The following is a 62,269-nucleotide window of genomic DNA, read 5'->3' on the forward strand; positions in this document are numbered from 1 at the left end:
CAAAATCTCTTTCTCTGACCTTTACCTTGACTATTACCTGCCGGTGGAATGACCTGCCGAACTGAACTCGAGCTCAAGAAACGGCTGAAGACGCATCTTTTTCGGCAACACTTGATCTATCAATACTAACACTTTCTATTCTATATCTATAAAAAAAAAATGAAAAAAAAGGACTGCGTCAGATTGAACTGGGAAGGGTCATAGCACTTGAATATTGTTGTCTTATTGTTCGTTTAACTGCTTCTATTGTTCTCATTTGTAAGTCGCTTTGGATAAAAGCGTCTGCTAAATGAATAAATGTAAATGTAAAGAGACAACTATTAAATACTATTTCTTGCCACTGTGTCTTAAAAAATAACTCAAATCCGTCATACCTCCTTGGACAATTGCCTTTTTTAAGTGAATTTGAAGGTGTGCATTCAACTTGTGTCATCTGCCTGCTCGGTTTAAAAACACTGGGCAGTGGAAATTGTTGCATGCCTACATGTATTTAGTTATATGCCTAAATGTAAAAAAACACACATAAACATTGCTCAGTATCAGAAAATGTAACCAATGGTATAAAATAATTGTCTGTTGACAATTTCAACAGACGCGATAAAGTGACAAGGCCCATTTACAATTATTGATTTGATATTCCTCAATCCTGTGCGTTCCATTCCCTGACTGTTGAGCTAAAAAATAAAGATGCCGTCTGAAATTTGAGGTTGGTGTTCAGTTTGTGTGTAAAGTGTACATTTTGACTAACTTTTTTCCACTTTTAATGACATTTCTTGCAAGAAGTTCGTATTTTGGTGATTAAATATTCAATTGGTTGTCACCAGCCCTCTCTGTTTTGTTATCAAGTCTCGTGAGGTATCGTCATGCATAAACGCTGCCTGCTAAGCCATTGCCTGACAGGGCAGTGAGGCAACAAGTCAGCTGCAGCTTTAGTTTTCATTACCTCCGCTCACTTCCAGCATGAGACTGTTAGAGTGGCGCTGTTGTCCTCAGACTGTTGTGACGTATGGTTCTGCGGTTGGTTAGTATTGGAGATTTAAACGCTTTGAAACAGTGAATACATTTGTGAAGCAATTGGTTCAATTAATTCAAAGCTTTGTAAAGCTTTGTTTCTCCCAACACTATAACAACTATATTGTTTATAGTTGCAAGTTTAGATCTACTCTTTCTACTATTGCACAGATTAAATGTTCCATTGAGTAAAAAGTAAATCAGATTGCATAATAGAAGGACGGCATGGCTCTCATCTTATCTGATAAAACTTTAACTAATCTGACGCTGTAGCTAAGTATTTAAGTGTGTCTGTTAACCAGTAGGTCATTGCATGACTGGCGGATTTGTATCCTCTTCAGTCTTCACTAGAGGTGGAATGGCAGAAGTCCTAGAGACCAGTTTTACAGCAGGTAGGAGACACTTACTCTTCAACTTTTTAAAGGTAGTTTCTGAAAGCTGTCGTTGTGCAAAACTGTTTCCAAAGGTTGTGGAAGAGCTGCGTACTGTACAAGATGTGTTTTTTTTCTTCAATTTCTCCTCCTATGTGGATAAATGCAATGCAGCCTGTTCTACTTATTGTAATATGCAGTAAAAGTGAGCAAAACTGTTGAATAAAAAATGAATGCACATTTTCACAATAATATTGTCACATCTGTTGTGGTAAAGCAACACACCAAGGTAATATTATAAATAGTCTTTAATAAACAAAGATAACATGCAGTAGAATCACAGGATTAATATCTACATATACAGTATCACACAGCAAAAATACGATATCCGACAGAACATACACTGAGAAATGGGTCTAACTAAATGTCTAGGCTATACTAAGATTTAAATTAATAATTTGATACAATGCATTTATTGTGTACATACATGATTTTACATGGTACTTTTTTTTAAATCCCAAGAGCAATTCCAAGAGGGTCCTCACACCATCGGTGCTTGGACCAATTACACTGTTGACCCTTCCCTTACCCCACCCCTTAAACATACACATACCACCAAACCTGTCCCTAACTTACCATATCCCACCTCAATATCAGCACAAGTGCTTTGCAATGCAAACATGAACACACTAAGTACATTGTAGGCTAAAGTAAGTGCATAATAGTTAAAGGCAACTATAAAGTGTGACTGAGAGGGTTTGTTCTCGTGGTTTTGTTATTGCTTGGCGCATGTTTTTCTGGCCTGGTGAATAAATGATAAAACAGTGTCCATGTGTCTGCTCATTTCTAATGGTTGACTGTAGTGTATGTAAAATGAACCTTGTCTGTGCTTTTTTATTCTCAGTCAACTTTTCCTACAAATGATTAATTCTAATTGTCATCTTAGCTTTGGTGAGAATAACGCATGCATTAATGACTTTGTTTTCATTTGTCTTTATATAGCGACTTTAGCGAGTCATCATAGTTTACAGTATCTGTCTGCATTGTAAACACTAAGTTACATTTATTTTTAGTAAATCCATTGCCTCAACTTAATGCTCTATATCAAATTCACCTAATGAGCTATTCATAAAGACTGAACTTAAACATTAAGCTAAGTTCAACTTTTAATTAGGTAAAAGTAAACTTAACATGTGTGATTGAAATACTGTAGTTTATATTTGTTTATAGAAATATAGGATTAAATTAAGTAAATTATGACAGTCTCAGGAAATATATATATATATATATTTTTTTTTTTAAGTGCCCATATTCCCATGCCTTGACCAAACACACATACCAGTAATTCAATTATTCAATTATTCAAGTGCAAGGCCTTACTGTATATTTCCCACAGCTTTGTTTGTATACATTTTGAGCTATTAACACTTTTTTTTTTGGCTGTGCGGACAGATGGTTCCCTCTCATATAAAGAGAGAAGGAGAGATTATCATACTCATAAAACATTCACTATAGCTTAAGAGATATCTGATGGAAAGGATCTCAAGTTAGCTAATTGACACAGTACTTCCTTAAAAATAAATTACAGCACAGCGTTACAACTACAACTATAATGAAAAGACCCTTCACAATAGATAATGCATACAATGATAGCTTCCTCCTGTTGAGTAATAAAAACAAAATCTCCACATCACTTATAAAAAACATTTCTCAAATCCCTCAGTTCTCGCCATCTAAGCATGACTAAATCAGTGATTTTAATTCCTGGAGACCCACAACACTGCATATTTTCTCTGCTAATAAGCTGATGATCTGAATCAGGTGTGTTATGAAGATAGGCTATATATTGTACAGGACTGAAAAACACTGCTGTAAATGAAGATCAGACTGTCTTAACAAGTCACTTCCAGCTCCTTTGGCTCTACAACAGCAGAGGGCACTGTTGACATTCACTAAAACAGATCAAAATGCTCGTTCAAAATCACACTCTATAATAGGCGATTATTTAACTTTTGGTTGATGTCCCCGGGGTTATTTGTTATCAAGCTGCAGATTTCAATCACTATCACTTTTTCTATCACTAACAGATTTCAACATTTTCATTTTGGTGATGGTCACACAAAGACTGTCATGGAAACTTTTTACAAGGCCTTCACCATTTATTTTTGCCACCTTTCACAGACACAGACTTTGAGAATCTTGATTCTTTTTAAGAATGCAAATTAATGTTAAATTAACCTGGAAACAAGTCAGCATTTTATCACTTCAGGTTCCATCGTCCTGAAGTCTTTTGGTTAAATGCCTGACGTCTGTGATAAACCAATACTTTCACATTTTATTCTATGACATAAAATGCATCAGTAATAATTCCCCCTTGTGATTATTTTGAAGTCTTCTACTTGTCTTAAAAAAAGGCATAGCTAACAAGTGAATAAATGGAACTACAGAGGTTGACAGGACATTCAATGTCATCACACTGAATAGACTCATCTACTCACCAGTCACATATATTTCAAATAAATGCGTCTGAGATATGCTATTGTTTGTGATGGGAAAGGGGGCAAAGAATGTGATCAAAAAAAGCTGGACTCGAACTTGGTTTGGTTGCGAGCGACCTGTTACCAGAGTTTGTTTCTGTTGTTTCTGATTTGTCTGGTTGACAATGATGGGTAGAATTAGTTTAGCTTCTGCCAACAAGGGATTTTTATTGTTCTTCATTTCCAATCAAACTATAACTGTGTCCTTATTATAAATAAATAGCTTGCAGTGAAATCCAAGTCAACCATTTTATTAAAAACATTTAAAGGGGTCATGACATGAGAAACCAAATTTGCCTTGATCTTTTAGTAGGTCTTTGTACCATTAAAACGTCCTGCAAGTTTCATAGCTTAAGACGTCCTCCCCATTATAAACGAATCATTTATTTAATCAAGCTCTAAATTCAGCTCGTTCTGGATCCATGGTAAGAAGTGACGTACCAGCGTTTGCATATGACCGCCTCCGGCACAAGACAACTACGCTTTAAGCGCAAGACAACAATGCTCATTTCGTATCATTGTCGCGCCCGCGCGCTGCGCGCCTCACAAGTGTTCAGTCGACGGACAGCGAGTCGGTCTGTGTACAGGGAAATTACGATGCCACGCAGATGTGCTGTTCCTGGCTGTGGACAAACAACATCTTTGAATACGCTGCGAAAGATCCAGTCGTCAGGGAAAAATAGATGCACTTTATTTTTTGCGGACGTCTCAGTCACGGCAGTGTTAGTTTAAGCGTTTGTTCTATACATTTGAAGGATGACTGTTTTGAGAACAAATCCCAAAATGATGCTGGCTTTGCCAGAAAACTGTTGCTCAAAGATAAGTCCTTGCCGACTATTCTGGGCTCAACAACGACGACGCAAACTGTAAGTAATGTGTTTAAAACTTTAAACTACTTTTTAAATACGCTGAATCCGCACAGGTTCTGGCTGGGGGCGTTAATAATTGATGCATAGGCACTGACGTTAGCCAATCATAACAGTGGGCATTAACACTGAACTCTTAAAGGGGAAACACCCCCAAAACAGACTGTTTGAATCAGAGGATGAGAAACAGGGTGGGAAAAGGTCATAAATCACTACATTTTAAAAGTTTTTTGTAAAAAAAACTATAGTAATACTATAATTGCACCTAAGGGAACATAATAATAAAATAAAAAAAAACATGTCATGACCCCTTTAAATATAACACAATGCATCATTTGAGAGATGGTGAAATTTCAAAGGTTTTTCTTTTACGTTAAAAAGTTACACATTTGTACCTTATTTACCCCTAAATATTGCATACTTTAAAGTATATATGTGTGCCTGTAGTGGACATATTAATATCTTTTGAAAGGTTACCACCCCAGTGGAAGCTTTAGTACCTTTTATTTTTAAATTGAGAATGAACTGTTCGTTTTCTAAAGAAAGGATCCAGTACACTACACACGCTAATGCCTGTGCAACCCTGTTACTTTAATCATATATGCTATAAGTCTTGCAATAATGTGATCAATTGTTGGTTAAATCATGTTTATGAATTGTCCACAAAGTTTCTCCTGCCTCTGCTGTGTGTTGCCCTCTAGCAGCAGCCAGAGGCATAACTCACTGTGATGCTTCAAACTGTATAATTAACATGCCCACCAACAACTTTTACTACCATGAGGCCTGTTTTTCTGGCATCATTTTAGTGGCATTAAATCTGCTTAGGAGGAGTCACTAACATTTAACTCAAACATTTAACAGATCGCCAGAGGTGTTTTGTGAAAGCACCTCTTTGATATGGGTTTACAAGGCATCTAACCTCTACAAAAATAATTAGCAGGAATGCCATGAATGATTACGTTGTTTTAAATTAATTCAATGGAAAAGCACACGAATGAGGGTGGGGTGAACATCAAGGTTTTATTTATTTGTTTATTAAGTTCAGAAAAGGCATAAACGTTTTAATGCTGCATCGGCTTTAGTTTATTAAATAAAGCCCTAAATTCAGTAAACTCGAATTCAGTCAACTTTCTTCTCCTGTTGATGGTCAGTCAAAACTAAATTTCCCTTTTCTAGTTTATCATATGTTTTTGCCAGGCAATGTCATTAGATATATTTCTGTCACAATTATACAATATATGAGCACAACAATATATTTAGTATGCTTAAACTTTGCAGTATTTATTACTCCAAGTGTGCAGTTCTATTATTAAAGGGATATTCTTCAGTTATTCAATAGGTGCGTTGTGTAAATTTGCCAAATTGAGCATATTAGCATTATTACTGATGTGATGCTGAGGTAATTTCTCAATGGACTGGTACTGTAGCATGATCTCGGCTGCAAATTTTAATCATCCTTCCACTTTGCCACCACTTATCCTGCATTAATTCAAATTCATACCAGCTCTCAAATGTAAGTCTACTAGGTGGAGAGAAAATTGTTTAATTCATGAAAGTTAGTTAATAGTCAGACGTTTTAAATATTCTCCAGGCAGACCCAGTGCAGGGCTCAATTTGTAGTAGATTTCTTAATTTGTGTGAACCTTTCTGGTTAATTGTGTTTATGGGCAAAGTAGAAAAAAAATATACAGAATGTACACACACACACACACACACACACACACACACACACACACACACACACACACACACACACACACACACACACACACACACACACACACACACACATATAATGAGAAATAATATCTTACTGTTAGTTGTGATGGGTTTCAGTTTTGTCTAGTGTTTGTGAAAGGCACAGGGACCCAGAGGCAGAGCAAACCCTCCCTGTTTCATGTGCTTGCTGATGTGTGGAGGTGTAAAAGTATGGTTTTGAAGCAGACAGACTTTTTATTTGAAACCATGATGGGTTGATCGGCTACACTTCTGAGGGAAATGATGGAAAGCAAAAAAGTGCTGAAATTTGTGCCAACCGGTAAGTTCAGCTGCGTTTAGTCAACTAAATCAGTGCGGATAGAGACCTGCAAGTGGAGTTTTGGTCACTTGTGAATTAGTTTCAGGGTAATTTACAGAATCACTTGTTGTATTTGCTTAGAATGGAAGATTACAAGGCAAGAGAAATACTTCTCTTGTTTTAATCTTGAAAATTTTGAAGGACTGTGAAAATGTTTACTATTCAAATGTGATAATCAACACTGCATATGGGACATATGCATTTTTAATTCAGCAGTTGTAATCAGACTCTTACTGAAAAAAATGAGTAATATTTAAATGAAAATTATTTTTTTCTCTCTCTAAGTGGAGTGTGTGTGTGTGTGTGTGTGTGTGTGTGTGTGTGTGTGTGTGTGTGTGTGTGTGTGTGTGTCTGTGTGTCTGTGTGTGTGTGTGTGTGTGTGTGTGTGTGTGTGTGTGTGTGTGTGTGTGTGTGTGTGTGTGTGTGTGTGTGTGTGTGTGTGTGTGTGTGTGTGTGTGTAAACTCATGCATAATATTCAATATTGTAGTGCAATATTAGGTAAAAACCGGTATAAGAATGAGTCAGGATTCAGCCGGTATAATGAAACGCCAGCTGAATTTGTAAGAGCAAATGTAAAACAAATATGATGATCCGTCTGTGTTAGATAAACATGGTTGCATTGAATCTAAAACATACTGAATAAAAAATAAAAAAAGAGAGAGAAGCCAGAGAAACCCTCTCACATCAAGCTGCATTGTCTCCTTATGATAAAAAAAAAAATCAAGTTTGAGGACTCTTTGACATGGCATACGCCAAGGATACAATATAATTATTATTATTATTATAATTATTATAGAAGTTAAAAGCTCTATAAATAGAGACATTCTGAAACATCAAAACTCTTAAAAGTTCAGAAGAGGTCATTAAAGAGAAGCAACAATCTATACTTTTAAAATAAAATAATCATAATCAATAATTGTTTTTTTTGTTTTTTTTTAATCTAGGGGAAATAAATGTTTTATATTATACGATTCAATATATTCAATATCCGGTCTGTCCTTAAAAAGTTCACCCAAAAATGAGGAATCATAAAAAGCGATGAAACAATGATTGTCAAATTGTTGGATTCCCTAATAAAAACATTTTAAACAAGAAAAAAAGTTCTGAAAATTCTGTCATCATTTACTCACCCTCATGTCGTTCCAAACCCTTAAGACTTTTGTTCAATTTTGAAACGCAAATGAAGATATTTTAATAAAATCTGAGAGATTTCTGTCCCAAAGCTAACTGACACTTTGACGAGATGTAAACCTACATATGAATTGTACAGTTTAGTCCACATTTTCTGAAGAGACATGATCACTTTATATGCTGAACTGAAACATCAGTCTGATGTTTGAGAAAATATAAAGGGTCACTAACTTTATTAATTATTTTAACCATTTACTGCATTTTAAATGACAATACAAATTATAGAAATTTTTATCTTGTGTGTTAGTGAAAATACCATGTCACGTCAACAACTTGCGCTATAACAAATCTCATTGGTTCTTGCTGAATCTCAAACGTGCTGCGTAACATGAGAATGAACCTCATTGGTTCTCGCACATCAAGCAAGCATGCTTGAGCTGTTTACCATAACTGATACTGTATGTGCATTGATGAATGTTTATATGTGAATGCAATGCTTTTTTTTGGGTGAACTAATAACTCTGAAGATCTCAAATCTGCCATCAGGTCTCAGAGAGAGTTAAAACAACTATTTTAGGGTCAGTGCCAATTTACCATAGTTCCTGCTAAAGGTACAGACCTTTTCATGGAACTATTATTCCTGTCAGCACCACAGGACAGCACAGTCAGCAACAGGAAGTCAGCGAGTCTGCTAACAGGAAGTCTAGTAAGGCAAGCAGCAGAGAAAAGATGTCCATTTAGAGGGAATGTGTCTAGCATTGTAAGCAAAATATGATTACATGCTTTACATAATGGGAAATTAAAACATATCACATTTGCCAAAGATTTTGATTAGCTGCTCGGCATTCCAAGTGTGCTGATATTAACATCACTGGAACTTTTCAGTGTTTTAATCACTTTACTTGTCTGTGTTTGTTTGTTCCAGACAGTCTGTCCATTAGTGCTGGGGATTTTTCCAGTGACGCTTTCTGCAGGTTAAAATTGATATGCCACTAGGTGGCGACAAGTTACTGTCTTTTTCAGTGAGCCATTTGAATCATGCAAGCGCAACAGTCAAACGCGTCTGTCTAGCGCAGTGGTTTCCAAACTGGGGGCCAGGAGTTATAAAAAGGGGGGCTTGGCAAGGCTACGGGATAGTGTACATTCAGCAGATTTTTATGCAAAAAAAAAAAAAACTCTTCAGGTTGATATAAAACCCCACTGCGAAATGATCCTGCTTATTATGTGGCTACTTGCCACGTAAATAATTGAACACAAAATATACATTTTACATATTACCTCAAGTTGTCTTGTACTACCTGCTTGAGCGGTCTGTTATTAGTTTATAGCGTTTGTTGTCGTGCAATAACAGACTGCTAGATGGCACAATTAAAGAATCGAAATTGAGCATGGCAGGGAGCCGTGTAAAAATATAAATTATGCATGGTTCTGCTCTAAGCATGGACATGGACAAGTTTGTGAAAGGACTGCTAATGCCTGTAAACATAAAGCAGACAATGAATCTGCATCAATAGTCACAAGGCAAGCGGCGCAACATGACGCAACAAAAGCATATAGAACCCATTATAATCAGTGCTGCTGTCTACACCGAGTGCAGCGCGACACTAGCCTGGGAAAACCCAGACCCTCTCAGTTGTAACTGAGTAAGGGTCTGGCAAAGCTCCATAGACAATTCATTTCCACAGGGGCGTCACCAACGGACGTCGGATAGATCTAAAACCAATCAGAGCGATGAATGACATGACGTATGCAGAGCGACGGAGAAACATCTCGAGACTCTCAGCAATTCTCTGTTTGTGTTAACGAAAATGACCATTTTAAATCGCTTGAAACAGACGCGATTGCTGATTCGAACGAGTGATGTTGTGATGTTCCACGGCGGCATCCATGTCTGTAATGTACAAAATCTGCGTCACCGTCTCTGCTCTGTCGTCATCGTGTAAAACGTTTCTGATTGGTGCCGCGATTTCGGCGGATTGGAAATGGGTTTCAATGGGCTCTTTGCCAGACCCACTTGCAGAGCAAATCTAAATTTGCCGGAAGTGGTCTGGGTTTTCCCAGGCTAGCGCGACACAACAAATCCCCCAAACTGATGCCTCGTTTGCGCTAGCACAACTTCTGACACAGAGGACAAATGGATTCTCAGCATTCACTTTGTCGCGTCTTGTGTAAACAGCCTGAATTAAACTGTTGCGGCGCGACTGTCGAGTCCGGTGTAAGCACAGTGAAAAGACAAGAAAATATGACGAGACATATCTTGCACTCGGCAAGATACCAGTACAACTGTGGGAAATGAAGAGAGACCACAGTGTGTTGTGTTGCGTGTCTCAAAATATTTGCTTCTCTGACAATGAAGCTGAACAATTAAGACTTCGACCACTTAGGCTTCACATCACAAAAATAAAGAAGCCCATTGAAGTTGAGTACTGTATTCATTACAATGTTTCAAACATTGTCTTTATGTGGCTGCATGTTGGCAGGGCCGTCCCAAGTAAGAGGAAGTGCGGCCTCCTCTTGGCTCTCTTAAGTCTGTCTTTAATTTTTTTGGCTAATAATGTTGTTACATGGATAAACAAATATATCACAGACATTTTTGGATTGCTACATTAATTTATGATAAAGGACCTTCCCCAGACAACAACATATCAGATGTGGGCCGGATCTGAGCCAGCACTATGTTGCTGTCTGTGTCACTGCTTGTGTTATCAGCCTCACTGCTTTCAATAGAAACTTTCAACAATTAATCAGATTCATTATATATGCTCAATGAATGCAAAGATTATATATTTTATCGTATTGACTATGGCTTCAAAGTGGACCAATAACATTTTGGAGCTACGACATGACACAGGCATTTCCTAACTTAGTTACATGTTTGCCTGTTAAATATTTGCTTATCGAATCAAATTTCACACTTGCCAGAGTAATCTGCTTAGCAGGGCATTGTGTCACAACACAAGTCTTTCTCGTGTGATATTGGGTTATTTTCTTTGGCGGCATGCCGCAGATGCTGTGGACTGAGCTTAAGTTGTGTTGAACACAGAACATTGCTTTAAGGGATCCATTAAGGACTCTCAGAAATGGTTTTGTCACGTACAGTGTGTATGTCCAGCCATTACAGGACTCGTGTGGCCTGAGGGCTGATGAGGTCCTGAAGTGAGACTAGAAATGACAATCTTTCCTCTAATCCCAGATGTCACATGTCCAGACTGTAGAGCGAACCAATCCACAAGGGAGGAATTTCCATTCTCAGACACTCTCTCAAAAGAAAATACCTGGTTTTGCAGTAGACCAGTATTTAGCAAGCATACATATAGGAACAAATGATATTTTGTCACAAAGATAAAATGAATCAATTTGTCCAAGCCAGCAGGGTTGCAAGGGCAGCGATCTGCCTTGGGGCTCAAAGCGCTATAGTGTTTTGAGGCCCGTCTAGTGTGAGGACTGTTGTAACAAAGCAAGTTGTCTGCTAAATTAAAGATGGCGGGATGATGGTGGAGCTGCGGTCATTGGAGATGTGCTAAGAATATCCTACAGCCTGTGATAAAAATTGTGTGCAGAAAATAACCTCTTTATCCCATCCACCCTGAAGAAAATACGTGACGGCTCTGAGCCTTCCATGCATGACGCCATCGGGGCTGGTGTAAATTGGATAAATTTCAGAGATGGGAAATTTCCATTAAATCCCAGTCTCTTTGATGGCCTGGAATAAGTGTGTGCAGCTGAGGTTAGAGTAAGAGTCAGGATCCTAAATTTATAATAGTAACTCATGACTGCTCTTCACTCTATTGCCCCTCTTCAGTGCCATAATAAGGCTCGTTTATAACTTTTCATTAATTGATTATGTACTGACATTAGAAGCAGTTGCATTGAATTTACCCTCACATTTTCATTACTGTGCAATAATGTAATTTCCCCCATTGAATTCCTTTAATGGTGATTCTCATTAGTTTGTCATTACTGTAATACAGTACAATTTTATATACATATATAAACTAATTAATAATCTTTCATTTGATTGGACAATGATCCAATCACTTCCCAATGAACAGAATCAAGTCCCACTCTGTTTTTTTTTGTTTTTTTTTCTCATTCGAGAAGCCATTTCACTGGTAGACATATCTCAATAAGGAAGAAAGACAATTTCATGCAGACTTTAGTTTTGTAAAAAAAAAAAAAAAAAAGTTATATCTATATCTGTCCATCTTTCTGTCTCTGTCTGTATATCTGTATGGCTGTCCATCTATTTTGGGTAAGTGTTGTAATTCTTCTTTTGACCACCTTGAAATATGTGAAGAAACTCATTTGTATGAAGATGAAAGCTCAGTTGAGATCTGTTTCCTCCACAGACACTCCATCTGGGCAGACAAAAAATGGCCACCTCTTCCAAGGGATGGGTGAGAAATAAACATTATAATTCTTTCTCTGTTCCTATGCATCTTTTTCAAATAAAATGAGGTGCCCCGTTTAGTTAGCAAGTTTTTTGCTACATGAAAGACAAACAAAACTACGGTGACCAGGAGGGGACATGTTCAGTTCACTTACAGTAGTTTTGCCGTAGCTACAACATATAAACTCGTGGGAACGTGATAATATGTGGTTGCCACGATATATATTAAGTCGTGGGAACGTGATAATAAATCGTGTCCACGAGATCATCTTGTTGAGGTAACAACATCATCGTGGCCACGCGATGTAAAGTCGTGGCCTCGAGATCATATGTTGAGGGAACAATATATTTTTCTCGTGGCCACGACTTCATATTTTGAGAGAACGACATCTATTTTTCGTGGCCACGAGTTATGTTTAGGGAACCACACCGGTCAATACCGTATATAAAACAGGTTGAAGAGGGCTGAAGATGAAATTGGGGCTGATGTGTTAAATACTGCAAGAGGAAATGCTGAATTGATCATACAAGTATAACTTTATAAATAAAAAATAACCGGCTCAGATTCACCGTATCACATTAAGTAAATACCATCAAAACCGGAGACTGAGAGTAAACAGACTTCACAGACTATCACCCCAACAAAACAAACAGCTGCAGCCTGCACAAACTCGTTTTATCCCTCAGAATATCATGTAGTTTACCTCATCTCATGATTATACTCTTCCATGCAAAGAAAGAATTTATTGTGGTGGCTATGGTTATATTGCTCCGTGTGCCTGGTTTTGGGCAGGTTTTTATTAGGGCATGGGGAGCCCTTACAGATGGTGCATATATTTTTGAGGGCGATGGATCTGCAGTCACATACCATAAATAGTGTTGAATAAATATCTCTATGCTTGAAATGAAAATTAGCATGATTCATTAACAGGAAGTGAACACCTCTCATCCTCTATACAAACGCACTGTGCTATATTTCAACAGCTGTAAAAGGTCACGTCAGACTGAGTTAGGCAGGGAAATGAGATTATAATAATCATCTTAAAGCTAAGAAAGGCCTACTTAAGGAGCTCTATTGTGACATGTTGATGTCTCAGAGCTGCGAGATGCCGCAGAGAAGAGAGCCAGAGGAAACAAGAGACACTCGCGATCGCAACAGACAGCAGTCACTATGAGACACCCATTCAGCCGACCATCTCAGGTCAGAGCGTGTGATGCATCTGAGCGTTTGTTTAGATCTGTGTGGTGCGGTTCAGATATGATGTGCGTGGGTGGGTTAGATGAGATTCTCTTTGAGACTACTTCAAAAATCTCAAAAAAATCATTGTGATGGTAGCCTGAGGTATAGATGGATCCCAGTAGTATCAACCGTCAGCAGCAGCTCTACCTCCTCCACATTTTGAACACCTATCAAAAATGATCTCTGCTCACTTTCCGCCTTAAAAACAATCAGTATTGTTTTCATATTTTGTCTGATGTGTTTGTGGTATTGGGAAAGCAGGCTGTGCCGGGTCTTATTCCTAAGTGACTGCGGTGTCAGGGTTCAGGGACCACAATGCACTTCTGATGTGTCTGTGCTGCAGACTTGGAGACTCTTTGACTATTTATAACCAGGGAGACATAATACAAAGGGTTCAGGGCTCCAAGATAATGAAGGAAAACATTTCTTCTGGGAGGCCTGGCTCAGTGGTCTGTCCTTCATACTCATACATCCATGTAACAGCACAAGGGTTTTAACAATTTATCCTTTTTTTTTCTTCTCTTCCTCTCCTTTCTACCTATGAATAGATACCGCCGTTTCAGGATTTGGCCTTCTACATACATCAAGAAGAGTAAGCCATTCTTACTAGAGCTGTTTTATAATTAAAATCTGTTGTTTAATTGATATGTTTATGTCTAAGAAGCCTCACAGTTCAATTTGAAGCACACTCTTTTTTATGATCTGAAGTTATGAGGTGGAATTCACTAAATGTACACCAATTTTAACATTTTAGAATAATGACGATTTTTTAAATGTTTTTGAAAGTCTCTTGGTCATATTTTGATCCAAACCAGCATATTAGAATGATTTTTTGAAGAATCATTTGACACTGAAGCCTGGAGCAATCACAGGAATAAATTACATTTTAAAATAAAATGTAGTTGTTTTAATTGTTACTAACATACAAAAGCAGTACTGTGCTTCAATGCCATGGGTTTGCTTCAAATAAAAAGCTTTGTCAAATGCGTGAATATATTGCAAACGCTTTGTTGATTGGTTTAACTGACTGATTAAAAAGAACCGGATCTAAAGGATGATTTGTGATGACCTTATGAATTGTTCTTTCCCGTTTCAGTATGTGACGCTGATGAATTTCCAGGAGGAGGTGAGAGCTCAACGGGATCTGGATGGGTTCTTGGCTCAGGCCAGCATCCTATTGGACGAGAAGGCGGCATCCCTGGATGAAGTACTGCGCAGAATGCTGGACCATGTGTCCACGGACGGGCCGGGCAGCTGCAATGCGGAGGAGGTCATGAGTGCTCTGTTCACAGATGCTGGAGGACAGGATGCCAATGGTGAGCTGCGGGCTGCTCGCCCCAAATGCCACAGGTCGTCTAGTCTAGCAATCTAGAAATCCAGGGCAGCCCCTCAGAGAATATGGTTAATGGAAGACCCGCTGTCTTTAAAAACAGTTTCTCTCTCTTTCTGTGTCTTTTCAAGTTCACCTTTTGACCGAGACCATTCAGGGTGTGACAGCGACAGCCACTGGAGTTCGCCACCAGCAGTCCTGGATCTGTGTGCTGTATGTAGCACTTTAACATTAATAAATAAGCACTTTATATATTTTATAAATATTGAAAGCACTTTATAGCACTTTATAAATATTTTATATGTGTATATATATATATATATATATATATATATATATATATATATATATATATATATATATATATATATATATATATATGTATGTATTATTTTTTTCCTTCAATGTTTTTTAAACATAACCATATCGGTCCACCAGTAAATGTATTTAATCAGTGTCTGATGCCAATTTTTAGAGCATACTTTAAATATCTAACATCTTTTTCAGATCAAGAACCCTGCATTACTTTTTAAGCCTATAGCCTTAAATATATATTGCAGTATTAATACATTTACATACTTTTAATTTTTTTTCTGATGCTTATATTGCCATTCAAATGACAAAATCATTGTACTTTGCACTTTTAAATGTTCATAATCCAATTAATTTATTAATAATTGAATAATTTTAAATAATGCAATTTAATTAATTAATTATTGGGTGCAATTAAACATTTAGCTGAACATTTAGTAAAATTTAGCATTGATTGAATTTAGTATTTTACTTTTTAAATGCATTTTTATTTTTCACAATTTTTTTTTATTATAGATTCCTGATCTGGCTCGTGGCCAATATAATGCTGTTTTGTATACGCTAAACTTTATGTATCCTATTTATGGTAGGCAATTGCAACTGAGATGCACACAAAATATTTATTTAACACAGTATTCCTTATTTGTTCCTATTTTTGGTCTCGTACAATAGGTTTACATGCACCCAAGGTCAAAAACAGTGTCTCATAATATACATAGCAGCATCACCTATTTACTGACAGTGTCCGAAACAGTTTGATAAAGGATTCGGTCTCTCTAAACCCCACTTTTCCGTGAGCCTACTCTGCTCTGATTGGTCAGATGGACCAGTCTGTAGTGATTGGTCTAATGTTTACTGTGGGTTAGAAACCAAACACCCATTACCATATCTAAATTTCAGCTCTAGATCTTCCTCAGCACTTCATACACAACTTCATACAAACAGAAACTATGGCGTCGGTTTTACCGTATCAGTTCTAGCTCGAGTCCTCATCATTTCGAAGTGGATTTGCTTTCACAGCATTGAAAACCAGTCCAAACTTCTTGACATGTCAACAACACGAACCAAACTCTTCCAGGCCTCCGCTACAACTACAGTGTTTCAGGGTCAGAGTAGATGCTGTTCACGAGCAGCCAATAGGCTGGCATTATGCAAATGTGTTACAAACCTACATAGGTTCGAGCAGGAAGTAAGACTGAAATTACTTTGTTACAAAGGTAAAAATTACCTTTTACATTCACAAACGGCTATATAACAAACTGCATGAAAGGTAATATCCGAAAAAGCATAATAGGGGCACTTTAAATATGGCTGATGAAAAGTGTGTGGCCTTCTATATTCAGCTGTAACGTGAAGACTCTTCAGAGACAGTGTGTTTGCATTGCCCGTCTGGAGCGGCCACAGAACTGGGGTGTTAACTGCTGTGAGGTCCGCTATGTTATCCTCATCCTGGCACCGCCTCGAACAGTAAGCCGTTCCTTTCATCTTCCAATCACAACCTCAAGTGACAAAAACACACATTTAAATTATAACTGTTGTCTCCTAATTTGCAGTTGTTTCAAACTGTGTATAAGATTCTTTCGTGTTTGCCTCTTTCTTACCCTGCAGAAAAGTACAAAGACTGCCATAGAGCTCGGTCGTACTTTTGCCACCTTGTTCTCAGACATCTCATTTAGACAGAAACTCCTGGAAACTAAGACCCAGGAGGACTTCAAGCAGGAGCTGGTGATTCAAAGGCAGCAGCTCTCCACTGCCATCCAAAAGCCCTCGGTGGAGGAAGAGACCGACCCACACAGCAACAAACCACTCAAGGTCTGAATCTGAGAGAGGCTCAGGGACATGTAAATGGCTTCACCAACCAATTATCTGCTCAGTCTGCCTGCTAACTTAATGTTCAGTTTTCTCTGTGGGTCATTAAGTGCACTCCTCACACGTACAGTCCACCCTCACATTATGCTAAACCTTGACCAAATAAAAACTTCTCCACACTGATGTAAGCACCTGGGTGTATGATTTATGGTACACACTCATTGGGTTCCATAGACATAATGATTTACGTACTGTATATTCTGTATATTCTATTCCCTAAACATACCCATCACATAAAACTTTCTGAATTGTTACGTTCAAAAAACATCACTTATGATAGCTATTTTCTTCATAGGGATCAAACATGTCCCCACAAGGACAAAGATTGCCATCTTTGTGGGGATATTTTGTTCCTATAACGTAGGGTATACATGACATAATTAATAACACTTTTTTATTTGACACATTAATACTTTAAACAAACACTACTGTTTAAATGTTTGGGGTCAGTATACGAATGTTTTAAAGATATTCATACTTTTATTCAGTAAGGATGCAATAAACCGATCAAAAATACTAGTACAGACTACAGATATTTACAAAAGATTTACAGACATTTACAAAAGATTTATATTTCAAATAAACACTGGACATTTGAACTTTCAATTTATCAAAGAATTCAGAAAAAAATGCATCATGGTTTCCACTAAATTTTCAAGCAGCACAACTGTTTTCAACATTAATGATCATAAGCAACATGTCTTGAGAAGCAAATCATCATATTATGATTTCTGAAGGATCATGTGACACTGAAGACTGGAGTAATGATGCTGAAAATTCAGGAATAAATTACATTTTAAAATATATTCAAACAGTTGGTTTAAATTGTAATAATATTTCAATAGTACTGTTTATACTGTATTTTTGATCAAATAAATGCAGCGTATGTGAACAAGAGACTTTCAAAAAACATTTCAAAAACAACAAACATATTCAAGGATTTTACCACTTTCCATCTTGTGATAATCACCACAAAATTCAGTCGAGATTCTTATAAATATCACATAAGTCTACAGGACATAACACTTTTTTTCATGTTTTTTTTTTAAAGCATTTAAGATTCTATGAGTTCTGCTATAATGAATAAAAAAAAAAACATTATTCAGCATATTTTTTCTCCTCCAAACCTCCTTTTGTACCCAGGTAAAAGATTTCCTCGGAGCAGGTCGTGGCATTTATGAGGACTTGTGCCGCAGGCTTCCACTGTACCTGTCCGACTTCACAGATGGCGAGTCTCAGTTTCCCTCAAGTCCCTGCTTGACTTCACTTTTACTAAAAATAACAGAAAGGTGAGGTGTCTGTTGCTGTGTGGTTTCTCTCCAGGTATTCTGGGCTCTGACAGATCTTTGCTGAAGTACACCACCACGGCCATCTTCCTCTACATTGCTATCCTGCTGCCAGCGATTGCGTTTGGCTCTCTGAATGATGAGAGCACGCGAGGAGAGATAGGTCTGTAGTCAAAAGTATATGACTAAGACATTTATAGCTGGTCCTATCTGGCCTACATGGTTGATCAGCTGGACATCCGCTACCATGTTCCAAATCCAGCTTCATTTGAAGGGTATTTAGTCAGTTTTGTGTTAATGTTATCCTTGTGGTATATTTACATTTCTGCAGATGTACAGAAGACTATAATTGGTCAGAGCATTGGAGGAGTGATTTACTCTCTCTGTTGTGGGTCTCCGCTGGTCATCCCTCTCACCACGGCACCTCTGGCCATCTTCATCAGTGGTACTGCATGTCTCTTATAAAGAAAAGTAGGTTAGGTGCACTGTCTCTCTCAGAGCCCTATTCAGTTGTTTTCTCTCTTTTGTTTGTACACTGCAGTGATCAGAGGCATCTGTGATGACTATGACCTAGACTTTCCCGCATTTTACGCCTGCATTGGCCTCTGGAACAGTTTGTTCCTCATACTAGGAGGCATCTTCAATGTCAGCCTGTTTATGAAGCTCGTTAAACGGTCAGTGCAGTAGTACCATGTGCATATACCAGTGATGTGACACCCCCCCCCCCCCCCCCCCCCCCATTTATACGGAATTCTGCATTTTACGACCTGAGAAGTTCTCAAAAAATATTTTACCTCTTATTCAGTAATAAGAAAAAAGAGATCCGCACACGAATATAGGCCACAAAAAAAAAAAAAGCCCATGGATTTGTTATAAATTATTTTTTTGTCCATAGGCCTCAGGCCACAAATAAAGTGCAAAAGTGCAAAAAAAAAGTGCAAGAGTGCAAACCGTTTTCGGGTTCAAACCTTCATTAGTGTGGCCCTGTCCCAATTGGCACACTCCGGACTTGTGGACTTCCTCAGAGTCCACACTTTGGTGACGTCATGTAGTGCAGACCTATAGGGCCCTTGGCGCGAGTCCACGAGGGTGCATTGAGAGGTATTTTTGGGACAGACTCGATCGCCACGCCGGAAATAGGAAGACGGTCCGGTTGTTGTTTAAATATTATATTTCTACATTTACATATGATTCAGTAAAGCCCTGACATTCGGTTATATTTATTTAATGAATCATAATGCAATCGTAGCCTATTATTCAATGCACTATTTATGTTTATATTAAATATAAATATATATTTATGTTTGAGACATCAACCACTGGTTGATGACAATATGTTTGTATAAACTGTAGGTAATAACTGGTAAAATGTACACATAGGTCATAAAAACCATAATGATATTTACACTTAAATATGTTCTTCTCATGTTAACGTGAGCGAAAGCTCCTCCCATTCGTTGTCTGATTGGCCTTTCGCAAATTCGCAAGGATTCCTGGGTAGTTAAAGTGCGTGAAGCCTGCATCTATGCGGGCTTCGCGGAAGACCGCTTCAAGGGTACAAAGGGGGCGCTGCTGAGCACTTCAGAGCGTTAAAATGATGAATGGGACGGCCTACGGACTCGTAGACTCAGCGAGCACGCGCAATTTAAGTCCACGAGACCGAAAGTCCACATGAAGTGCGTCATTTGGGACAGGGCCTGTCATGTTTTACCAAGCGTACACCTGCAGTCATTTGAACACTTATTACCGTAATCCATGTAACATGCAGGAATCAGATTGTATCCCATATACAAAAATGTACATCAATACACTTATTACCGTAATCCATGTAACTTACCGGAATCTGATTTTATCCCATATACAAATATTTACATCAACACACTTATTACCGTAATCAATGTAACATACCGGAATCTGATTGTACCCCATATTCAATTTACATCAACACACTTCTTACCGTAATCCATGTAACATACCAGAATCTGATTTTATCCCATATACAAATATTTACAACAATAATGTAGACACATCCGTAGAAGACACTTCCTTTCGCAGTTGCACAACGAACCGTACATATAAGATTAAACAATTTGTTATGCGCTTCTACCAATGCGATTTACCTATTATCTTGTCCATGTTACAAACAATACGTACTGTAGGTAAGACAAATAGACAAATTCTCTTCTCATTTGTTAATTTTTTACATTTTCTACATTGCATATAATGGTTAATGAAACTTCACTAAAAAAATAGTTTGTTAAATGAAAATATGGTGAATCACTCATCACTCTGGCGAACCCATGATGGACGACCCTAAGTTTATTTATACTGCATCCCCACCTCTGCAATTATATATTTATACAAACATACGTGCTACCTTGTTTTATTTTAAAGTTTGGCCCTTCATCCCGGCGAACCGCTTTAATCCACTTCTTCCTTAGACTCAGTTCAGTCGGGAATCCATGGAAACTTAAATAAGGTTGGCGTTGTTTGTTTGATTGACAAAGTGACATCTAGCCTTCGTTTCAGCCATTGTTGAACTGCGCCGGAAGTGGACATGCACAAAGTTGAAAAATCTCGCCCATGAAACCCGGAAGCGTGATAATCCCCTATTAGTTTAGGTTGGTACAATAAGAATGATACAAGTTAATATAAAATAAAAATAAAAAAGTAAAAAATAGTAAAAAAGTAAAATAAAAGCCAAACTAATACATTTAAGTTCATGTGTCATACTAACCAGCAATAGCGTATGTCTTTAGCATGTCTAAACAATCAGATTTACGATTTTTTTAGCCTGGCGAATGGGGAAAGTCCCAAACTGAGGGACAGAAGCAATATCTTAATATGAGATTCAGAATTTTATAGAGAGACGAATCCTAGAACCACCAGCAGTTACAACACCAACCCATGGTAACCACAACACCTAGTATAGTGGAGAATTTTACACAAACAAGCATCTCACTTATTTTCTTGAGTAAATGTACCAATCTAGATTTCTTTCACTGATGTATAAAATCTCTTTAGGGAGACGCTACATTCTGATAAAACTCAGACACTTCTGCTGTGGCCTCTCTCTGTAGCATAAACATCATAAATCTGTGCTCTCCTGTCATGTGTGTGGTAATCTCCGTTCATGGCGTGCCCCGATTATGTTATGTCTTGGTTTGTGCTCTGTTGTTTTGATAAAAGGGAAGATCAGTTGTTCACTGTGTCCTATGTGTCCTCTCAGTTCCACAGAAGAAGTGATAGCGTTGTTCATCTCCATTGCCTTTGTGGGTGACGCCTTGAAAGGCACAATAAACAGTAAGTTCAGAGCTCTCAACATTGCTGGAACTCATATCCATACCAGAGCACTGTCACTGCTTGTAATATCTTAGAAATGAATCATTAATGTGGATTTAACAGGGAATTGATGTATTTTAGGAACATTATTGATGACATTTCTATGTGATATGGTTACATGGGATAGTTCACCCTAAAAAGATAATTTCCTCCCCTCTTGTTGTTCCTGTAAAATACTTCATTCTGTGGAACACAAAATAAGATATTTTAAAGAATGTTGGTAACTAATCAGTTTTGGTGAAAAGAACACATTTCTAAAAATAATAATATGTTATGTTACACTCAATTAAAGTGAATGGAGACTGAGGCTGTTAAATGCCAAAAAATGGGAGATGTTCAGCTTCACTTTCATGTTCATCAAACCATTCTGTCACTAGTCTTGCTGTGTGTATTGGTGCATTATCACGCTGATACAAGGCACCCCCCTTCAGGGTAAAATGTTTGAACCATTAGGTGCACAATGGGTCTGTAGTTCTTGGCAGTGAATCAAGCACAGTAGGGAAGGCCATGATATTGCAGCCCAAACCATCACGGATCCACTCTGGGCAGCAACAGTCTGGGTGTAAAGCCACTTTGGATCTTCTCCAAACTGTAACTCTCACGGATGTGGAAAAGACAGTGAAGATGGACTCATCAGAGAACAAGACATGTTTCACATTGTCCACAGCCCAAGATTTCCTCTGTTGGCACCATTGAAATCGACATTTGGCATTCGTACGAGTGTACAAAGTTTGGCTATAGCAGCCAGACTATGAATATTGACTCTGTGGAGCTCAGGTTTGGTGGAAACAAGAGAGTCGAGATGTGCATTCAATTCTGCAGTGTTTTGGGCAGCTGTGGTTTTATGTTTTTTGGATACTATCCGGGTTAATACCCAGACATCCCTTCCAGACAGCTTCCTCTGGCATCAGCAGTTACTCTTGTTGGATGTGGTTCGCCCTGCGTGGTGGGGTGCTGACATTACCCAGGATACCATAGCTCTCCATACTACACAAAGACTTGCTGTCCTGGTCACAGATGAGCCAGAGAGGCATGCACCAACAATTTGAACTCTGAATTGTAATATTTTATGTACAGCTGTCCTATTGCTCTGCTAATTCAACCTGCACACTCTGCTCTTACTAATGAAATGTGCAATCAGTGAAGATTGGCCACCAGGCTGCACATATACTAAATATGAATCTTACAGCACTATATTGGTCAATGTTTCAGTTTCATTGTCCCACCCCTGTATATTTTAGCATAAATATACATAGCTAGATAAGTAATAAACATAATCTAGTTAACATGTATAATTTATTTACGGCTGAAATGTTGAAATGTATATGTAACAAGCTAGGTATTTATCATAATGTACTTTTTTTTAGCTTGAGAGCCCCAGTCCCGATTCAATTTCATTGAATGGAAAAGAGCAGCATGAAGATTCTGCCTAAAATTAATTTTTGCATGAATGCAAATCATATGCTTTTGGAACACCATGAGGGTCAATAAATTGTGAAAGATTTGTCATTTTTTGGGTGCTTTATATGTTTTACATCTGAATAAGAAGATTGTAACGGAGACAACGTCATCAACACCAGACATCATCACTCCGCCCACTCGTTCTCAATCCCCTGAGTACTAATCACCATCACCTGTCCTCACCACCTGCACTTCATCATCCCGCATCACCAGATCCCTTCATAAACCACACACCTTCACTCTGCCAGTTGTCTGGTCTCGTCGTTGCACTATCGACTACCTGACTCCTTCACTGAGATCGCTATACACCTACCTGATTCCGAACGGACTACTTACCTTCATCATACTTCAACCTGGGTCTTCTTCCGTCTTCTGCCAAGCCACCCGGCTTCCTCTGTCCGCCTTCAGCCATCTGGATCCTTCACCAAACTCCAAACCTGCAGCAGATAAGAGACTGGTTCACTTTCATCATCAACACACATCAGAAACTGTTTACTTCCGGTTACTCACCTGCTACCATTACCATTAAGTTTACTGTTCAATAAACTCTATTTACGTTACCTGTTCGTCTCCTTCTGCTTTGTGACAGAAGACCAGACCACAAATGCAAGATCCAACAGGTGACGGCGGAGTGGAAGCTTCAGCGTCTGCTGGAGCCGCGAACATAATTCCTCAGTTTCCACCTTTCCCCAGCCATCAGTTCTTCTTCTTCAGCTTCTTCATCTGCCTCTGTATGTCCCATGGCCCGACCAGCGACCTACTCTGGCGAGGAGGGGGAGTGCAGCGGGTTTTTGCTTCAATGTGAGTTGTTTATGGAGTTGCAAGCGCCACAGTTCACCTCGGATAGAGCGAAAATCGCGTTCGTTATCTCACTTCTCGCTGGACGTGCACTTCTCTGGGCCCGGGCTCTTTGGGATGCGAAAGGAACAGTCATTCAATCATTCTCCCATTTCATCACACACTTCCGGGAGGTTTTCTCTCAAACTTCTAATGAACTGTCAATCCACGATCAACTATTCCGTCTACGGCAGGGTAAATCTTCTGTAGCTGATTATGCCCTTCAATTCCGCACACTGGCCACCAGCAGCGGATGGAATGAAACAGCCTTGATCACCGCCTATCGACAGGGTTTGAACCCGGATATCTGCTTACAGCTGGCGATCTACGATGATCATATCGGAGTTGAAGGTCTCATTCAGCGTTCCATTCGAGTGGCTCAACGTCGCTCGGCCTGCTTCCTGAATAACCCTGTACTGCCTCCTCCTCCTCCTCGCCCAGCAACCGTGGTTAGTTCAGTCAGTCCTCCAGTACCAGAGCCTATGGAAGTGGATTCTACTCATCTGTCTTCAACTGAACGTCAGCGCCGCATCCTTAATAATTTATGTCTGTATTGTGGAGCGGCGGGTCATCTTCTCATCTCCTGTCCTGTTCGCCCTCCACGACCGGCGGTGAGTTCAGTTCGCCTTCCATCACCCATTTCATCTATGAAGTACACCCCTGTAATACTCACTCATGCCAAACAATCTGTTTCAGCGAAAGCGTTGATCGATTCCGGTGCCGCAGGCAACTTCATCTCCTTAACCACCTTACAGAAATTGCATGCTCGACGCCGGAACAACCCTCAGATTCTTCAAGTTCAAACTATCCTGGGAAAACCGCTTGGTCGCGGACAGATTCGTCACTGCAGTCCGGAAATCACTGTTCGTATTGGATGCCTGCACGAAGAGAAACTTACCTTTCTGGTACTGGAGGGCTCGACCGCTGACATCATCCTGGGACGCCCGTGGCTCGAGTATCATGAACCCACCATCTGCTGGTCCTCCGGTGAGATCTGCCAGTGGGGGGAGAACTGCTTCTTTCACTGCCTACACTCCGTCACTAAGGTTACTCCTTCTTCTGCAGAGTCTTCCAAGATCCCCATTAACTCCACTTCAGTAGAAAGTCCCCCCAATGGTGAACATCTCGAGATTCCCAGCGTCTACCGGGCGTTCCAGGATGTCTTCAGCAAGCAGCTGGCCACCAAACTTCCTCCTCATCGGCCATGGGACTGTGCGATCGACCTGCTGCCTGGGGCTACGGCACCCCGAGGAAAGATCTATCCGTTGTCCATCCCAGAGCAGACGGCCATGGAGGAGTACATCAAAGAGGCTCTGCAACAAGGATTCATCCAGCCATCTACCTCCCCTGCCGCTTCCAGTTGCGCCCCTGTATTGACTATCGAACCCTCAATAACTCTACTGTCAAGTTCAGATATCCTCTTCCTCTGGTCCCCGCCGCCCTGGAACAACTGCGTGGAGCCCACATCTTCTCGAAACTGGACCTCCGAAGTGCTTACAATCTGATCCGTATTCGAAAAGGTGACGAGTGGAAGACAGCCTTCATTACCCCTGCTGGCCACTATGAGTACCGGGTCATGCCCTTCGGACTGTCCAACGCTCCCGCAGTATTCCAGGGCTTCATGAACGAGATCCTCAGAGACTTCCTACAACGGTTTGTTGTCGTATACATTGATGACATACTCATATATTCTGCCAAACTGTCCGAACACATTCTTCATGTGAAACAAGTCTTACAACGCCTCCGTGATAACCAGCTCTTCCTCAAACTTGAGAAGTGTGAGTTCCATCTGGACACAGTCCATTTCCTGGGATATGTCATCAATCAACAGGGAATTACTATGGACCAGAGGAAGGTGGAGGCCGTATCCAACTGGCCGTTACCTACCAACATCAAGGAACTTCAACGCTTCCTCGGATTCGCCAACTTTTACCGTAGATTCATCCAGAACTTCAGTAAGATCAGTGCTCCCACAGAGGCGCGGGAACATATTTTATCTAGGGGGTGCAGGGGGCGGGGCTTAATGGGGCGGGGCTTGATATTGCGGGGTGGTGACGGTAGAGAATTTTTTTAACAAAATCATAATATTAAAAAGCCCAAACAAAAAGATGACCATACAAAGGAATGAGGACAGAGTTATGTGAGAACGCTCAGAACTCATGATACATTTTAAAAACACAGCACAAAAAGCTGCATCTTACATTATGATACATGCTCAGTTGAGTTATGTGCCGGTTCACACAGAATGCATTATCTTTCAAAGCGAAAATGCAAGATGCCACACGCGGGCAGTGGAAGAGGGAAAAACGCAAGGTCTCGAGGCGCGTTTTAGTTTAACTTATTTTAACTAGAGTGTTGCGTTTTGAGAACGCTGTGTCATGCGCGAGACGCGAGCGCAACCAAAAAAGAGGTGGGTAAACTATAAATTCTGGTGGTGGTCACCAGGTAAGGATGGCCACTGCCTACCGGAGTGTGTATCCTGATGACATCGCTATAGGCTATCATTTGATACTACCAAGGGTATCATGATTCTTCCCTCATCATAGGTCACAAAATCACTATTCAATTCATACATTAATCTAAGTTCTTGTTAAAGAGACTCAAGAAGGAATAATATGGTTGAAATCTATAAAGTTTACTAAATGACAAAACAGAGAGAACAAAAATATTTAAGAGAGATAGAGAGTTAGGCTTATATCCAGGGCACTTATCCAAAACGAAAACGGTTGTTGTATTTTTAAAACGCTAAGTTGACCAACACAATTTTAATTTGAACTGTAGGCTAGACCGAATGCTGCGCAAAAAAAATAAATATAGACAAATTTTTGTTTATGACTTATTGTCCCTTTATTAAACATTTAAAATATTCACAAATTAATATAGATTTTTTTTTTTGATTTTACTATTTTTCTAAGACAAAATTAGAACCTGGAAATTATATCTTTCCCGCAGTGCTGAATGAGAAGAGCACTGTGTCTCTGTAACCACAGAAAGGCGATTTATAAGCTAATGATAATAAATGTGTCTGAAAAAATAACGAGGCATTTGAATTGTTTATTAATAAACTATTGTTTTCTAAATCAGTGTCGGCTAAAAACACATCTCCATCTCCGCTGTTAAGCAGATGCGCCTTAAGAGAAATGCACCTTTCATACGGATTACATAATCAGAACAAAATGTATTAGCTTTCGATTCGAATTTGTTCGTTTTAAAGTGGACATTTCAAGCTTTAGCCTACATAGGCATAGGCTATATTTTATTTCAGTTCTCGCGCTCCAGTTCACGGAGATCATGAAAGCGCGGCATGATTGTTTTATTTTATTTTACAAACGCACGTTTTCTTGTTATTGTGAGTTTACACAAATAAAAGTAGTTACGAATAATGTATTATTATTTTCTGTATGACCAGAAATTATAGAGTATTTTCACGGTTAAAAACAACTATAGAAGTTGTTTCACTGTTGATAGGAGTTCGCGCCCGCGCCTCCGTGCCATGCAGTGCACGCTTCACACTCCCCGGCCGCCACAAACCCTTGGATATGCGTCAAAATCTTGTGTTTATTTGTGATAATCTTAGCCCTGTATTACTATTGTCTAATCCGTATTATGAATGACATTTGACGAATTGCTTTGTTCCTTTTTTGGATAAAAGCGTCTTCTAAATATGTAGCGCAACAGTTAAACACGAGTGCGTTCACACTGAAAAACAATGGAAAAGAGTGGGATGGAAAAACACGTTCTCCTAAAGCCAAAGAATGCTTTAATCAAGACATCTATTAAATTTTTTCACCGACGTCTGAGTGAACAAGATCATGCAATAAATGAGTGTCAAATGAGTTCTGAGATGCTGGTCCTCAGTGTTACTCCATGCGGGATCGGCTTTTGCCTTTTGGTAGGCTATATACATTTCTTTTAGTTATAAAACCATATTCGACAACATATCAAAACGAAATAATCTTTAGAGTAATTTTATAAAGGTAGAAGGTGTTTTAAAAAACATGTTGAAAGTTATTTAACCCTCTGGAGTCTAAGGTGTTTTTGGGGTCCTTGAGATGTTTTGACATGACCTGATATTTGTATTTTTTTCAGTTGCTTATAAACATATTAATGGCAAAGGTGTAATTACACTCTATTTAGCACGAACATGACTATCATAATATGTGAGCAACATGTATGTACATGTTTGCATTTTTGAGAGAATATTATTTATGCGTGGTTATTCAAAAAACTCAAACTTAAATGTTCTGATATAAGACCACAAACGACCAACTTCACATATTCCCACAATACTTTTGACTAATGGATCTTGTCGGCTAGAGTATTTACTTCAAAATTATCTGAAAATCATCCGGGCTAATCGTTCACATTAAACAATAGATTGATTTAAATTTTGTAAGACACTTTTTGTTTGGAAAGGCAATATGCAGGGGGGCGTGAATGATCCAACAAGGTCATGAATAATGTCCTCATTCACACCTGAAGACAAAGGAGACCTGCTAATGCTGCATATAATGAGCCTAGGTGTCACTGAGCCACACAGAATGCAAAGAATGCAAAGACAACACACACACATATATACATACATACATACATACACACACACATATATATATATATATATATATATATATATATATATATATATATATATATATATATATATATATATATATATACATACATACATACATACATACATACATACATACATACACACACACACACACACACACATATATATATATATATTACTACAGAATTGGTTCAGAGTTGGAAACATCTTGAAAAAAAAGTGTATTTTTCCACAAACTGTGTAGGCCTATGCTTGCAAATTGTATAATATCCAAGGTAAACATTTCTAGTAATTGTGCAGTTAATTCTCATTCGTATTTTCAGAAAGTTTTGGATTATGTAGGCTATCCTCTCCCCAAATTTGTCACTAATAAAACACAAAAATAATTTAAAGAGAAGGCTTATATTGACCTTTTAAGATTTTGTTTGCACCTTGGAAATTAGGTTTTGATGTGGCAGTACAATCTATCCAAAACGAAATGTTGTCTTTCATATTTCGTCTGTAACATCGTCTTTTATAATATAGCCTATATTAGGGCATAAATGTTAATTTGCAGTTTAAAATGTTGCTTATACAAAGACATTTTATTTCAACGTATTCAGTCGATTTTTACTCATCTCAGTAGGCAATATAGATATTTCATTCACACACACAGACGCGCGAGCTGTAACGTTAGTAAACAAACGCATGCACATGTGCCGTTCATTCATCAAACACAGAAACGCGATTCACATTTAAACAGTCTTTTGCGGATTACAGACACCAGTTCATATCGCGATTAGAACAAAGCACTTACTGATGATCTGCAGCTGGATCCGTTGTTCGGCTACTCCAGCACGTTTGAGGTAAAATTTCCAGGATAATCACGATATTATTAGCAGAGCTTTTCCTCACAGCGAGTGTTTTCCAGCTGTTGTGGGCGTTGACTGGTTTGCATGTGTTGCTTCAGATAATCTGCGTTTGAATAGCGCGCGCTCTCGATGGGCGTGTCACATTAGCGGAGTAATGAGGTGCCAGAACGATAATGAGACCGGCTGAATCTCTCGCTCTTTTTATATAGATTACATAAACAGAGAATATTTGTTTTAGTTTTGAATTAGATAATTTAAAACTACACACTTAAATGATTATAGAGATATATAGCTCATGTCTGAGTGAATAGTATTCGCTGAGATTTGTATAAATTTAGAGACGTGCTTCAGAAAAAAAGTTCACGGAGACGGAGAGGCATAAAGCACTCCCTGTTTACTTTCTTTATTTTACAAAAGCACAATGTTTTATTTCGATTGTAAGTGGACACATAAAAAGTAGACATTTAACAGCTTATTTTTTCATATTTCTTAAGTCTGTATGACCAAAACTGATGGAGTATTTTAGGTCTATTTTGCTGCTATGTAAAAAAAAACGAGCAAAACGCGCCCCCGCGTTTGCCGACCTCAGGGGGTTAAAGTAATGTCATCTTAAATGCCAATGTAGTGAAACAGCTGTTGTCAGGGGGTGCTGCAGCACCCTCAGCACCCCTACTTCCCGCGGCCATGTGCTCCCATTACATCCATGCTCAAGAAAGGGGCCAAGTCTCTGTCCTGGACCGCTGAAGCCACCAATGCCTTCGAGAAGCTTAAAGCGTCCTTCAGTTCCGCTCCTACCCTCCTTCATCCGAACCCAGATCTTCCGTTCCTCGTCGAGGTAGACTCCTCAACCACCGGGGTAGGAGCGGTTCTCTCCCAGCGGCAGGGGAAGCCTCTTAAACTCCATCCATGTGCCTTCTATTCCAAGAAACTGTCCCCGGCGGAGCAGAACTACGACGTCGGAAACAGAGAACTGCTGGCCATCAAGCTGGCGTTGGAAGAGTGGAGACACTGGCTGGAGGGAGCGAAATATCCATTTGAAGTCATCACGGATCACCGTAACTTAGAGTATCTTCGAGACGCTAAAAGACTCAACTCCCGTCAAGCCCGCTGGTCATTATTCTTCACCCGGTTTAACTTCAAGGTAACCTATCGACCAGGGGACAAGAACGTGAAAGCTGACTCACTCTCTCGTCAGTTCCAATCGGATTCTGTAAACTCCAATCCTGAACCTATCCTCCCTCCAGCCATGCTTGTCAGTCCCATTCAGTGGAAACTGGATGACCTCATCGCCAAAGCCACTCTCACCGAACCTGCTCCGCCGGGAGGTCCTGAGGGTCGGACTTACGTCCCGTCCCGTTTACGTCCATCCCTCATGGACTCAGTGTACACCTCTCCGGGCTCTGGACACCCAGGCAGCCAGCTGACCCTCTCGCTCCTTCAACAACGCTACTGGTGGCCCAATATGACCCAGGATGTCTCCCGATACGTCAAGGGATGTGCAGTCTGCGCCATGGCTAAGGTCCCTCGTCGCCTCCCTGAGGGTAAACTTGTTCCTCTGCCATTACCCACCAGGCCCTGGTCCCATCTCGGAGTGGACTTCATAACTGATCTTCCATCTTCTGACTCTCACACTTGCGTTTTGGTGGTAGTAGACCGCTTCTCCAAAGGCTGCAAGTTGATCCCTCTACCTGGTCTACCCACCGCGCTTGAAACAGCCGAAACCCTCTTCAGCCAGGTGTTCAGACACTTTGGCATCCCCGAAGACATCGTCTCTGACTGAGGACCTCAGTTCATCTCCCGTGTTTGGAAAGCCTTCTTCAACCTGCTGGGAGTTTCCGTAAGCCTAACATCTGGATATCATCCTCAATCGAACGGACAATCTGAGAGGAAGATACAGGAGATCGGGAGATACCTGCGGTCATATTGCCACGATCATCAGGACTGCTGGAGTCGTTACCTGCCCTGGGCCGAGTATGCACAGAACTCCCTCCAACAGTCCACCACGGGTTTGACTCCATTCCAGTGCATACTCGGCTACCAACCTCCTCTGTTTCCCTGGTCAGGCGAACCATCTGACGTTCCAGCAGTTCATCATTGGTTCCAGGAGAGCGAGAGGGTCTGGGACTCAGCTCATATCCATCTTCAAAGGGCAGTTCGTAGACACAAGAGCCAGGCCGATACCAGGAGACGCACTACTCCGGTGTACCAACTAGGACAGAAGGTCTGGCTCTCCACCCGGGACATCCGTCTACGACTGCCCTGCCGTAAGCTGAGTCCCCGGTACATAGGTCCGTTCGCCATACAGAGGCAGATCAACGATGTCACCTACCGTTTGTCACTACCCTCATACTACCGTATCTCACCTTCATTCCACGTATCTCTGCTAAAGCCTTACACTAACCCTCTGATCCCTATCTTTGCAGAATCTGGTGTTGATGACATACCTCCTCCTCCTCCTGTGGACCCTGCAGACGACAATATCTATCAAGTTCAAGGCATTCTCGACTCCCGACGTCGGGGCGGCCACCTGGAGTACCTCGTGGATTGGGAGGGCTGAGGTCCTGAGGAAAGGTGTTGGGTACCTCGTGATGACATCCTAGACCCATCTCTTCTTCAGGACTTCCATGCTGCTCATCCCAACCGTCCAGCACCTTGAGGTCGTGGTCGTCCCCGTCGTCGGTATTTCCCGCCATCAGGAGCTGGCCGTGGAGGGTGGGGTACTGTTACGGAGACACCGTCATCAACACCAGACATCATCACTCCGCCCACTCGTTCTCAATCCCCTGAGTACTAATCACCATCACCTGTCCACACCACCTGCACTTCATCATCCCGCATCACCAGATCCCTTCATAAACCACACACCTTCACTCTGCCAGTTGTCTGGTCTCGTCGTTGCACTATCGACTACCTGACTCCTTCACTGAGATCGCTATACACCTACCTGATTCCGAACGGACTACTTACCTTCATCATACTTCAACCTGGGTCTTCTTCCGTCTTCTTCTGCCAAGCCACCCGGCTTCCTCTGTCCGCCTTCAGCCATCTGGATCCTTCACCAAACTCCAAACCTGCAGCAGATAAGAGACTGGTTCACTTTCATCATCAACACACATCAGAAACTGTTTACTTCCGGTTACTCACCTGCTACCATTACCATTAAGTTTACTGTTCAATAAACTCTATTTACGTTACCTGTTCGTCTCCTTCTGCTTTGTGACAAAGATATACATATATTATTATATATATATATATATATATATATATATATATATATATATATATATATATATATATATATATATATATATATATATATATATATATTCACTCACTCGTTTCTATTTAACCTATTCTATTTCTTACCTGCACTGTATCTCTCATTTCTCTCAGTATTTCATAAATATTACCATGGCCCTATACTAGTCAATGGAAGCATAGAGGATCTGCATCGTCTGGGTGTAATGCTTCATCAGACAGAGAATGGAGGCTCACTGCCTGCAACAATGATTCTGGGCACCAGGGAGCGCCCAATTCTCTGCCTACTGCTGATGCTGGGAACAATGTGGCTGGGCTATGTCCTGTTCCTCATCAAGAGAAGGTAATTATAGGATGGGTAACTGTAATTGTCATTAGCTGCTAATTTGGTCGATCTGTTCTAACCTGTGCTTGTTTTAAGCTATAAAAAAAATAAAAAATGACTTAGATTCACATAAAAAAGTTAATTATGGTTATTATTACTAGAATGAGGCATCCCCCTTTTTTATATGGCCACAGAAGCTTGAAATTCTGATGTGAGTGATTTAGCATTTTCTAATTTCTGGTTTCTTTCCAGCCCATTCCTGCATGCTAAAGTCAGGGAGGTGGTGTCAGACTGTGCATTGCCGATCTCTGTGGTCATCTTCTCTTTTGTGGGCTCCTACCTCTTCATTGGCATTCAGCGTGAGCCCTCACGTCAAAACAATCACCTAAAATGATCATGTTGTCTTTTTGCGTATATTATCATTTTCAGTAGTAGACTTTGCGTTAGGTCTGATTTCACACTGAATGTAATCATTTTGCAACCCATCAGAACTTGAGTATTCAACTAAATATGACATTTTGTCATCATTTACTTGCCATAATGCTATTCCAAACCTTAAAGAATTTTACAAAAGGATTATTTAGCAGGAAATTCAATATAAGTTGGGGCCGTCAAGTTTCAAAACTGACAAAAAAGAGAAACATAAAAGTAGTCCATATTACCAATGTGCTATATTTCAAGTCTTTTTAAGATATTGTTTGAAAGTTACATAATTTATTGATAATCATCCCATAAATTGCAGCTCTCAAATCTCTTTCACACTTCCGCACATTCAACAAAGTCCCTTTCAAGGAAAGTCAGTTCACTTGGCGGCCACATTTGTAATATTTGTAAGCGCATGTGCCAATTTTGACAGATTGTATGGAGTTATATCCGTATATACGTTCCTTGGTCATATTTAGTTCATCCTGGAACAACATTCCTTTCTGAAAATGTTATCTTAACCCAATCTTTACCCAGAGGAAAAATGTATTGCTCAGTGGTTGCTTTTCCTAAGCACAGGAGACTTGGTTGTGATTCTCATATATCTCTCATTTTAGTATCAACAGCATTGATGGACAACAGAAGTTTCTCCTAAAATTCCTTATGAGAAATAAAAATAGATATAAATGAAACGTGAGAAATATTGGAGTGAAAGGGAGTCAAAACTGAAAATGTGGTAGAAGGAATGTAGAACATCTCTTTATTGTCTTGATGAGATCTACTGTAAAAATGTTGTTTAAAAAAAGGAGTCCATAATGAGAATGGGCTGTGGGGAAACATTGGAGATCTCTTTATTGTCTTGCAGAGGTTGCTCTTATTTCATTATTATTATAATGTTAGGCCATTGGGGGGTTTCACCTTTAATGTACAGGACATGAAGAGGGAGAGGAAACAATGAGAGAGGCGAGAAGGGAACAGGAGCAGGAAAGTACCTATAGGACTCGAACTGATGCTGTCTAAGGTGCAGTTGTGTCTCAATGATTTTAGTTTTATAAGAGACCTCTACAAAATTTTAGTTCAGTCTGTGATGTTGTTGAGGTCTCTTCTGAATCTTTAGAGGAGACAAATGTGAGACCACCAGAGTCTTTAGTTTAGGAGAAAAATCTGAGCATAGTGTGTGACGTTGTTGAGGTCTCTTCTGAAACTTTCATCATTTTTGACTTTTCTTTCCTCTGGGTACCCCTAAACTTTACCCTTGAAGTTATCCCTAAAATAAGAGGGAAATGATATGAACACTGATATAGAAGCACCTAACCCTGGTTGTAAGCCTAAACTTGACACAAACTGTAAACTTCTCCCTCAAATCTGATTGGTTGATTGGAATGTTGTTCCAGGATTAACAAAGATGCTTAAATCAGGTTCTGTGAATCTGGCAAATTGGTGTCTAATACGTATGAATTTGTACAGGATCATACGGGATTTGGCTTACGGCTTCATGCATATGCTTATATTTTTTCTTCTAAAATAATCGCACGTTTCCCGTTTGAGCGGGTTGGCCTTTAAATAACATATCAGCATAATCCGCAACAAATTTACAATACATGAACTGCCGTATAATGGTTTGTCAAATAGCCAAAGCTAAAGCTAAAATGGATGTATTTCAGGTGGGTCCGACCAATGCGTGTGTGCAGTCATAAGTGCCAGTCTCATTGTTTCCAATTGGCGATTGGCTCTTTTAATTAAAAGGCGGGACTTTCATAACTGGAGCCGCCATATTGGACATTCTCCCATTCAGGGCAATACAAGTTATATTAGCATCATGTATTATACAAGTCTTATTATATATGGTATTATACAGTCTTTGATTCAAACCTGACACCTCAAGACATGCCGCAGCAGGACATCATGATCAGTTACCATTGGCATCATACCTTTCATAATGCATTTTAACAATTAAACAATCCATGTAATTATTTTAATCCACAGTTCCAGTATTTAACTACCAGAATGGAACTGTATTCAAAGTGGCACCTTTTAATCAGCTGACGGGGATGAACATATTAAGCGCATGTGGTCTTGGCTTTCTCCTTGCCTTGCTCATCTTCATTGACCAGAATATCGTGGTGTCCCTCACCAATGCCCCAGAGAACAGGTATCAGTGGTGTCATATTTTTTAAACATTGAAAGTTTGTTTTCATCCTGCAGTGCCATACCTTCTCAGTTTCCTAGCATTCCATTGGTTTACGTTTTTCTCATGATCAGTGAGCCATAATTCACAGTGCCATTTCAGTGTAGACAGTCGTGGGGCGCTGAGAGACAGCATATGATCTGTTTTGGTGTGTGTGCATGCGTTTCAGACTGCTAAAGGGAACGGCGTACCACTGGGACCTGATGCTCTCTGGGTTTATCAACATCGTGTTGTCGGTGCTGGGGTTACCATGGATGCACGCGGCTTTCCCACACTCCACGCTGCATGTGCGTCAGCTGGCGCGGGTGGAACAGCGAGTGGAGGGGGGCCACCTCCATGAAACGTGATGGCAAACACCTACATATACACTTAAAGAACACAATACTCGCAGTATGTTTAAACACGCAGTATGTTTAAACATGCAATGATGCATACGAGCAAGTAACACATCAAGTGTGATTAACAAGACTTGTAAAACATGTCCTTATGTGTACCTGCAGGATAGTCAGTGTGAAGGAGACACGACTTACGTCGCTGGCCGCCAACATCCTGATTGGTTTGTCAGTGTTTTTGCTGCCAGTGCCTCTGCAGTGGATACCGAAACCTGTTCTCTACGGACTCTTCCTGTACATCGCTCTTACGTCTATTGATGGAAACCAGATGTGGGACCGAATGGCCCTTCTGCTTAAAGAACAAGTGAGAGATTTAGACTAGTGAACCAGTAATAATATACGTTTCAAAAGTTTTGGGTCAGTACGATTTTTTTTCTGGGAATTAAAAAAAGTATTTATTGTCAGAAAAAAAATGTTTTTACTGTCACATTTGGTCAGGCATAAAATTGAGCAAAAGTGCAGTAAAGACTTTTATAATGTTACAAAATATTTCCATTTCAAATAAATGCCTTTTCTTCTGAATCTGTTCATCAAAGAATCCCAAAAATCAAGTTAATTAAGTTTATAAATACACATACAGTAATACAAGCGTTTCAACATGCCCCGGTAACTTAGTTAATTTAAAACCATACAGGTTCCTCTGGGTATCCAACACTGTTTCAATCCTAGTCTCGTCCAGTTCACTCAGTATTATCAATGATACTTTGCATATATTTTTCCATAGTTTATTATTGCTACCTTTGGAATGTACAACCATTGTGAAAATCAATATAAATCAGTATACAGCTAGTGTAGTGAGGGACTAATTGTGGCTGTGAAAGTTGTTTTTGAGTCCCATGCTGGCCATTCTACCATGTTGAAGATTTACAGGTTTAAAGTCAACATGAAATGTCATTACCAAGAGATTTTAAAGTAATTTGATGTATTTGGGGCAAATGAAATGGGGCAAATCTGAGTTTTTGTCATAACAAGACGCATCAAGCATCAGACACTGGCCACAGTGAAATCATATTAGTTTAAAATTGTACTCCTCGTAACATCAGATATCTTCTGTCGCAATGTGCAGCAGCTTTGTGTTCAGCATGGAAAGAAAATGTGCTTTTTTTAGCTGGAAATCATGTCTAGTTAGGTCAATTAATGTGTATTAAAAGGATAGTTCACCCAAAAATGAAAATTTGCTGTTAATTTAGAGTAAAGAAGAGTTTTAGCTGAAACGGTGCTTCTTGGGGATTCTTATAATGCAAGTCAATGGCTGCCGTCACTTTGAGAGCCAACAAAACATATTACAGGCAAAACTAAATGAATACCCCTGGCTCCTGAGTCCTGACCACACACTGAGGTCTTATGAAGCGAAACGATTGGTCTGTGCAAGAAACTGAATATTATTTACAACATTATTACCTCTAATCCACAGCCTCTGTAAACAGTCCTGAGCGTGTTCAAGGCAGTCTGGAGCCCGAGCTTCTTGTCGCATAATGATATATATATATATGCGGGAACTCAAACGTTGAGAATCTGTGAAAAGTCAATCATTTTGATTGAGATTGCACAATCGAACATAATCTTTATTTTTTATATAGGTTGCATGCGGCATCCAGGATGAGCACAAGTACCACTTTGATCAACAACACAACACACTCGTCTTCCATCTTTGTTGTAATCAAACACAGCGCCATCTCACGTCACGTTTGAGTTTGCTTCCCCGCACAAGCTCACGCTCCAGACTGCCATGAACGCACTCAGGACCGTGGATTAGAGGTAATAATGTGGTAAATAATGTTCAGTTTCTTGCACAGACCAATCACCGAGCTTCACAAGACCTCAATGTGTCGTCATGGGCTGCGGGTATTTATTTAGTTTTGCCTGTATGTGGTTTTTTTTTTACTCTCAAAGTGATGCCATTGAATGATTCACCAAGGACCACGGTTTTAGCTAAAACATTTATTTATGTTCTATTGAAGAAAAGAAAACCTACATCTTGAATGGCCTGAGGGTGAGTAAATTATCAGCAAATTGTCTTTTTTAGGGTGAACTATCCCTTTAAGAAAGTAAATAGGATTATTTTTTAGGTTGACTAATATGAAATAATACAAATCTGTCACTGATCATTCTCATACTAATCTAAATCTCTGTTCCCAAGACGTCGTATCCACCCACTCACTACATCCGCAGAGTGCCGCAGAGGAAGCTGCATTATTTCACAGGCCTGCAGATTGTTCAGCTGATCATCCTGTGTGTGTTTGGGATGTACCCTCTGCCCTACATGAAGATGATCTTTCCTTTACTCATGATCATGCTCATCCCAATAAGGTATGTCGTAGCCTTTATATGAGGAGGTTGGGAACACTATGACAGTACATGAATAAGCATGTACTAATTTCTGAATTAGTTACTTCATCATGAACTCATGATTAGTGTTTGAACTAATGAACCAATAAAGAGCTATTCTTAACTACGACAGGAGTCACAAGGATTCATGCATGAATAACAGCAGCATTAACTACATGTTAGTAGATGTTTGATAGTTAATGCATTAATGCATAATATTTAGGGGTAAACTAAACCAATCAGGGTCCGAAAGAAGGAATGAGACAAATTTTGACTTTGAAATAAATGTAAACAAATTATTATTGTCATAATTTAAACTATTGACATCAGCGGCTTCGTCATAAACATTACTGAATGGCACAGGATTAGTTTGTCATTATTTTCACTGATCCTCCTTATCAAACAGAGAAAATACTTAACCCACTAGTCTTAATTTGTTGTGTGATATTTTCTTTCCCATCAAAATAAACCTACTGTGACTTACAACAGTTCCCAAGGAATTGGTTACCAAATAAATAATCAAACAGGAAACATGAACTAAGGTCACGGGACCGTTTGCCGGGATCAGTACAGTTCACTCTCCATCCAGACACAGGCCGTGACGCTCCGTTCTCTAACTTTTTGAAAAGCCACACAACGTCACTTAACTAGGCTGAATACTGTACTAGTACATGTGTATTTGATAGTAAGTGTATCATAAGTCATGTGCTGAATTAGTGTAGACTATTAATTATGATGTGCCCCCTAAAGTAAAGTCATGACAATAATGCATTAACAATCCATTAGTTGATTGTAGTGTCTGGTTAGTTGATAATAAGTTAATTATGATGTACCCCCTCAAGTAAAGTATTGACGCAATGATGCACTTACAAATCATGAACTAAAATATGCATAAACATATACACTAAGAGTGCCGTCAAAAAAAAAAAACTAATGATAAAAAAAAACTAATATAAAAATTATTTGTAGTTATTTTCTTTTCTTTTCTTTATTTAATTAATCATATGTGGACCTAAAAGAAAGCCCAAACATACCTGTAAAGACACACATAAGGCATGTTTACATGTGTAATAGGGCACGTCCATAAGCTAATGCTAATCAAAGCATATACATTTTAATGCCAAACAAATACAGTTATTTACTGTACATAACCTCCTGAAAAATCACAATACAACATACATGCAAACATGTCTTTAAATATTAATTCGGTTTACCATAGCAGGCAACATTTATTAGAATTAAATGCTAGCATTACCGTAAAAACACAATTTACGTGACAAGACGAGCACCTGAAGTGTGCCACTAATGAGTGTCCCACCAGAAACAAACCCTACATACTTAGATTCGGGTAGAAGAGCTATGACTAAACATAAATTAACTATACAAATCAAAAATAGGTTGAAATCAAATGACATTCATTAATGGTATTAGTCTATTTCCACGTTTGATTAGCAAGTCTGTGTAATTAATGGCTAAATAATCATGTGTCGTTCCAATTATTTGTCACAAAGCTGCAGATGGCAGATTATGATATTACAGTTTAAACTATGACAGTATTAAATCACGTTTAATTCAAACTCAGAGTAGTACTTATTTAATCTTACGGAGCCTGATTGGTTTAGTTTGCCCCTAAATATTATTTAATGCATTAACTATCAAACATGCACTAACATGTAGTTAAGGCTGCCGTTATTCATGCATGACTCCTCATAGTTAAGGATCGCTCTTCATTGGTTCTACTAATCATGAGTTTATGTTGAAGTAACTATTAATCCAGGTATTAGCACGTGATTATTCACGTACTGTTATTGAAAAGTGTTACCCAGAGGTTTAAGTTATCATCACTATAATAATTACAATGTTTTTGACGTTATAAAAAAGCAGCATGCCTGCTGTTTATTGTATTTGTGTGTGACGTCTACAGACGATGCACACTTGGTGGTAATACATATTTTAAGGCAAAATGCATGTTACATGTATTTCAAAACATAAAAATGCTATTTGCCATAACATTCTATGAGGTGGTAACATATTGTTTTCTTTGCAGGAACTACTTGTTGCCAAAGATTATTGAAGCAAAGTACTTGGATATCATTGATTCTCAATACATGTAAATCAAAAAAATTCAAACATTAACATGAACACTTTTAAAGTGCATTTCCTATATGTATTTTTGTCAGGAAAATACGTTTTCTGGTTGCGATATGTGCCTTCAATATCTGTTATGAATTCAATCTTTCTAAAGTGGTCCCTGCCCATTTTTATTTATCTAATGCAATCATAAACTCTTATTTTGCTTCCCACGATTCTCAAGTGTCTCTTTATTCAGTCACAGCATGTTTCTGGCACTGGGATTTGCGGCGAGCAATGTTATTATTTTATTTTGCTATCTGAAACTGCACACAGAAATATTTGATCAAACAATACAGCAGAACAAACACATTTTAAAACACAATCTCAACACATTTCATTCAGAGCTTACAGCCCTCTAACGTGTCCAGGTTTCATGAAATACTTAAACGTCCTGATGCTGGTATCCACTACTGTAGATCCACTACAACCTTTGACTCTTATTCATAATACAAAATGACTGCCCCCTTTGAATGAATGATGAAAATAGTGTGATGCATATTCTCTGTCGATGGAGAAATGTGTCCTGCTCTCAAAACACATCTTTGCGGGGGAAAAGAGAACAATTATGTTCTTGTTTTGATGTAAAGTAGGCTTTATATCTTTTATTGTCCATTGTGTGTGTTTTCATAGGGCATATTTTAAGAATGGCACATGGACCACAATGATTGTGATTCATCTGAAAGTTGTGTATCCTAGCAACATGTGAATAAAAGCCCACCGGTGGTGAGCATGAGCTCAGAGGAGTCAAGAGGGCTCATGTACTGCAGTCTGATGAGGAGCTGTTTACATGCAATCAAAGGCAGGTCTCTTAAGACACGAGCCTCTAGCACTGCAGAGATGCAATCACCTGTGTGAGCCTGACTGAGGATTAAAGACATTTCCATGAGGTGTGTGTGTAATGGGGAAGTCAAGAGATGAATAACTAGCAGGTCTGTAGGTGAATTGTCTATTGTTCTGGAAAAATGTGTCTTCATTTACTCAACTTATTTTCTTTCTTCTGTCAAACACGAGAACGGATGTTTTGCTGAACTGCTCTTTCCCATAATTTCCCATATAACAATAAAGCATTGCTGGTCATCAGCTTAAGGTATGTTTTGCATGCTGGGACCAGCAAGGGATGATGATGGCTGGTTTGCTGGTCACCATGGGAAGCGGGAGTGCTGGTGGACCAGATACAAAAGCATGAGAAAGCATGACTATGCTGCATGGTCCACTGGCTAGACCAGCACTAACCAGCATAAACCAGCCTGGACCAAGGCCCCGTTTACACGTACATGGTTATTTTGAAAAACTGAGACATTTCCCTTCGTTTGTGCCCTTCGTTTACACGCAAACGGAGAATTCGCCTCTGAAAACGATTATTTCTAAAAACTACGGACAGAGTGGAGATTTTGGGATTTGAGACTTTATGTTTGGATGTAAACTGAGAAAAACTGAGTTTTAGGCAGCTGACGTCACATTATGTGACTATTTGGGGATTCTGATTGGCTAACGTGGGCTTGAGCTTCTCGTGACACTGCCACCTACAGGTTTGCCATGCTCTTGACGGCATATACAGGGCTTGTGTAAACGAAAACTTTTCTGAAAACTGACAGGTGTGCACAATGTTATTTTTGAAAACGGAGAGGGGTGAAATGTCCGTTTATGAAAATAGCCGTCCACGTGTAAACGTAGCCCCAAAATGGAATTCACGCTGTTTTTTTTCCAGCAGGGTTATAGTAGTACCATTAAACAACGTGTGCACGTCAATATTCCACATATTCAGAAGTCATATAGCCTTGTGTGACTGAACACAGACTGAATTTAAAGTTGTTACTCATTATCTTCCCCTCTGTTGTGACTCTCAAATCTCATATTGCAACACATGCAGTGCACCCCAGAGAACGAACACACACACACACATAATGAGAAAGCTGTGAAATGAAAGAATGGATTTTTAAATGCCCTTTGCATCATAATTGCCCCTAATATGCTGTTAATTTACAGTGTATTTTCATTCCACTCATTTCTTCTGTCCTGACATTGATAGTGATTTTTATTAGATTTTTTTGGGCCTAAAAATGAGCTAAATGAGCACAACAAATGACTCAAATTCTTCTTCATTCCCCTTAAATTAACGACAGAGCGTGAAACAACCCGTTTTATTGTCTTCATCATAGTTGCATGGGGGCAATCTATAATCTCAGAAGTCTTCACATTGATCTCATTCTCAGTTTTTGATGGTATGTTATGCACACATTATTTTGTCTAGAATGATAAATGGCTGCAGCTGTGTGAATTCGTCATGTGTTGTACCGAAGTGTACGGTAACTCTGTATTTCCAGAGTGCAGCCATTAAAGTGATTTCAGCCTCTTTATCATAGAATTATGTGCCACAAAATGGAAAGAAAATAGCATGACCTAGATTTTAAACAAGCCGTACTTTATTGTGTGCTTCAAAAATTGCCTTTTATTCTCCTTTATGCAGAGTACAGATGGATTCTGAAACAAGCCTTGTTTGGTCATTTTCTTTGTGGCTTTTATGTCATAAGTAATACAAATTCAAGAATATTCACATTGCATCGCCGGCTGTATTGGGATCATTTACATAACTGCTTTGCAGGGAGAGGAAAACATGTCATCAACACACCCCCACCTTCTCATCTCTGTATGGAAATGAATGCCTTAATCTTCCCCTTTGACATTCAACAGATAAGGTAATCAATGAAGCATGCTGTCTGTTTTCTCTCTCAGAGCAAGATGTGTGCGCACTATGTGCTAAAAGCCTCAGAGTCCTTGATGAATTCACTCGTCCTATGATTTGCTTTCAATTGAAAGTGCTACCACACACAATAGATCACTGGACAGCCTAATTTTATGTGTAAATATAAGATGTCCGCCATTTCAAAGACCAGATATCCCTTTGGATTTCAATTACATGTGGATATACTACAAATGTATTCTACATTACAAAGCAGTTCTTTATATTTCTTAATATATTTACATTTTTGAAAGATTTGAAATGCAATATGTCATCCATATCAGCTCTATTCACACAAATTGCTTGTATTTATTGAGGAAACCCAATTAAGTGTTCGCTTGACAGATTAAAGTCACAACTTTTTTTTTATTTTTTATAGATTTGAATAATTTTGATAATTTTTACATGAATTTTTACATTTAATCACCCCTTCGCATATTTTGACTCCTATACGTCACAATAGGGAAGAAAAGACTATAGCATTTTTTGTTTCAATGCGACTTTAAACAGAAATAAAATCACATCCTGATCATTTATATTTGCTTAACTAAAAGTCTTCTTCCACAAAAGGACTCTATCTACACTAAACTTTGTATCTGACACTAAATTTCATTATTTTATTTGTTTAAATGGTCTTGAATGGTGAAATGGTCTTGAACCTGTGCTTTAGCATTCTTGTGAGATCTATACTTGACCTGTACTTGACTTACATTCATGCAACCTGGCGATAAGTGCCTCTTACACAATACATCCATTTTCATGTTAGTTATTCAGGCTAAGAATACAAATGCTTGCAAAGAGAAATATATGGTGATGTTCCCAAAACTGCATTTTTCTTTTGCTTCAAATGGAGTCGGTTCACACAAAGGTAAGAATTAATTATGAATGGTGATTGCTAAAGGTCATTTGATAAAGCTTCTTTTTGAGTCCTGACCTGAATATCAGATATTCAGTAGATTGTGTGCAATATTATCTTGTACCACAGAGTCAGGTCTTTGTTCTCTTTCTACACCAGATTATTTGATATGGTCAACAGTGCTTCTCCTACTACTGGAGCATATGGAAATTTGGACCTTTCCTTCACCCGAACTCAACTCATGTTCATTGTTCAGTTTCTAATTATCTTTGTGCCGTGTAGTGGTTAATCTTTGTGTTCTGGTAGAAGACATTAACTCAAGTCTGCAGTGCCTTTGATATTAGCGGTTTAATTTCACACAGCAGCTGTGTGAAATCTAAGGATGATCAAGAAAGATAATCTACGGATGACCAAGGTTTAGACAAAATGTAGCATGGTGTGACTCATTAAGACATGAAAGTGATTGTTCACCTAAAAATGAAAAATTCTGTCATCGTTTTTACTCACCCTGTTGTCATTTCAAACCCATAAGAATTAGGATATATTAATATTCTTTCATAATAAAAAAAAAAATCAGATAGACTTGATTAAACCACTCGATATGGATTACGTTTATGATGTCTATGACATTTTTGAAGCTTGAAAATATTGGTTGTGGGGACTTTCAGTGGATGGACAAAAATTATGAGAGAATTTAAGTTGTTTTTCAAATAAAGGTTTTAGAGTCAGTGATATCAGATTGTGTGTGTGTTTTCTATTTGTACTTGCCCTGTAACTTCATAACCTTGGCTAACAAGCACCACTTAACCTGTAACAACATCGAGTTTGGGTCTCATTTTCAACTCATTTTCCCAGTAATTAAAAACTTGCAAATAGTTTTAGTTGCTTTAATTGAAACACGGAAGACAAATCTTAATCAGTGCACTTGCTATAAAAAAAAAACCTGTATAAATGCCCCGTAATTTAAGAAAAGCCTATATTGCTTCCCTTATATTTACCCGTATGCACTTTATAGGTACACTACACCAAAAGTTATGCTATAAATTCAAAAGCAAATGGTAATCAAAAGTATTACCAAATTATCTTCATATATGTTTCGAGGATGAACGAAAGTCATACAGGTTTGAAATGACATGAGGGTGAGTAAACGATGGCAGAATTTTCATTTTGAGATGTGTGTGTTGTTTGGCTAACTGCTAGCATTTGTAAAATAAACCTCAAAAGATTGTGCCCTGAATTTTTTTATTAGATTTTTCAATTTTAATATAAATTCATAAGGATATGTCTACTGCCTCAAAGTCATTGTATAAATTAGATATGTAGGCTAGTTATATTAAGCTTGAGCAAGTAACAGGAAAGGAAAAAGACATCAACACTAGTGCCGTGTGACATGAATTACACAGGGAATTATGTATACATTATCAAAAGGGCCATATGCATACTTATAATGTTAATCCTTTAAAACTTTTACATGTAAATGAGTTCAGTTGTAATTGGCTAATGTGTTGTCGGTTTGCATTCAGGTGCAATATACTGTAGTGCCTCATATACATTATATACACACAACACAGTGTTTCACAGACTTTACCAAAAAGAAACCTACTTGAATAATTTTATTTTCCTCTTGTGGTGAATGAGTAGAACCTCGGATTCAGGAGGAACAATGCGGTTTTCGTCCGGGCCGTGGAACACTGGACCAGCTCTATACCCTCTACAGGGTGCTGGAGGGTTCATGGGAGTTTGCCCAACCAATCCACATGTGCTTTGTGGATCTGGAGAAGGCATTCGACTGTGTCCCTCGTGGCGGCCTGTGGAGGGTGCTCCGGGAGTATGGGGTCCGGGGTCCTTTGCTAAGGGCTGTCCGGTCCCTGTACGACCGAAGCAGGAGCTTGGTTCGCATTGCCGGCAGTAAGTCAGACTTCTTCCCAGTGCATGTTGGACTCCGGCAGGGCTGCCCTTTGTCGCCGGTTCTGTTCATAATTTTTATGGACAGAATTTCTAGGCGCAGCCAGGGGCCGGAGGGTGTCGGGTTTGGGAACAACACGATTTCGTCTCTGCTCTTTGCAGATGATGTTGTCGTGTTGGCCCCTTCAGACCAGGACCTTCAGCATGCACTGGGACGGTTTGCAGCCGAGTGTGAAGCGGCTGGGATGAGAATCAGCACCTCCAAATCCGAGGCCATGGTCCTCAGTCGGAAAAAGGTGGCTTGCCTACTTCAGGTTGGTGGAGAGTTCCTGCCTCAAGTGGAGGAGTTTAAGTATCTTGGGATTTTGTTCACGAGTGAGGGAAGGATGGAACGGGAGATTGACAGACGGATCGGTGCAGCTTCTGCAGTAATGCGGTCGATGTACCGGTCTGTCGTGGTGAAGAAAGAGCTGAGCCGTAAGGCGAAGCTCTCGATTTACCGGTCAATCTACGTTCCTACTCTCACCTATGGTCATGAGCTTTGGGTCATGACCGAAAGAACAAGATCCCGGATACAGGCGGCCGAAATGAGCTTTCTCCGCAGGGTGGCTGGGCGATCCCTTCGAGATAGGGTGAGGAGCTCGGTCACTCGGGAGGAGCTCAGAGTAGAGCCGCTGCTTCTCCACATCGAGAGGGGTCAGCTGAGGTGGCTCGGGCATCTGTTCCGGATGCCTCCTGGACGCCTTCCCGGGAAGGTGTTCCGGGCGCGTCCCACCGGGAGGAGACCCCGGGGAAGACCTAGGACACGCTGGAGAGACTATGTCTCCCGGCTGGCCTGGGAACGCCTCGGAGTCCCCCCGGAAGAGCTGGAGGAAGTGGCTAGGGAGAGGGAAGTCTGGGCATCCCTGCTTAGACTGCTGCCCCCGCGACCCGGCCCCGGATAAGCGGAAGAAGATGGATGGATGGATGGTGAATTCAGGAATAATATTACCAGTCCTGCTTTATCTTTATTGCTTTATAGTGACTGTGTGGGCTAACTTTATGAATACTAATTAGACACTGTGACAACCCATTGAGATTTAGAATGAACACTAGAGTATGGCAACATATTCAAAAGACAATAGAAAATATAATAGATTATAATCTTATAAATCTGGCCATTTTATTTGCATTTAGTAGCCTAGTTTGGTGCTAATTTAAACAGTTTTACACATTTAAGGGGCCTATTATGCCTTTTTTTACAAGATGTCAAAAGTCTCATCGACTGTGTCTGTGAAGTTTCAGCTTCATTTATTATACCATGTTGTAAATTCGTGCATGTACCTGTATCTTTAAATGCAAATGAGCTGCTGCTCCCCATCTCTCCAGAAGAGGGCGGAGCCTACAGCTCGTGCCTCGGTCCAGAACAGTGTTGCCAGACGTACGATAATTATCGTATTTGTACGATAATTTTGACCTCTGTAGGATGTACGATCAATAATGAAAAACATCCCATAATGTACGATCATTTCAGAATTGCCCGCAAATTAGTTAAAAAATCTCCCGGAATCTAGATCGAGCAAGCAAGAGCGCGCATGTGTAGCGCGCGCACAACAGAGAAAGGGAACGAGAGACCTTGCGTGTGTGTGGGTCCAGAATCAGATACTCTGACAAAAACTAACAAATCTATTTGTATTTTATCATCATCTCTATCGTGGCCACGCTCACGGGACAGTGCAGTTCTTCTTCATCATGGAAGTTGTTTTTATTTTCATGCATTTTAAAGCCATGTCAGTTTAAACGTATGATAAATGTTTTTCTGAGCACACACATCCAAAAGAAAGCTGACTGTCAGACGGCACATCCCGTGAGTATTAAACACATTTTCTTCTTACGTCTTATTCCACATAAAGTCACTATGAAATCAAAATGGAAGTTTTTTTTTTTTGGCTTTTAGTATGAATATGTTAGCCTTAGGTTATCTATAAGCTAGTGTGCTCCAAAACAGTAACAAAATGTGCACTTAGAAGATATAAGCATTCAAAACTTACAGTCTCTTACTCTCACTTCTGCCAATATGGATCAATGATTTTTGATGACATCACTCTGCACTTCAGCTTTTCATCATATTTTCTGTGTATTCTGTGTAAATATCCTTTCCATTGGGTGAATGAAGTCTGGTTTCACATTAGTGTCACTTGAACCAACGCAGCGCACACACCATCTGCTCCGGTCCAAAGACATGATATCAAGCGCAGTACATAAATGTGAGTCGCTGAAGACCAGAAAACATATCAGCACAGAATGCTATATTTTAAAGTGATATGGGAGAGATTAGGAGGAGAAACAATTAGAGTTTAGGAGGAAACTGCAGCTCAACGGCTTTGGCCGCGATAAGAGAATGGTCGCCCCGGCTCTTACAGTATGTTAAAAATAAGGTGGATTTGTTGTTCATGGAGTCCACTATAAATATTTTGCACATAATTGCACTGACCCCAAGACACAAGGGAGTCTCTGTTGCACTTTTAAATGAATTTGCAGTTAATAAAAAGGAACGTTCCTGGTTTAGGGAATTATTTTAACGCCCTCAAGGGCCACTCAAGAGTCTTCTAGCTTCTCTTGTTACATTGTTTGTGTAATGGTCTTTCTGACCAATCAGTTTCATAGCAGTTCATATTATATATGTTAACTTTGTTTTAGGGTGTATTCCTTGTTTAGTTCGATTGAATCGAACTGAAGTTCGTTTCCCCCCTTGGTGCGGATCGTTTGGGCAGGTGTGAATACAGCAATCGCACTCGGGTGCGGACCAAACAACCGAACCGAGACCCAGCTGAAGAGGTGGTCTCGGTACGGTTCCAAACAAACTCTGGTACGGTTTGTTTACGATATGAACATGAACTGACCCAATTGCAGAAAGCACTGCACCTTTTTTGACAGGGTCATATTTTTACTATGTAATTTGGGGTGATAAAATGTCTATACATTAGTGGTGCAACGGATCACAGTTGATCAGTGGGACCAGCTGCCCCACTGTTCGGCACGCATGTGATTTGCAGAATAACCACAAAATTTAACCATCGTTGACTGAAAGTTATCATTTTGGATGGGGTTTTGTCTTGCCAATTTACACATTCATAACAAGTTTAAACGCAAAAGAAGGGGCGAAAATCGGGACTCGCGCGTTATCCGTGACCTCAACCGCACGCAGAGAGAGGTGCGTTATAGCACTCAAACACCGAATTGATTCCTCTTTTGCTTTTCCTTAAGACAAACTCGTCTTAAATGCTCTGCAAGTATTCTCTCGGTTTTGTCATAGTTGAAAAATAAACCAGTTGTTTGTAAAAAAAAATCTCGGTCCGAGCAGAAACCCAATATTCCTACTGTTGTCTATGTCAATGTTAATAAAACAACAAAATACAGCTTGAACAAAGATTAAACTATATATTTAATTTCAACATTTTACATTTAGGCTTAATTATTAATTTCTGTACCGGAATTAGACTTTGTAACTTTGATATTTCATATTCATCTCTGCTTGTAATTTGTGTACTTGTTCTTATTTTAATACTGACTGTTCACTTGTTTTGAATAATGTTAGAACTTTGAAGAGCATGCTTTCTCCGCCAGAACCGTCTTACAGCACATCGTCTTCGCAAAATCTTAATTACTACATTGTATAGATGACATTGTATCATATGATGCTCATAAGTTTCTTCATATTGTGTTATTAGCTGATAACAGCAAATCAGTAAAAGAATAAAAATTGCACTACGGAAGATCTCCATAAATTGCCTGTTTTTGTACTTCCTGCTTTTCCCTGCTTGAGATTGTCTGTCCAATGAATGGATGACTTTAGCACACATGTGGTTTTGTTTACAAATTTTGGTTCACTTGCAAAAAGGGCAGTGTGAAAGCGAACCGTACCAAACAAATAAAATCAACATTGTATTTGGTCCGGACCAAAGCAAGTGAACTAGCGGACTTTCCTGGTGTGAATACACCCTTAGATTTTACAATGAAGTTGACAACCCAGTTGTCATGTTTTCATGGTGGTGGTTCTCTGAGGCTGCTTTGCATCCTCTGGCATTGGCAACCTGGAGCGTGTGGAAGGCAAGATGGATTCATTGTAGTATCAGGAAATCCTAGGCGAAAACGTCATGGCGTCAGCCAGAAAGCTGAAGCCTGGACCTTCCAACAGGACAATAAAGGTTTGGTTGTAGAAGAAGTCCTGGAAGATTATACAGTGACATCACAGTCACCTGACTTGAACCCCATAGAAAAGCTCTGGTGGGAACTGATTTGCAATGGGGGTTGAATAATTTCGATGAGAGCAAGATAAAACTGTTGTTTTATTGTCAGTCTCCCCTCTTCCCCCTCCACTCAACAGCATACCACACCCACTCTTGTAGCAATTTTTAAAACTGTGGTGAGATCTGACTGGTGCTGAGACAGGGGGTTTCATGAGCCTTTAAAGGCACAATTGAGGTTGGCAAGAGTGGGAAAGTTTGTGAAAAGTTGAAAAGTTTGCCCTTCCTGGGTCGCCTCTAGTTGGGACTGAACATCCAATTTCTGTGTTCCCCAATAAACCTGTTGCTTACTGTAAGTGTGTGAGGAGAGTTGTTATCTGAGTAACACTCCACTTCCTCAGTCACCTTAGTTAAACATTTGTTTTGCAGATCAGATATGAAATTATTTGCAATGCCACTGTATTTTTATTTGATGTTGTTTTGCAGCTTGGGCGTTCTAATGAAATCATTAGCCATCTTTGTGTCACTTTTAATCTATGCATTTGTCCCAGCAGTGTTGAAATATGATTTTACTCCTTTCTTTTACCAGCAAGAAGGGGCCATGAAAAAGTCTGGGACTAACGTAATTAAATTTGTAATAAAAGTGCACTGCCAAGATTGTAAATATCATTTGGAAGAAATTCAGCACGCAGGGCTATATTCGTACATAGATTTCTACTCTTGTTGCGAGACTGTAAAATCACAGAAACCTAATGCTTAAAGGGGAGGTCACAAGTGGCTGATAGAAATGTCGACCAAATTGGCCACCCCCACTTTTCCGGGATGGGGGACCCTAACAATTATATTTTTAACACAGGCAGTTCAAATAAATGAACTAGAAGCCACAGTACAATATTGACAGTTTATTAAGATACGATCCTTCTCCACAGATATTGTTGTTGAAATTTTAATCTGGTTGGCGGCATGTTGTTTAAAAAAAAAAAAAGAAAGAAAGAAAGAAAGAAAGAAAGAAAGAAAAGAAAACATCCTGTAGGTTTCATAACTAAAACATATCTACTCGACTTTACTGAAATACATTCATTTAATTCAGCCAAGAGGTCATACCGTGACATATCGATCTTCTATTGGTCACAAATCTTCACGTGATGCCAATTTACAGGTCAGAGTTCAACAAACATTTTGCATGAGCTTGCATTTTTATACGTACAAATACGTTTTTATTTGTGTACACAAAATAAATGTGTGCACACTCTGGACAGATTGCTGAGGCGGATTGCCAGCAACAGCCATTTTAGGATTGTTTGTCATTTGGTCTTAGTGACTTGGGAGTCCTCTTGACTACCCCTAACTTTTTACAGATATAAGAGCTGGTTTTAGTGCTAAAAATGCTTTGTGAAATACTCTTAGAGCAAAAAGTTAAGAAATCCTAAAATTAGGACTGACACACCTGCTACGCCATGGTGGGCTTCTGCTCCGCCAAAATGGGGAAAACAAGAGCGAGAGCGTTCAGAAATACAGTGTAACACTAACACGATTTTGCCAAGCGTGAGTGAAAACACAGGGCTTATATAGGCAGAGCTTAACCAGGTAATGACACACAGCTGGAACTAAATAAGCATAACGAGTCCAGGCAATAGATTATGGGAAATAAGGTTCATGAGCAGATAGCAAATGGGACGGGAGCAAGGGGGTAATCCATCCGCCGGAAACTGAAGCTTCCCCGGGCGCCGCCATTGTAGCAGAACTTCACCTGCTGTTAGCATTCCATTGACTCCCATTCATTTTGGCGTCACTTTGACAGCGAATAACTTTACATCTGAGGCGTCCAAAGAAACCATTTGTCCATTATTTATTTCTAAAGAAACACGACAATGTATAAAAGGCTCGATTACTTTGTATCTTACGTTATGGCCCCGTAGAAGCCATTTTTGTAAAAGTGGTCTAACGATTGCGGCATAACCACGCGACTCTCTCTCTCACAGACCAGAAATTAACGTATAGACCGGCAGAGAAGCTCGCAAGCAATCGGGGGGACGTGGAGGCATAAAGTCAAGGGAGAAGCCCGTAGAGAGTGATAAAGTTGCTCATGCTGCTAGCTCAAGGACAGCTAATACTCACGCTCTCCGTCTCTGCGAGATTCGGAAGGGAATTATTCAGATTTCTCTCGGCACATCTACTTGAAGACTGATAACTGTCAGACACGTTGCTCACGTCACATCTAGGTCATCAAGCTCAGCTTGATCCTGCGCAGTCCGCCCAGCCATCAGGAAGTGCATAAGCGGGCCAGGGGGCAGAATGGAGGGCCAGGTCACACTGCTGGCAAATTGAACGACCTCCGTGGTCGTGTCAGGGCAGATTATGAGTTTGGGGATGACCTCCTCTGCAAAAATACAGCATTTACCCCTGTACACAAAGCAAAATTATTAAAGTGGTTTAACACCACTTTATTATGCATCATATAGAGGTATTAGGATACGTTCATATAACCCCACCCACTCCCCGAGAAAAAAAAAATACTTGAATGAATGGCCTATTTTACAAAGTTTTCGGGAATGGGAAATTGGATTGGATTAATTTAGATAGACAAAAAAAAAGCACATATGTGATGCCAATCTGTCAAACAAAAAAAGACAAGCGATAATGTTTTTTTATCACCTTATAATTTTTTTAAACAAAGAGCAAAACTAAATTGTCCCTGTATCTTTACATTGAAGGCTTGACATAACTAATGGTGAGTAGTAGAAGCAGTGACTGGCACTTTCCAAATATGATCCTACTACTGTAAGCAATGGTGTACATGTAATATGGACTGCCAATATTGAAAGGTGAGAGGTGTTGCCACCTCAGTTTGCCAGCAGTGTTTTGAAAAATGGTGTGGTTAAATGTCTTTTGTTTAAAGTGGAACAGGCAGCAAGTCAGCATATCTAAAGCATACATTTCTATGGAATCATTAAAATAGCACTACTGATGGCAGCTTAGAACATTAAACATGAATATGTACTCTGCTAAGTAGATAATCATTGTTATTATGCTATGAACAGAGCAGTGGTGTCAAATATTGTGTTTACTAGCAGGATGCACTGGATGATTGCTTCAAAAGGGCCAGTTAGGTCAGCTTTTTCTGGCACCAGAAATTCACTGAATACATTTATTTTCAATTTATTTTGCACTGATGAAAAATCTTCAACATTATACATTAGTCGTCCATGAATGTTTTGACTTTTAACCAGACAGATGCAGCCAGAACGAATTGAGAAAATTGTATTCTGGGAGCAGAAGACTTGAATCAACCAGAATCCAAAGCAGCTCGCTCGGTATAGATGGATTCATTTGCCGTTGAGGCTTTGCAAAAGATAAGTGCTACTGGAGCCTTTGTTTTTTCCCTCAGGGCTGTTTTTTTCATCAAGGCTTTTAGATGGGCTTATGTCTGTATTAGTCCCCTGCCATTCACTTGTAAAAACTCTCATCTGTGTTTTCAAAGTGTCTATTGATTTGATTGTACTGCAGGGCCTGGTCAGAGTTGACCCCAACAGAATTCGTTTTCAACAGCCGAAGGCCCCATTTACAGACATCATTACAAAACCCCAAAATAATCAACCCCCATTTAGAGACTGTTTTAGACGAGAGTTTTTGTGGAAGCAAGCGTTGTCACCATAAAGTGCTGTTGACCCTCAAGGTCAATGAGGGAATTGAGAAAATATGTAGATTGGAGTAGATACTGCCCCCAGCAATCACTTTGTGGTTATGGGCTTGTCCATCAAAGGAACTTTGTATCACAGTCTTTTTTTGAGATGCACCCTGAATATGTAACTTGTGCTTCTCTGCTTCAAGCAATTTGTCCGTAGGAACATAAACCAGTGTTCTCAGTCAGAGCGGGCTCAGATGTGATCTATGCTCTATCGTTTATTCTTCATGAGACTTGAAAGGCTAATAATTTGCCTTCATATCTCTGCAGTGACTGAGCGAGAACACATGTTGTTAAATGGCAGATCACATCCTGTCAACTCTAGCATCTCCACCACTGTCTAATTGGCCCCCTACTGTTTATTGCAGGGGCGCCGCCATTGCACAACAGAGCAACCGCTGTTCTGGTTGACTCTGGGATATGCTGTGGCTAAAATAATCACTTATTTGGACATGATGAGTGCAATTGCATTATTTCTCACGGCAAAGACTTTTTTCACTGTACGTATCCGCAAGTATTCACAGTCTGGCAAACTAGTGCCAGAAATAATGAATGCTTTTCAAAATGGGCTTGAGATGTGACATGTCAAAAGTGTAATAATTATCGTTGTATCTATTAATAGTGTTATCCTTACAGTTATCCTTCATGACCTTAAAGCTAACAGACGTGACACAAAAGCCACAAAATTATAATTTTGATTTCACAGGCTCTTAACCAGAGGATGCTAATTGCAATGTTTTTTTAGAGTTAATTAGTTCTCAAAGACAATTTTCTCATTCACATCAATTATTTAATTTATTCATCTGAAAAAAAAAAAAAACTTTGTATATTCAACATTGTATTTATCAATATAGGGCTAAAGCTTACCTTATTTCACAAGACAGACTTGAAGTGAACAAACCTCTTAAAGATAAAAGCAGCAGATTCCTGCTTAATTAATTTTTACTGGTTCATGAAATGAATGTTGATGAATGACTGAACTTTCTTAAATAAGCTGTCATCTGAGTATTGTTTTGACATCTACACCATTATCTTTATAGACATACTATAAATTACCTCAATATACTTCAACAGTACTTGAAGACAAATGACTATTGTGTCTTTTGTTATGTTTGCCATTGTTAAAGGGACCTTTAAGTAATTTTCTCTATGCATGGGTAGCTAGCAGTAAGAACACTCAAGTGAACACATTGCACATTGTTCAGTGCTGCACACAATGTGCCTAAAAAGGAAAACATTTGAGAGAAAAGAAAAGAGGATCAGCTTTAGGAGTAATTTTCAGACAGTTCTATGAAACCATCATGATAGAGTGTGAGTTTCAAAATGGGTTTCAGTGGGAGTTGAGCTCCATTTCTCATTATTTCAACGGATTGCCATGGGTTCTCCATATTCTTTTCTTGTGTAGGATTACAATTATTAAATATGTTCAGATTAAGCACTTTAGGGTTTGAGATTCTAATGCGTCTTTTTTCGAACAAGACGTTAAGATTAGGATCGCTTGAATAGTCAGGTTAATTGATTAAATAAGGAACTAGATCATTTTAATGTGACATTCAGTGGGCCTCAACAGTCTGAAGCCCTAGTAAAAATACTATTTTAACTTTTTTAATTCACATGTGCTATTATATAAAACAATACAATGATTATTTTTTTTTATATACATTTCACAATAAAATAATAAATAAAATATAAAATACATTCATTTCAGAAAAAAGATTTCCTAGATTTTCAATGTGGTTTCAGAGTTATACGATATTATATAGGATATAATAGAATTAATAAGTGTGCTTGTCTTATAAAGTGGTTCTGCCAATATAAATTTGAGTCACAATGCGTGTATATAAATGTTTTCTTTTTTTAAGATAATAACCAAATGTACAGTATTATATGATTAAAGGGTTGTTCACCCAAAAATTGTAATTATTTCATTAACTACTCAACCCCATGTCGTTACAATCCCGTAAGACACAAATGAAGATCTTTTTGATGAAATCCATTGATAGCCTACACAACTTCCACTTTCAAGACTCAGAAAGGTAGTAAAGACATCATTAATGTAATCCATGTAACTCCAATTTTATGAAGCGAGTGCTTTGTTTGCAAAATATTAGTCTCCAATGTACGTTCACTCAACAACTTCTGCTCTTGCATCAACAATAATCTTGCAATAATCACTTTGCTTCATAAAATCGAAGTTAAACTACTAGAGTCACATGGAATACTTTAATGATGTCTTTACTACTTTTCTGGCGCTTGAAAGTGGTAGTTGCTTAGGTTGTCAATGGAGGGACAGAAATCTGTCAGATTTCATTAAAAATATCTTAATTTGTGAATTTTTGGGTGAACTAATGCTTTAATTACAGATGAAGTGCGCAGTAGTCTTTACTATACGAGTAAAAATGTCTCAAACAACAGTGACAGTTGTGATTGATGTGAAATACCACTTTCAATTAGTGCACGGAACCTGAGCCTGACCCTCTGGTCGGCAGCTTATTTGGCAGTAAGAACCACAGGGACACGCTGTGCTTAACGTCTAAAAATGGAATCCTTGAGAGGCCCTTCTTGGATGAACTGCCAATGCACTTCAAACCACTATTGATTCTCATTACCACTAATAGTTTGGCTGTCACAGTTATCCCTGAATCTTGTCAGCCCAGTGCATGAAGAGGCTAACTAGAGGTGGATAACCCTCACCTACACCCCTTTTCAGGGTTGGTGCAGAACAGCCGGCTTTCTTTAAGAATTAACTTTGGAAAGACAACCCTGACTGAGATACTTTTAAAAATTAAAAAAGCTGCAGATGATATTTTAGGGCTGCATGTGCATTCTTATTATTACTGTGAGTTGTGATATCTATAAAGAAACTAACAGTGAAGTTTCTGACATCACGCAAATAAATGCATGAATTAATGAATGAAACTAAATCAAATTAGGGAGAGGAAGTCCTCATTTTTGCCTTTATGACCCCTCTATATGACAGTATTAGATTTAAAAGAGCCTGTGCTTAGAGCAAAACAAATGCGGCTTATATTGTGTCAATGAAAGGAGAGTAACAATGTAAATGTTCAATACGAACCTTGCATTCATAATAAGTGTCTTTAATAACAGCTATAAGTTTTATTTCAATGCCAAACCAGTTACATTAACCTCAGTGTCATTGCTCAAAATGCTTTTTAATGAGGGGACGTTGTTCTATATTTTGCACATGCTAATTAAAGGCTCATAATATTAATCAGTGGCAGAATGTTAACAAAAGTTATACTCTTTAGCTCAAATGACCCTCTGACCTCATGCAAATTCTTCAGCATGGCTTGAATATATGCGGATTATCTGTAATGGTGGTTGCCAAGAGACAGACCAAAAAAAAAAAAAAAAACCTACTAAAGACTGACTGCACAAGCTGTTCACTTGTGTGTCATATTACTGAGAAATGTCTCTCTAGCCAGATATATAATGGACAGCAGAGGCAATAATGTCACGGAGACTTGAGCAGGTAGAAATTTGTCTTCGTGTGTGAAAGCTGATTCTGTTTGCCCCAGCATGTTTGTTGATCAAGTTTTACAGAGTGTGTGTATTGCACTACACCACTGGTTTGGTAAATTTACTTATGCATATCCATGTGTTCATACATATATCCTCATTTATTATAATTTTTTTCCTTTGTAACAAGCAGTTCTTATGTTATTTATTATTGCATAAAAATAATCTCAACATATTTATAGGTCCTTTAATCAGCAGTGTTGGGGAAAGTTACTTTTAAAAGTAATATGTTAATATTGCGTTACTCAGTTGCGTTTTATGGAAAGTATTTGTTACGTTACTTTTGTGTTACTTTTTCTCACTTGGGCGGGGCTTGCTTGTTTGTTTTTTAATAACAACAACAACAACAACAAAAAGTAATTTTTTTGGCAAAGGTAAAGTCCCTTTCACACCAAAAGTGAAATGAAGAAGCCTGAGACTGAATGAAATACAAATTCATGCCTGTACAGTAAAGGGTGCAACTCAAACAAACCGTTCAGCTGTGTTTCAGTTCTGGATTGCTGAAGAATATGCAGTAGATGAAAGTTCAACACTTCGAAAAAAGAAACACAAATATTATGTTTATCTAAAGTAATTTTTGCTTATTTTGTATGGTTGAATTGGATCATCGATAGTCAGCAGAAAATACATTGTTTAAAGGGTTCATATGATGCGATTTCTTGTTTTCCTTTCTCTTAAGTGTGTTATGTAGCTGTTTGTGCATGTATAAGATCTGCAGATTAGCTCAAAGTCTCAAACCCAAAGAGATATTCTTTGTAAAAGTTAAGGCTCAGCCACGGCTTCCTAAAACGCTTCATTACAACACGCCCCCACACATCTACGTCAGTATGTGGGGGCAGAGTTTCATTACACCGCCCAAATGTATACGCAAAGAAAGAAAGCGTAACTTTTATTGTCGCTGTATTATTGTTCCAACCGGAGACGCTGTGATTTTTGCTGCTAAGGCCAAACTACTTTGTTTGGCCTTCCAAAAGAGGACACAATTAGATAACAGTGGTTAAGCTTTATTTACAACACTCCAGAACAGTACAACCAAAAAAAACATAAAACCTTACCCCAAAACCTCACCAATCTGATATGTTCTGGTCCAGTCACGCTGGCAAAGTTGATCGATCAGCTTGGTCATCTGCATTTTCCGGATCGGATTCGGGCTCGAATTGATAGCTGTAGTACCGACATTAATACCGACTCCTCAACCTGCTAGTAATCACATCATTATCTATCGACCAATTTTGTGTTTGTAAACAGAAATTATGTTTTTTGTGGGCGGGGACAAACTGGTGGCAGAAAATGACAGCTCTGTAGTAGCGGTATCAGGTTTCAACGGTAAAATCAAATTCAAACCATAAGAATATGGATCATCCGGACGCTTTCTCAAATTATTTTAAAGGGGTCATGACATGAGAAACCAAATTTGCCTTGATCTTTTGGTATATAAGAGGTCTTTGTACCATTAAAACGTCCTGCAAGTTTCATAGCTTAAGACGTCCTCCCCATTATAAACAAATCATTTATTTAATCAAGCTCTAAATACAGCTCATTCTGGATCCATGGTAAGAAGTGACGTCACGGTACGAAGTGACGTACCAGCGTTTGCATATGACCGCCTCCAGCGCAAGACAACTACGCTTAAAGCGCAAGGCAACTACGCTCATTTCGTATCATTGTCGCGCCCGCGCGCCTCACAAGTGTTCAGTCGACGGACAGTGAGTGGGTCTGTGTACAGGGAAATTACGATGCCACGCAGATGTGATGTTCCTGGCTGTGGACAAACAACATCTTTGAATACGCTGCGAAAGATCCAGTGGATGCACTTTATTTTTTTGCGGATGTTACAAACCTCCCTGGTCTAGCGGGAGTAAGGCGAGCAACATTAAAATATTGAACGCGCACTGGAAAACAACTCACACAAACCCAATCTAGTGTAAGGAAAGTGATAGGATTTATTACAATGAGTATGACAAGGACACTTCAAAGTAATTAATTATATAAAAGGGTTTACAAACCAAAGAAAAGAGTTCACAAAAAAAGGAGATAAAGAGAAAAGAACTAGACCGTGCCAAATCAAAGAAATAAACAAAACAAAACCAATCTTACTATGAAAAAAACAACACAATATAATCTGACTAGATTAACATTCAGCAAGAACAAAAACAAAAGATCTTCAGCGTCAAAGACGCCCTAAATAAACTATTCTGACTAACAAAACGAAAACTACAAACAGTGGCACAGATCGCTAAACTAGTGTTCTAGACACAATGGGTAACTCAGTGTAGCACATGTAGATCACGTGATATCTAAGCTGTTCTTTTCTCTTCCCCCGTTTATGACAGATCAAACCGCCAGAACAAAATAAACGGCGAAATACCCAGAGAGAAAAGACAACACTAAATGTGCCTCAAATACTAAGTTCACCAAGAACACATCTCTCAAACCACTAAGACGGTACAGGTCAGGCAAAACACGCATCACAAAACAGATCAATGGCTCTAGAGTGCCAATCATCTCCCGCCTCCTACGCAGGTGCGCTCTTTAAAGGCACATGGCGCGCCCTCATTGGTGAAGCCGCGTTGAATCGTCACCAGGCATTACGATGATGGACAGATGGATAAACCACTCAGGTAGCCGCATCGTCCTGCTTAAAAGTGAAAGTACAGAAAGAGAAAGGGAAAAACTCCAAACAAATAACATAGACCGTAACAGCGGACGTCCCAGTCCATTTGAAGGATGACTGTTTTGAGAACAAATCCCAAAATGATGCTGGCTTTGCCAGAAAACTGTTGCTCAAAGATAAGTCCGTGCCGACTATTCTGGGCTCAACAACGACGACGCAAACTGTAAATAATGTATTTAAAACTTTAAACTACTTTTTAAATACGCTGAATCCGCAAATGTTCTGGCTGGGGGCGTTAATAATTGATGCATAGGCACTGACGTTAGCCAATCATAACAGTGGGCGTTAACACTGAACTCTTAAAGGGGTAACACCCCCAAAACAGACTGTTTGAATCAGAGGATGAGAAACAGGGTGGGAAAAGATCATAAATCACTATATTTTAAAAGTTTTTTGTAAAAAAAACTATAGTAATACTATAATTGCACCTAAGGGAACATAATAATAAAATAAAAAAAACCCATGTCATGACCCCTTTAATGGTTTACCAGTAGAAGATCAACTGTCTTACATTAACAAGCTAACGCTTAGCAACGGGGTGAGGTTTCCTGACCCGTACTCACTGTCGGGGCATTGGGTAAGAGATCCAGCTAAATGGCCAAAGCTGCAGTGGCCGGACATCTTCTTATTCCTGATAGAAAAACCCAGCGTCTACACTAAAGAAAAACTAAAGGCATAAAAGTCTCTTGGCGCATACTTTGTACTTTGCGGTCATGTCCAGGATATCAAATATCAAGAGTTGTCTCATGACTTTTGTGTAATACGGACCGAATTGCGAATGATTTCTTCATTGTCCGTTTAATGGCTTGCAACCATAAACGTCTATGTTTAGCTTCAAATGGCGTCTTCGACGACGGTATTCTATAAAAATGGAATAGGAACCACCAGGAATAGGATTGCATCCTCCAGGGCTTTGGCGAGAGGTGCCCTCTTGCAGCAAGTATGTGATGTGGCAGGCTGGTCCTCTCCACACACATTTATCAGATTTTATAGTTTGGATGTTCATGCTACTCCAGGCTTACATGTCCTTGAGTCGACATCCCAAGCTCATGTCTGAGACCTCTCTAGTGTTTGTGCACACACACTACACAACCTTGAGGGTTTTAGACACTTCTCAGAGCGGCGGCGTTGGTATTCTCGTTCTTATTGCATATGAGTACACAGCATCACATGACTGTAACCTTGTTCCCTTGAAAACAAAAAAACTAAAAAAACTGGAATGAGATGCTGCACCTTATTGTCTCTTTAGACATATTGATAGCCTAAAGTAACAGCTTTTTCAGGGAACAGGGTTACAGTCAAGTAACCCAAGACTTTTTTTTTCCTTTTCTGCTGCTGACTAATGCACTGGGCATTTGCTTGTTATTAGCCATGCTTAATTGCCTAATATGGTTCAAGTTAAAAGTTAAAAGCTTGCATATTAAATTCATCCAACTTTGATTAGGTGAACAAAGTGGGCCATGCACACTTAGCCTTGAGACTGGGCCATGGCATCAAACAGTGTGGCAGGACACAAATATCGCTGCCAGTCAGCAGATCCATGAAGCTTGTCTGGCTGACACTGGGCAAACAACAGCCAATTTATACTCAGTGGGCAATTAACATGTTTTATGCCACACTCCCACTCTATCTGACTCGTTTTGAACAATGAAAGTAGCAAATATTGACAGCTCAGTGGTATCAGTTTTATTTTCTCTGAATTGGCTATAGAATACAGTTAAATAGAATACACTCCTGGGCAAAAAAAATGGATCAAGCCAAAAATGGCAAAATATTTAGTGGTATTTTTATGGTCTTAACCATTTTAATCACAAATCACTGGTCAGGAGTAACAATTGCACAAATACTGCAGATAAAGTAACTTAGCACGGAATATCCTTAACCTTTGTTTTCTTTAAATGTTTAAGCCATGTGGGTAAAATTACAGACAGCTTTTACAGGAAGAAGAGTCAATGTTGTTCCACTCAATGTTGATGGCTTTGAACAGTTTATGAGTGGCTGAAAAATGTCTCGCAGTTAGTTTGACTTTACTGTGAGACCAAATACTATAGGTTTCAAATCTGGACTCTGACCAAAACATGAGTCTGATTGACTTTTTTTCAATACACTTC

At 39.2% G+C, this 62,269-nt stretch overlaps 1 protein-coding gene across 1 annotated transcript; it reads left to right on the plus strand.

Moving 5' to 3' along the window:
* The first annotated feature begins 6,625 nt into the window (after positions 1-6,625).
* On the plus strand, positions 6,626-40,701 carry LOC307008061 (solute carrier family 4 member 11-like). The gene is made up of 19 exons (XM_079630622.1): positions 6,626-6,823; positions 12,344-12,391; positions 14,173-14,216; positions 14,721-14,940; positions 15,086-15,167; positions 16,610-16,733; positions 16,875-17,078; positions 18,279-18,363; positions 18,459-18,584; positions 18,753-18,866; positions 18,963-19,095; positions 21,651-21,724; positions 32,879-33,086; positions 33,321-33,427; positions 35,478-35,643; positions 35,849-36,022; positions 36,180-36,375; positions 38,212-38,381; positions 40,447-40,701. Exons 1-19 carry the CDS (start codon positions 6,784-6,786, stop codon positions 40,511-40,513), a joined length of 2,382 nt encoding a protein of 793 aa, XP_079486748.1. The 5' UTR covers positions 6,626-6,783; the 3' UTR covers positions 40,514-40,701.
* Positions 40,702-62,269: the final 21,568 nt, after the last annotated feature.

The sequence above is a fragment of the Phoxinus phoxinus genome (assembly GCF_949152265.1).
Source record: "Phoxinus phoxinus genome assembly, chromosome: 12".
Lineage (NCBI taxonomy): Eukaryota > Metazoa > Chordata > Actinopteri > Cypriniformes > Leuciscidae > Phoxinus > Phoxinus phoxinus.

Bases quoted from the DNA above. Each gene is read 5' to 3' on its own strand.
- LOC307008061 (XM_079630622.1), top strand. From the start codon at position 6,784: ATGATGGAAAGCAAAAAAGTGCTGAAATTTGTGCCAACCG. The intron at 18,585-18,752 runs GTCTGTAGTCAA...ACATTTCTGCAG, and splicing joins GAGCACGCGAGGAGAGATAG to ATGTACAGAAGACTATAATT. The intron at 21,725-32,878 runs GTAAGTTCAGAG...CATTTCTCTCAG, and splicing joins CTTGAAAGGCACAATAAACA to TATTTCATAAATATTACCAT.